This window comes from Capricornis sumatraensis, chromosome 4 (genome assembly GCF_032405125.1).
Source record: "Capricornis sumatraensis isolate serow.1 chromosome 4, serow.2, whole genome shotgun sequence".
In the NCBI taxonomy this organism is placed as follows: Eukaryota; Metazoa; Chordata; class Mammalia; order Artiodactyla; family Bovidae; genus Capricornis; species Capricornis sumatraensis.
Genome location: NC_091072.1, coordinates 33,731,657 through 33,803,745, shown reverse-complemented (window position 1 = coordinate 33,803,745; position 72,089 = coordinate 33,731,657). Strand labels below are relative to the sequence as shown.

General features: G+C 37.6%; 1 non-coding gene across 1 annotated transcript; it reads left to right on the top strand.

The window, feature by feature from the left end:
- The first annotated feature begins 47,331 nt into the window (after window positions 1-47,331).
- On the top strand, window positions 47,332-47,438 carry LOC138079463 (U6 spliceosomal RNA). Its single transcript, XR_011144924.1, has one exon. It is a non-coding gene; the product is annotated as a U6 spliceosomal RNA (small nuclear RNA).
- The last annotated feature ends 24,651 nt before the right edge of the window (window positions 47,439-72,089 follow it).

Genomic DNA, 72,089 nt, shown 5'->3' with positions numbered 1-72,089 from the left:
TATTAACAAGTAGAAACATTGCTTTGCTGAAGAAGGTCTGACTTTTCAAAGCTGTGATTTTTCCAGTAGTCATGTATGGATGTGAGATTTGGACCGTGAAGAAAGCTGACCGCTGAAGAAATGATGCTTTTGAACTGTGGTGTTGGAGAAGACTCTTGAGAGTCCCTTGGACAACAAGGAGTTCAAACCATCAATCCTAAAGAAAATCAGTCCTAAATATTCATTGGAAGGACTGATGCTGAAGTTGAAACTCCAGTGCTTTGGCCACTGATAGGAAGAACTTACTACTCCTTAGAAAAGACCCTGATTCTGGGAAAGATTCAAGGCAGGTGGAGAAAGGGAGAACAGAGGATGAGATGATTGGATGACATCATCAACTCAATGGATATGAGTTTGAGCAAGCTCCGGCAATTGATGATGGACAGGGAAGCCTGGCATGCTGCAGTCCATAAAGTCACAGAGAGTCTGACGTGAATGAGTGACTGAACTGAACTGAAGATTAAAAAAAAGCACCCTATAAACAACTTCCCAAAAATAGTGTTCAGAAAGGTCCTATATCCTTTGGATGTATTTGTTCTTCTAATCCTGCCAAATTTATGTAATGTGTGTGTGTGTGTGTTTGTACATACACAGGGGCCCCAGATGGCATAGAATCTGCCTGCAATGCAGGAGACCTAGGTTCAATCCCTGGTTGGGAAGATCCACTAGGAAAGGGAATGGCTACCCACTGCAGTATTCTTGCTTGGAGAATTTCATAGACAGAGGAGCCCGGTGGGCTTTAGTCCACGGGGTTGCAAAAAAATCAGACGTGACTGAGCAACTGACCCTTTCACTTTTTTCTTATATATGTGTGTATATATATGTGTGTATATATATATAATATTCCTATAAGCTTAGGGAATGAAAAAGCAAAGAAATTATACTGACATTTAAATTAACCTTTTAACTTTTTAGAAAGTGAAATCAAAATTAATAATTTAATTTCTTGTGACCTACATTTTTAAAGGTAGGAGCAAGGTTTATTGCAGAGTAGTATATGTATATACATATAAATAGGTGTATGTATACACATATATATACACATATGTATATGTAACATATATATGTAACGGTGTGTTTAACTTTGGTTTCTTGTTATATAAAACTAAAAAATAAAATTTTATTTACAAAATCTTCGGAGATAATTGTAAATAATGAAGGGACAAACTTGAGTGAATACAAACAAACACATACTCAAGAATAAAGGAACCTGAGCAATAGGTAGCAATTTGAGATGATACATTACAGGTTTTCTATATCTGTTTCATTTAGCTTAATACTTTTGAGGTCAAGTTGGTATTGAGGGCCTACTTAGACTTTCCTCATCCTCATATCCACGAAGTGGGGCAAGAATTAGGAAAGCACTGTCAGCTTAAAAAAAAAAAGAAAGAAAGAAATGTTATCTGGTAAAGGAAGATAGATGATTCCAAAAATCAAAATAACTGTCAACAGAGTTTTCTCTGCCTGAAATAATAATCCTGTGACTCAGATGCCAACTGTACAGAAATAAGTATGAATTAGCCCCCGCCTTTGGGACCTCACAGACAAATGTGGAAAATGAAGCAGCGAAAAGCTATGAGAGGAGAAGAGAGAGATAAGAATATCCTATGATTCAACATTTACATCAGAGACTAAAGCATTCCTCTTGTGTTTCTTATTTCCAGAATTTTCAGTTAGATGTTTACAGATATTTAGATTTCAAGAAAATTAACACAGTGGTTCTCAGACTTTAATTTACATGAGAATCATCTGGAAGATTTTGGAAAGGCTTCTGTTGTGACCTCCCTGCGCCCCCTACTCACCATCAGCTTTTACTTTTGTTTGTGTTGGAGAAACCTGAGAATTGATATTTCTAAATTCCCTTGTGATGGTATTGCTGGTCTGGGGAAAACATTTTGAGAACCATTTCTCTAGAATTTATCTCAAATAAAGATTGTAATAATGCTTGAATAACGTAAACCAGTATCACAAAAACCCAAACCAAGTAAAGAATGTATTTCTCACAGCACTGCTACATTTAAGGACTTTTTAAATATTATAGTAAGCCAGTAGAATCTACAAATTTCTCATAGTGTTAAAATCCATCATTTCATCACCTTAAAAAAACTACTATCTCATGGCCTTCCTTCTCAAAGCTATAAGTGATTGATTACCATCCCCACTCCTGTGTTTTTTGTGTGTTGGGGATAAATTCTGTGTTAACTTCATTGTTAACATTATATTGCTTTTTGAGATATTAATTATCCATTGTACTCCATACAGAGAAAATAGTGCATACTTATAGACCAAAAGTAGACTAGTTAAATTTTTACATGACCCCATTTAAATAATTTCTAAGTTGAATTCTATTTCTGGAGCATGTTTTTTACATTTCCTACCTTGTTTTCCCTCCAGCACATAAATCCTTTGACTTTAGCCAAATTGAATACATATCATTTTTTTTTTTACTGATGAAAAGCCAGAGATTAGTAATCCTTTTGACTTATCCCTGCCTTGCAAACAGCTAAGTGTGTGAAGCATTACACAGGAGTCTACATTCTGACCAGCATTCTTATTAAGCTTTCGACATGTTTTGACTAGGAAAAACACACACATGCGTATACACATACAGACTCACACATCATGAGAGCTGTGAGTTCAGCTTTATTTGGGGGTTACTGAGGACTATATCCCAGGAAACAGCCCCTGCACTCTAAGGAAGATTGGAGAGAGCTGACAATGCCTATGGTTTTGGTGAATGGGGTGCGTGCCATGAATCACATGACTCCATAGACGGTTGCTGCAAATCAGGAGGAGCAGGTGTCTACGTTGATGATTTTTAGTGCTTCTTTGGATATGAGGTGAAGCAAAAAATTGCATTCATACAATTCTTTTCAAAATATCTATCCAGGGGTCTGTTCTACCAGTTTCTCCTGGATCACAGGGCCTCATTCCTGATCTCTGCCCAGACCTCCTTTTGGGGTGTGTCGGAGGTCAGCAACTCTGGTGGCTAATAACGTAATCCCGTAGAGCCAAATGGTGAGGGACATTCTTTAGTTGGCACATGTGATGTGTGCCTCTATTATGGAGTAAACTCTGTGATAGCTACCGAGAATTCAGAGGAATGCAGGATCCTGTTTTTTAGGAACCTGGTAGAAACTGAGGTGTAGACAAGAAAAAAGCAGTATACTCTGAGATGCGGAGCACTGTCTTGTAAAGATAAACAGAGAACTGGGGTTGCTCCAGAAGGGCAGGAGTGCTCCACATATGAAATCTGGGAAGGCTACCAACCAGCAGATATCTTCCAGGGGGCTCTTAAAGTAAATAGGAGTATTCGGGGCCAAAAAGGAGAAAGGATGCTCCAGAGATATAGGAAAATGTTTAAAACTTCATTTAGTGATTGAAAACAATGCCATCCCATCAGTGAACCTAACTTAGGGGGTTTGACATAAATGCCTAGGATCATAGGCATCAGTAGTATGTGGTTATTTATTTTACTGCTACTACATTTTTGAAAATGAAACAATCTGAAAGAAGAATGCATCAATATTAAATATTTTGATAAGGTCGTGGTACAGATTTCCTGAAAAATTGAAAGCAAGAGGAAATTTTTCTCCAGTTCAGTTCAGTTCAGTCACTCAGTCGTATCCGACTCTTTGCGACCCCATGAATCGCAGCACACCAGGCCTCCAGTTCATCACCATCTCCCAAAGTTCACTCAGACTCACGTCCATCGAGTCAGTGATGCCATCCAGCCATCTCATCCTTGGTCGTCCCTTTCTCCTCCTGCCCCCAAATCCCTCCCAGCATCAAAGTCTCTTCCAATGAGTCAACTCTTCGCATGAGGTGGCCAAAGTACTGGAGTTTCAGCTTTAGCATCATTCCATCCAAAGAAATCCCAGGGTTGATCTCCTTCACAACGGACTGGTTGGATCTCCTTGCAGTCCAAGGGACTCTCAAGAGTCTTCTCCAACACCACAGTTCAAATGCATCAATTCTTTGGTGCTCAGCTTTCTTCACAGTCCAACTCTCACATCCATACATGACCACTGGAAAAACCATAGCCTTGACTAGATGGACCTTAGTCAGCAAAGTAATGTCTCTGCTTTTGAATATGCTATATAGGTGGGTCATAACTTTTCTTCGAAGGAGTAAGCGTCTTTTAATTTCATGGCTGCAGTCACCATCTGCAGTGATTCTGAAGCCCAAAAAAATAAAGTCTGACACTGTTTCCACTGTTTCCTAATCTATTTCCCATGAAGTGATGGGACCAGATGCCATGATCTTCGTTTTCTGAATGTTGAGCTTTAGGCCAACTTTTTCACTCTCCTCTTTCACTTTCATCAAGAGGCTTTTTAGCTCCTCTTCCCTTTCTGCCATATAGGTGGTGTCATCTGCATATCTGAGGTTATTGATATTTCTCCCAGCAATCTTGATTCCAGCTTGTGTTTCTTCTAGCCCAGCGTTTCTCATGATGTACTCCGCATAGAAGTTAAATAAGCAGGGTGACAATATACAGCCTTGACATACTCCTTTTCCTATTTGGAACCAGTCTGTTGTTCCATGTCCAGTTCTAACTATTGCTTCCTGACCTGCATACAGATTTCTCAAGAGGCAGGTCAGGTGGACTGGTATTCACATCTGATTGAGAATTTTTCACAGTTACTGTGATCCACACAGTCAAAGGCTTTGACATAGTCAATAAAACAGAAATAGATGTTTTTCTGGAACTCTCTTGCTTTTTCCATGATCCAGCGGATGTTGGCAATTTGGTCTCTGGTTCCTCTGCCTTTTCTAAAACCAGCTTGAACATCAGGGAGTTCACAGTTCACGTATTGCTGAAGCCTGGCTTGGAGAATTTTGAGCATTACTTTACTAGCATGTGAGATGAGTGCAATTGTGCGATAGTTTGAACATTCTTTGGCATTGCCTTTATTTGGGATTGGAATGAACACTGACCTTTTCCAGTCCTGTGGCCACTGCTGAGTTTTCCAAATTTGCTGGCATATTGAGTGCAGCATTTTCACAGCATCATCTTTCAGGATTTGAAACAGCTCAATTGGAATTCATCACCTCCACTAGCTTTGTTCGTAGTGATGCTTTCTAAGGCCCACTTGACTTCACATTCCAAGATGTCTGGTTCTAGCTTAGTGATCACATCATCATGACTGTCTGGGTCATAAAGATCTTTTTTGTACAGTTCTTCCATGTATTCTTGCCACCTCTTCTTAATATCTTCTGCTTTGTTAGGTCCAGACCATTTCTGTCCTTTATTGAGCCCATTTTTGCATGAAATGTTCCCTTGGTATCTCTCATTTTCTTGAAGAGATCTCTAGTCTTTCCCATTCTGTTCTTTTCCTCTATTTCTTTCCATTGATCGCTGAAGAAGGCTTCCTTATCTCTTCTTGCTATTCTCTGGAACTCTGCATTCCTATGCCTATATCTTTCCTTTTCTCCTTTGCTTTTTGCATCTCTTCTCTTCACAGCTATTTGTAAGGCCTTCCCAGACAGCCATTTTGCTTTTTTGCATTTCTTTTCCATGGGGATGGTCTTGATCCCTGTCTCCTGCACAATGTCAATAACCTCATTCCATAGTTCATCAGGCGCTCTATCTATCAGATGTAGGCCCTTAAATCTATTTCTCACTTCCACTGTATAATCATAAGGGATTTGATTTAGGTCATACCTGAATGGTCTAGCGGTTTTCCCTACTTTCTTCAATTTAAGTGTGAATTTGGTAGTAAGGAGTTCATGATCTGAGCCACAGTCAGCTCCTGGTCTTGTTTTTGTTGACTGTATAGAGCTTCTCCATCTTTGGCTGCAAAGAATATAATCAATCTGATTTCGGTGTTGACCATCTGGTGATGTCCATGTGTAGAGTCTTCTCTTGTGTTGTTGGAAGAGGGTGTTTACTATGACACGTGCATTTTCTTGGCAAAACTCTATTAGTCTTTGCCTTGCTTCATTTCTCATTCCAAGGCCAAATTTGCCTGTTACTCCAGGTGTTTCTTGACTTCCTACTTTTGCATTCCAGTCCCCTATAATGAAAAGGACATCTTTTTTGGGTGTTAGTTCTAAAAGGTCTTGTAGGTCTTCATAGAACTGTTCAACTTCAGCTTCTTCAGCATTACTGGTTGGGGCATAGACTTGGATAACTGTGATATTGAATGGTTTGCCATGGAGACGAACAGAGATCATTCTGTCATTTTTGAGACTGCATCCAAGTACTGCATTTCGGACTCTTTTGTTGACCATGATGGCTACTCCATTTCTTCTGAGGGGTTCCTGCCTGCAGTAGTAGATATAATGGTCATCTGAGTTAAATTCACCCATTCCAGTCCATTTTAGTTCTCTGATTCCTAGAATGTCAACGTTCATCCTTGCCATCTCTTGTTTGACCACTTCCAATTTGTCTTGATTCATGGACCTGACATTCCAGGTTCCTATGCAATATTGCTCTTTACAGCATCGGACCTTGCTTCTATCACCAGTCACATCCACAGCTGGGTATTGTCTTTGCTTTGGCTCCATCCCTTCGTTCTTTCTGCAGTTATTTCTCCACTGATCTCCAGTAGCATATTGGGCACCTAATGACCTGGGGAGTTCCTCTTTTGATGTCCTATCATATTGCCTTTTCCTACTGTTCATGATGTTCTCAAGGCAAGAATACTGAAGTGGTTTGCCATTCCCTTCTCCAGCGGACCACATTCTGTCAGACCTCTCCACCATGACCCGCCTGTAATAAATCTGAAGTCTCTATAGCAAACAAAAAACTTCAGGTAACTCTTGGAGAACATTCAGGGTTTGAGTGTAGGCTCACGTCTGACAGTGGAGAAAGTAGGGTGAAGAGAAACAGCCCCAAATTTGCAAGAAACCAACATAAAATTTATGAATGTTTTCTGACACTAAATTTTCCAGAATATCCTTGCCAATATGTATAAAAGGATGTGTGTATGTGTATATATATATTCCTCATATATTCAAATATACATTAAAATTATGGATTGTTTGTTTGGATTTTTGTTTATAAAGAGCTGCCCTCACAATAAATCTTTTGACGTTTATAATTTCACATGATATAATATTTATGATTTTGGCAATGAAGAATGATTTCCACTCCACCTGCTGTTAGTCTTGCGAAAATAAAAATAAATTTATTTCTCTCACAATCCACATGATAAGCTTTTTCAGATATTTGTTATAAAAACATCTTGAATCATAGTAAAGGAAGATTTTGTATATGTTCCCCAAAGTTTTTCAGTGCTTTTCATCTTGGACATCCTGTGACTGACTTACTCTGTTTAAGCAGTGAAGTAAGTCAGCTGGCCAGAGGGCCTGGTTGGTGGAATGTGGCTGCAGAGCCGGCCAGCCTGTGCCTGTCTTGTGCCAGTAAGCCATGATTGATTCCTGAGCTAAGGCTGATCATTCCTAATCAGAGATAAATATCTATGCTGATTATTTCGAGTTATCCAGACCACATCTCCTGCATTAGCACACAATTAGAAGTTTACTAGCTATTTCTTCTGCAAGTCCTGTCTGTTAAAATGAGGGCCATTTTTTCCTTAATATTTTGATTTTTTTTAAATTGTATTTTTGGTTGCACTGAGTCTTTGTTGCTGCGCATGGGCTTTCTCTACTTGCTGTGAGTAGGGGCTACTCTTCCTTGAGGGAAAAGCTTCTCATTGTGGTGGCTTCTCTTGTTGCTGAGCACGGGCTGTAGGCATGAGGGCCTTGTGGTTGCAGTATGCAGGCTCATAAGTTGTGCATAGGTTTAGCTGCTGTGTGGCATGTGGGATCTTCCCAGACCAGGGATTGAGCCCGTGTCCCCTGCACTGGCAGATGGATTTTTTATCCATTATGCCACCAGGGAAGTCCCCAAATGACGGCCATTTTAAGTGAAAGAAAATAATTGCTAAAAAATGGAATTTGCATTTGGCCATTTTATATTGCTGGTCAAAGGGAATTCTGCCGTCTCCCAATCTGCTCTGAAGATGGCAATAAAATCAGCAGGTTACAGTCTCTTCCCAAATGACTTTCTAATTAAGTTTGCATTTTAGATTTACTACCTGTCTCTCGTGCTCTCTGATGGTTTAAAGCCTTCTCCTTATATGTGCTTCCATAGAATCTACATGAGTCAAGAAGTCAGTGATAGCTCCAACTATGAAAAGAGACACCAATTAAGGTGAAGTAGTGTTTATGCTTTGAAGAGAGTTATGTGTTAAGCTGAGGAATAGTTTGGAAGTTCCCTTCATAGTGAGGGAAAAGGATGTACAGTAAATGATTATGTTTCAAAGAGCTCAGCATTCACAGTAACTGCCAGCAAAATGTGTGTTCTGAGATGAAGAGGATCAACATGAATATTTATGTGTCAGTGTATTCAGGGAGTACATATGCATTCTATGTGAACAAAGGGTTAATTGTTTGAGGAACTTCTCACAAATATATTTTTTCTCATCTAGCCTCGATTCCAAAAAGAAAAGTGAACGTGGGGTGCTGTAAGGCATCATGAAACCAGGAAAGATATGTTAACCTTGAAAGTAGCATCAGGAGACCCTGCGATCCCTTGGTGATGACTCACTGACTGCTCCTCCACTTTCTGCCCTCCTCTGACTCTCTGAAATAGAGAACCTTCTGTTTCATGACTGAGAAGCCAGGGGAGGGAATCATTTTAAAGCGGTATCCCTTGGAGTGCATACCACTTTGAAAAGTGGGGGTCCTGACTTAACATAGTTAAGCTGTCTTAACCTACTAGGAAAATCTGGCTTAATACACACTGGTACATTCTTACTGCCTGGTTTGCATTGTTGGTTTGGTGGTCAGGATCTGTTAATGTATTTGAGAGATGCGTAGGGAGTTCCTGGTCTGAATCTGGTGCTGTGACAGCTGCTGTTTACACACAGATCAACACCTTCACTGGGCACCTCTTCCTGGAGCTTATGGTCTAGTGGTGGTGGTGGTGTTTATTTGCTAAGTTGTATCCAACTCTTTGCAACCCCATGGACTGTAGCCTGCCAGGCTCCTCTGGCTTTGGGACTTCCTAGGCAATAATAATGGAGGGGGTTGCCAATTCCTTCTCCAGGGTATCTTCCCAACCCAGGCAGTGTTAGGAGTCATCTAAAATGAATAGGTTCAAAATAATGTATTATAAGACACATTGTTCAGTCTGTTTCTGAAAGGAAAATGCAAAAACATTCTAGGAAAATACTTCTCTATAAGAGCGTTGACACATAGTATACTTTCCTTCAGTCCTGTCCAACTCTGTGCCATCCCATAGACTCTCCTTATGTCTCTGGGGAGTTGAGGGTGAAAGGATTTAAACACAAACAGAACATAACCATGCTTCTCTACATAGTGAAGTATGTCTGGGGACTAGGGAGCCATCCTTCATCCTGTGATGGTTTGTAGAGAACATGCTGAGGACCATTCAGGGAGCACTCCTGTGTTCAATTCAGAGCATTTCCTTATAATCCTTTTAGATATTTACTGAGCAACTATTATGTTCCAGACGCTGGCCCTACCAGTGCTGGGAATATCAGACTTTGATACTTTTTAATATCATATTAAAAGTAAAGCATCTCTGGCAACAATTCATTTGGCTAGAAAACCCAAATTATTAAAATAGTCCAATCTCAAGACAGTCTGTTAGTCATGTTTTACCTCAGTTATTGTTTCTTTTTTAAATGGCAACAAACTATAGCATTATTTTTGAGCTCATTTATAATTTACTGGATAAATGGGTTTATGTGCTTAGTCATGTCTGACTCTCTGAGACCCCATGGACTGTAGCCCCCCAGGCCCCTGTGTCCATGGGGATTCTCCAGGCAAGAAAACTGGAGTGGGTTGCCATGCCCTTTTCCAGTGGATCTTCCCAACCCAGGGATTGAACCCAGGTCTCCTGCACTGCAGGCAGATTCTTGACCATCTGAACCAAAATGTCAGCTGCATTTTAAGACACCTTAAATTAACAGTATAAATTGAAAGAGACACATGTACGCCATTGTTCATTGCAGCACTGTTTATAATAGCCAGGACATGGAAGCAACCTAGATGTCCATCAGCAGATGAATGGATAAGAAAGCTGTGGTACATATACACAATGGAGTATTACTCAGCCATTAAAAAGAATATATTTGAATCAGTTCTAATGAGGTGGATGAAACTGGAGCCTATTATACAGAGTGAAGTAAGCCAGAGAGAAAAACACCAATACAGTATACTAATGCATATATATGGAATTTAGAAAGATGGTAACGATAACCCTGTATGTGAGACAGCAAAAGAGACACAGATGTATAGAACAGTCTTTTGGACTCTGTGGGAGAGGGAGAGGGTGGGATGATTTGGGGGAATGGCATTGAAACATGTATAATATCATATAAGAAATGAATCGCCAGTCCAGGTTCAATACAGGATGCTTGGGACTGGTGCACTGGGATGACCCAGAGGGATGGTATGGGGAGGGAGGTGGGAGGGGGGTTCAGGATGGGAAACACGTATACACCCGTGGCAGATTCGTGTTGATGTGTGGCAGAACCAATACAATATTGTAAAGTAATTAGCCTCCAATTAAAATAAATAAATTTAAATTTAAATAAGTGGGGTGCCAATAATAAATTGGGATTTGCTGATTAATTATTAATAAATATATTAAAAAACTATTATTCTAAAGTCCTGACAAAAGCCAAATATCAAACACATACAGAGATGCACTCAACTCATATGCTTTTCTTACATCCTCAAAAAGTTACAAATACTTGAGTTTAAAATATGGGATGCATTTAGAAACCTTCTTTCTGTCCTTTGAAAACTTTAAACGTTTTCTAAGATACTACTTTGCTTAATTAGAGAGAGGTCATATGTTTATTAAATATAAGTTTAATCCATTCTACTTACGCCTGGTGGCCAAGGTAACATTTTAGAGGATTTAAAATATTGGGCCATCCAAGTTTTTCCATGTTGATTGAAGTCAGAGTTTGGGACTTAGTATACTAAGGAGTGTGTTCCCGTCACTTATGCATTTGAAATGTAAAAGGCTTTATTTTGAATGCACTGAGCCATATTAAAAGTAAAATGGAATTTTGTATGCTTCAGATATAGCCAAGGAGATTTGCTCAATGTCATTTTTAATGTTCCCCAATCTGAGGGTGGAATCCCTCAGGTAATACTGGAAACATTTTGAGCCCTTGTATTTTGAAAACAGGCACTTAATATAAACAACCAAAAATGTTTTTAAGCAAAATATTATATATATATATATAAAATACACATATATAGTTATATCCATATATAGGCTTATATCTTTTGTTATTCAAGAAGTAATACAATATTGAATTATTTTCATTTTTTAAAATATTTTTCCAAAACAGGAGTGCTAAAAACAAATATTTTAGGCACCATAATCCTCTACTGCCCCAACAAGTAATTCAAAGATGCGACAGAATCTTAGTATGATAGTTGTTTTTTTCCTGCTCTGTGCCTTTATTAACAAGAAATATGGGTTGAACCTTGCTGACATCTTTGACTAGTCTTTGGTACTAAATTATTTGTGAGCATACAGAGCTAAATATAGACCACTTTTACTTTTGCTAAAAATTTTACTGTTGTCTTTCTCAAAATGCATGGCAGGGTAGAGGGGAGAAGGGATGGGGTGAATGCAGTATTTGCTTATCAGAAAATGCCCAAGTATCTATTTTGGTGCATCTGAGAGCAGAAATGAAGATTTCCAAGTAAATAAACAAGCTACATGAAAAAACATCAGAACAAATATGCCACAATTCCCATTAGTGAGAATAACAATAAGAAGAAACAATTACATTCTCTTATAAATTAGCTATATAAATGAAATCTTTATAAGCCAAGTTTGTGTTTAAAAGTAGAGATAATAAAGACATGTATATTTATGGTGGTGTTAAAGGATTCCAAGTTACAGCAGACAATCACTGTTTATATTTAGGTTGGGGAAAAAGGAGAAATTAATTTCCTCTTTCAGTTAAATATGCAGTATAGACTTCTGGGCACTTTAATTTATTTTCATATCCAAAATGTAGGCAGTGTTCACCTATAGGAGATGAAATGTAAAGTGTTCATCAGTTTAAAGCAGATTCTAGTGGATTTGTTTTTAATTGATATATAGTTGATGTACTATGTTATATAAGTTGCTTGTGTGCTAAGTCACTTCAGTCGTGTCCAACTCTGGCCTGCCAGGCTCTCAGTCCATGGGGTCCTGCAGGCAAGAATACTGGAGTGGGTTGCCATTTACTTCTCCAGGGGATTTCCCCAGCCCAGGATTGAACCTGCATCTCATGTCTTCTGCGCTGGCAAGCGGGTTCTCTACCACTAGTCTGCATGGGAAGCCCATTATATGTCACCTATGTACAATGTGGTGATGCGGTTTACAAAGGTTATACTCCACTTACAGTTATTATAAGTTATTGGCTATATTCTGTGTTGTACAGTGTATCTTTGTAGCTTATTTTATCCATAAGAATTTGTACCTCTTTCTCGTCTACCCCATCTCTTGCTTCTGGCTGCCCCTCCAGTCTCATTTCTTGCTATTGTCTTCTTGACCTCAGTCCAGCCAGCCACAATGCCTGGATTCAGTTTCTCCAAGATTTCATTTCCTGTCTCACACTTTCCGCAGTGGCTTCTATTTGTTTAAGTAGCTCATTTAGATCTCTCTTTGGGTTCAGGTTTCAGTTCTGACTCAGTGGGAAAGCTCTTTCTGTCCTCTCTCTCTAACACCAGCCCTCTCTGGTCTAGCCTGCCACCCAGCATGCTTTATTCTCAGTAGTCACAGCCCTCTGAAATCATCTTGTATTTGTTTTCTGTGTGTTCGTTGACTGTCTTGGCCCCATGCACAGGCAGCTCCTTGAGCACTCGCCTCTCGTCTGCCTAGATTAACCACTTTGTTCCTAGTGCCTAAAACATGGTTGTCCCAATAGCTCTAAGTAAGAAGCCAAGAAATATTTTAAAATTAGCTGCTGCTGCTAAGTCGCTTCAGTCGTGTCCGACTCTTTGCGACCCCATAGACAGCCTCCTACTAGGCTCCTCTGTCCCTGGGATTCTCCAGGCAAGAACACTGGAGTGGGTTGCCATTTCCTTCTCCAATGCATGAAAGTGAAAAGTGAAAGTGAAGTTGCTCAGTCGTATCCGACTCTTAGTGACCCCGTGGACTGCAGCCTACCAGGCTCCTCCATCCGTGGGATTTTCCAGTTGATCAAATTCATGAGTTGCAAAGTCATCCATTAGATTTATCAGATAACCTAAGGGAGAAGAGAGTTAACTGGTGCCAACGCTGCGCATTTTGAGCTCCTGGTTTTCCCTGGAAACAATTCCAGGCAAAGAATTGATTCTCTGCAGAGAATCAGGGGTATGATTTGCCTCTTACTGTGACATTTACCCCCATAGCTGTGTACCTTGAAATGTAAGTCTCTACTAGTGAGTAAGTCTGGAGTGAAAGCCCCTTGTGTACATGATGGCTCAGACATTGAAGGTGTGAAACAACAAACTGGATCCTAGTCACAGCCCTGCACTCTGGCCCTGTTTTAATTTTCTCTGATGGGAAACTGTATCTGAGCAGCAGCGAAAGTGGGTGTGTTGCTGACAGCTGTTTCCATGCATTGAGCCATCAGATAGTGGGGCTGGCAATTGTGGACAGGAGCAACATAAAACATGCATGTTTTATGCTTGTTGGTCTGTTTGGGCTGAGCAGTTTTTTGTGATTTTAATGATTTTCAGGGTTACTTAGATGCTTTCTGAAAAGTTTACAGTCATCCATCTCATGTCAAAAACTGTATTTAGAGGGATCAGTGACACAGATGACGTAAGCTGCTCGGCACAAGAAGAACTCTCATATTCAGAAATCTTCAGTCTAAGAAGTCCTCATGGGACTTTAAAAGCTTCCAGAAATGTCGCGTTGTATCTACAGTAGTATTTTAAGCACTGCATCAAGGACGCAGTTGGCTGAAGCCATGTGAGGCACGTGTTTTAAAAGAGTCCTTGTATTCCTGCAGGTGAATGTTTTAGTCCTTTTATGAAGGTAATTGCAAGTGTATCTTATTGCATAGACTTGAAGCATTTTAAATAAAGACAGGTGAAATCCTTTTTTGGAGCCAGATGATAACTGCTGAGGTGTGAGGAGAAAAGCAGCTCCTCTGCCCCTCATTCCGGTGTCTTTTAACCAACCTCACTTCCCCATGCAGCGTTTCCCCTTAAAATGATGCAGCTTTGCTTCACGAGGGGGAACGTCACTTTATAATGGATTTGAGGCAGCAGCTGTGGGCAAGTGAAAAAGCGGTACTTCAGACCCCAGCAGCCTCACCGCAGCGTCCTCACAAGGGAACCGAAGCATAGTCTTTGCTCTTGAGGTAGTAGCTGGCCGGGCACTGAGGCAGAAAGCAGACATTCCTCAACAGGGTGGTTTTCCGCCTGCTGACCAAGGAGGCTCCAATTCCCAGTTGTAGAAGACCTAAAACAGTGGAAGGTGTGTAAAAGCTAGCTCAGGGGCCTGCATAAGTACCTGTCGCAAATAAAAATGCCTCTTGGAAGATGTGCATAAAATTCAATAATCTCATAAAAGCCCCTTGAGTTTAGGGTTATATACTTCCTGCCATTCCATGCTGTAACATTTGCCCTTTTATGACAGAGTGGTGTTAATAAGGGCACAAATGTAAGTTGGGTTTTTAAATTTTCTTGTCTCCTCCCCTCACCCTGCGAATGGACACTGACCACTGATTGATCCTCAGATGGCATTTTAATTCATATTGATCCATGATCGGGTTTTAAAACATGGAGAGTGCCGATTTAGACTTCACTTTTTAACCTCATAAAATATGTTGTTTCATTTTGCGTAGAACAGTTACAACCTTCTTCCCAATATCTAATTTCATGTCACACCTTTTTAATAAAGAAACCCTGACAGGTTATTTTCACTTCTCCCACCTAAAAGCTGCTTCTAATGGGCAGCTGACACATGACCACATTGCCTCTCATAGGCATGATTGTGCATTCTTTCACTTCATTGGATTTCTATGATGATTTCCGCTGACACTGCCAGAGAGAAGGTGGCATTTTGCAATTCTGTTCTGTGAGTCCTTCCAGGTAAACAAGAATTCACTATGTGGTATAATGAGTTTGTTTGGCCTTCATGTTTGTCTCCAGATTCAGCTCAGTTCAGTTCAGCCGCTCAATCGTGTCTGACTCTTTGCGACCCCATGGACAGCAGCACGCCAGGCCTCCCTGTCCATCACCAACTCCCGGAGTTTACCCAAACTCATGTCCATTGAGTTGGTGATGCCATCCAGCCATCTCATCCTTTGTCGTCCCCTTCTCCTCCCACCTCCAATCTTTCCCAGCATCAGGGTCTTTTCAAATGAGTCAGCTCTTCGCATCAAGTCTCCAGATTAATCTCTTGGTAATTGCTCGTCATCAGTGACATTCCAGGGTCACTTTTATCTCCATCTACCAACATAAAGGGAGATGAGGATAAACACACTCTTGTCACCCTCCCTTGGTGTACCCTTAACTACTCAGCCATCAACACACACTGATCACCTGACGAGATTGTTTTCTGTGTGAGGCCAAGTTATCATACACTGAGTCCTTATCCCCATCAATCCCAGGTCATTGACATATTCTTCTCTTTGAGGTTGCAAGTGTTTGCTTTGTGATTTTTGGCCGTGGTCTGTGTGACACATGGATTTCTCAAGGGCAAGGAAGGTATCTTCTCATTTTGATATTCCTAGTGCTTAGCCCAGACTCTGGCAGGAAAGCAGTGAACGCAGAGCCCTGCTTACCAATTCTTTACCACGTGCTAGCTTTCTAGTCAACTCTACAAGTCTAAGTCTTTCTGTGGTTCCAGGGAGCTGAGTGTTTTAGGGTCAGATGCACACAGGTGTGAAAACAGCTTGCTTACAATGATATTGTTAAGAAAATGAAGCCCGAGATTTCTTTCACATCTAAACACTAGATGCTTTTACCAAAAAAAAATAATAATAATAATAATACTGTTTCTGTTAATAGAGCACTTCAAAGTAAGTACATCAGTAACAGAAAGTGGACGTTGTCATTGAGTGAAGTACAATATTTCTGCATAATTAAGAAAGAGTAATTGAAGGTTGTTCTTTGATTTGGTAGGTCTGATTTGAAGGGAATTTGTACGTTGCACAGCTCAAGATGAAAATGAAATAATTTTGCATTTTGGTATTTTCTATTATCTGTTGAAGTGTTTCCTTTCAAACAATATCTATTTTTATGTACTGTCCCCAAATGTGATCTTTTCAGAAGGCGTGTTATCATCAAATGCACTTTCACAAAGCATAACACATTATGGGGTTTGAATGGAGAGGGAAAATACATTTATAAAAGCAATACATAGTAGCTGCAAATACAGATTTTGTTTTCTGATGTTAAACATGATGAATCTACAAGTCAGATATTTGTCATTAGTAACAATGACTCTTGGTTAAATGTGGCATAAATAAGTGGTTAAAGGCCTCATTACACAACTAAAATTAAGAATATAAGCTTTGTAGAACCCATGTTTTTTCCCCCTTCAGACAGTGAAACAATTAATGCATGAGTTATGAAACAGGAAAGGAAAAAGGGAAAATTCTATGTGTTGATTAACTACCATACCTTATGCTTAGTATTTTCACGTAATTTCTATCTTCTAAACCTGAAGTTTCTTCTGCGTAGGTTATTTTCGTCAAAGGAAGCTGAGGCTCAGGGATTTTAATAACTTACCAAGATTACAGGTTACAAGTGGCAGAACCAGAATTTGTCTGACACTGTTATTCATAATCTTCCCAGTACTTTTTGAGGCTCTGAGCAACTGCTACCTACGAGAATCTCCCCAATCTGAGAAAGGCTGAAATCCTGATTTAAGAGTAGCTTTCATTATAGCTGTTAGAAAGGAACAAAATGCTCTGTCAGAGGTAGCAAACCTAAATTATAATCAACAGTGATAACAACTGTGAAACAGGACACTTACTTGTGTGAAAGTATAGCAAAATAGTCAAAGGCTTCAGGCAGACGATAGTCTGGGAAAAGGGCAATGAACATGACCAGTCCCATACACCTGATGATGTCCAAGGGAGCAGTTTTGGTCCAGGGTTTTACATGTACTAAACAATACGATAGAGGAATAAGACGAGCTACCCTTTAGCCACTCACCAACCACTAGCACAGCTGAGAGCACAAGCTCAAGATTTCATGAATCCTTTTGGCTCTGAATTATCAGGACAGTTTTAGAAATGAGGGCCCAAGCTCAGACATAAGAACAAAAACAGAAAAAAAAGCCCACCCAAAAGCATCCATCTAGTGTGTGTCAGGACTGCAATACACTTAGCAGTGGTCTAAATGCCAATGAAATGCTTACAACCATATCGCCTTTGCCTCCCTAGGGGTAGGGACACAAGAGATATAAGGCAGAGTTGATCTGAATAATGGAAAGTGATGCCTGGTGGGAGGTATTGAGGGAACAGGAGGAGGGCGCAGGTGAAGGAGCTGGTGTTAGAGAAGAGAAGGGGTGCTTCACTTTCTGAAGTTTCAAGGCACAAGCTGCCCTTGGAGACAGGAAAGGGTGCCCCTGCCTAACCCACGAGGTCGGACCCTCTCCTTCCTGACAGGCAGACCCTTTATTTCTCCTGTGCTTTGTTTGTCTGACCCTGTCACTGCTGTTCCCCTGCTGGAAGCAGTCATCCATTCTGCCTGGTTAACATCAGCTTTGTGCTGTGCTTGGTATTTCTATATACCTTGCCCTGAGTGTAGAAAGATGTTGGCTGGTGATTAAAATGCACAAGGTGGGGGGCAATCATTAAATGAGAACCTTTTCTTTCCATGTGGCATCGTGAGTAAAGGGGAGGTTTCTCATCTAAGAGATTTGAGCCTTCATCTCTAAATTTGTCTACTTGGCAGATTCACTAACCCAAAGATACACACATTGGCATCTGAGAAGTAGGGTAAGGGCGCATCTCCTCTGGTGCAGCTGATTCTGTGTTGCCAGGTGATGTTCTGAAGCTGAATATGGGGAGATGGATGGGACTGGGTGGTCTGTGGCAGAAAGTCCAGGAATGTTACACTGGGTACGGGTCTGTAGATCAGCGCTTGTCAAAATGTGATGGAATCACCCAACCATCTTATAGAAGGCAGACTCTGATGAAGTTTGAGATAACTACCTGAGATTTTGCATTCATCACAAAATGGTGGATAGTGTATGTATGCCTTATCCATTCAGGCAGCTATGAAAATATACTGTAGGTTCAGTGGCACAAACAGTAATCATTATTTCCCACACTTTTGGAGACTGGAAACTCCAAGATCAAGACCCCAACCAATCCATGGTCTGGTGAGGACCCCCTTCCCAGTTCATGGATAATTGTCTTCTGGCTTTGTCTTTGTGTAGTGGGAGGAGCTGGACAACTCTCTAGGGTCTGTTCTATAAAGGCGCTAATCCCATCCACAAGGTCTCCACCTTCATGACCTAATTACCTCCGAGAAATTCCATCTCTTAACACCATCTCATAGGGAGTTACATACAAATGGGATTAAGGGGGTGGGAGAGCATAAACATTCAGGCCAAAGGTGCTCAGAGAACATTTTGATTTTTCAGGCTGTGGAGCACCTTGCTCTGTTGCATTTGCATTAATCATCTATTTCCAGGGCAGAGCCCCCAGGCAGCAGCTTGCACTAACTCTTCCTAAATCATCTGTGTAGACTAGGCCACTTGATGCCAACAAATCATCCAGAGCTGATTCCGCACATCTCTTCCCAACTCCACACTCTGTGAGATCAAGGTGGTAGGTTGATGACAGCTGCAGTCGGAGTAGTTTCAGCACAGACATCAGTGAGTGCTACCCATCAAAAGACTTTTCTTAGCAGCTCGCTCACTCTCTGTTGCTATTTTATGAATTTATCATGACCCGAATCATGCTAATTCAGAGTATTTTCTTCCAGCATGTTTCACTTTTACAACGTGATATTATTTTATGTGTATTTGTAGGATGGAAGCTCCAGGCTGCCCAGGAGGTTATATTTTTTAAGACATCTAGACTCAGAAATAAGCTGAGTGATGCACCCTACTCACATCCTTTAACCTGGGTTGTTCACAATATGGTGTCACCAACAGAACTGCAGTGAATTACGAGGTGTAGAGCAGAATTTTGAAGCTTATGTTAAAGATAACTTAACACACTTGGGCCTGTGTTTCATAATGTATGTAGTAAGCACATTTATTATCCTCAACAAAGCCTCTGCATAGCCACAATTTTGATATCATTTCAATAGGAAAATGTGTTCTGAACTACGCAGTCCACTTACAAACACACATATGAGCCTGAATTGATTTTGCAAGTTTTGGAAAATTATGTTACCTGGATCAAGGATTTTTCTTAGATTGCAGTTAAGGTTTGTGCTAATATACCTAAAAATGATAATAAGATTTATAATAAAAAAATTAAATTTACGGTTTAAAAAAAAGCAAGAAAAAAATCCCTAGTGTGTGTGTGTGCGTGTGTTTATATGGAGAAGCTGCGCAGTAGGGAAAGAAGGGGGGGGGTGGGGCGGAATCCCAGCGAGGTGATCACTTGCCAGGTAAGAGAAGCTATGCAGCAAAATCTTGCTGAAACTAGCTTAAAACCAAGTGGCACTGCGGTTGCTATCAAGGGACTGAGGCTCAGCAATCACAGATGGAGAGCAAAGCAGCATAAATCCCATGAGATTGTATAGGACCTTCTTTGGAATAGAAAAATGAACTGAATTTTTATTTCTCTCTCCCTCTGTTTGGGCTCTAGTAATTGTGCTTAGTTAGGTGTAGTAAAATTATTCCAAGACAGGCAGCAGAGGGTAGAGGGATGAAAAATGAAGAGGCCCGCTGTTAATTAATAAATGATTTTAACTTTGAAGGTTGGCTATGCATTTAAGATGCACATGTGGGGAAATGGCAAGGCCCTTATAAAATACCCAAAGTGTTAAGCCTTTTCTGAAAGATGGCTTCATTATCATGATTTCTTTATTATTCATCTTTATCAGAAAAACAAAATAAATTTCAATTTGAACACTATTAATAAGAGATTGAGCAGGAGTTTGAAGTTTTCTACCATCTGGCTAAACCATCTGAATGTATATTGAGCTTATAAGCAAAATTCTGTCTATAAATAGCCAGTCACAAGGCTAATTTTTGTGTATAAGTTCCAACAGAGACAGACGTAAACATCATGGAAAATGTCTTAACTGCCTAGCGAAGGAAAAGATACTACAGATTCGGGATTTGCTGTCAAGGTTTGTTTCTTTATTTTTCTTGTTTAGCAATCACTGTAGTAAAATATATGGTTTTCACAGCATTAGGGATGGTGGCAAACTGAAATGAAATGAAAAGGAGACTGAGTTAGAAGGCGTGGCAGTGTTTAATCCTGAGAGTCGTTGACAAGTCACTGAAATTACCCAGACCTCTGGCTCTTAAGGTATAAAGGAAAGATATCTCTATTTGGAGACCTGTAAGGTTCAAAAATCATCTGATATCATCATTATTCTCAGATTTGGAAATGGAAAAATTTTCATGACCGCTGTGGCATCATCTGAGGTTCCCTACAAAGAGCAGTGATGTGTAATCTAACTTTCTTACTGTATCTGGGTCATTCAGAGTGTCTGACTACATAGTATGATGTTGATTAGACAGGAAAAAATGGCAAGATGGGAACTGAAATGAGTGGCTCATTACAAACCGAAGAGTGGGAGAAACAATGGTTAGTGGTCTACTCATAGACCAGTATATGAATGAAGCTCCCTCTGTGAAGAGGAAACACATGGCAGTCTGAAACTCAGGGCATCATGTCAGTCATTGTCTGAAGTACCAGGAATATAATTTGAGTATAACATTGAAAACATCTACCCACATGGTATTCTTCAGTAATAAAATGGATGAATAAAATATCAAATTAGAATAGTGGTTTTCAGTCAGAGGTGGGGTATAATTTTGCCCTTTAGGGACATTCAGTGTCATCTAGAAACAGTTTAGTTTATCATGACTAAGAGGGTGGCATAGCATCGGGTGGGTAGAGGACCTGGACGCTGCTAAAGATCCCACAGTCCACAAGAGGACCCCTCACGACAAAGAATTATTCTCCCCAGAATGTCAACAGTGCCAAGGTTGAGAAACTCTGAATTAGGAGAATCTTCTCCAACATCAGTTATCCCGTGCGCTGCTTCAAATGAGGGAACTCTTTTAAATTCCACAAGACAAATGGGGCGACTGACGAGTCGTTGACCCATCACACAGGACTCAGAGGTGGAATGACAACTTGACCCATCTTCTGGCCCATAGTGCAGTTTCTTCCCTGTAGTTTTTCTGAATGTGGTCGTCAGGGCAGGGGATTAGGGCCACCTGCAATGATCTCATGGAGAAGGCAATGGCACCACACTCCAGTACTCTTGCCTGGAAAATCCCATGGACGGAGGAGCCTGGTGGGCTGCAGTCCACGAGGTCGCTAAGAGTTGGACATGACTGAGTGACTTCACTTTGACTTTTAACATTCATGCATTGGAGAAGGGAATGGTAACCCACTCCAGTGTTCTTGCCTGGAGAATCCCAGGGACAGGGGAGCCTGGAGGGCTGCCGTCTATGGGGTCACACAGAGTCGGACACAACTGAAGCGACTTAGCGGCAGCAGCAGCAGCAGCAGCAATGATCTCAAAACAAACCCTTTCTTTGTTCATTCGTCTCCAGCCAGTGCTGCTGAGTTTGAGGAATCTGAATCTAGCAGGGAAGAGGAGCCAGGTATCTGCAATTTTTTAAAGCCCCCATGAGTGCATGCATGTGTGATCAGTCATGTCCAACTCTTTTCAAACACATGGACTGTAGCCCACAAGGCTCCTTTGTTCATGGAATTTTCCAGACAAGAATATTGGAGTGGGTTACCATTTCCTCCCCCAGGAGATCTTCCCATCCCAGAGATGGAAACTGTGTCCCTTTAATCTCCTCCATTGGCAAGCAGATCCTTTATCACCGCATCACCAGGGAAGTCCTTGAAAGCTCCCATATGATTGTAATTCACATGAACATTAGAGCTACTGTACTTTACCAGACTGAACACTTAATGTGCAGCAAGGATTTTTCCTGGTCCTGAAAGGATGCAGCAATACATATGCAGAGGAGAATCAGAGATGCAGAGAGGCTTTTATTTATGGTCATGGTTCAAAATAGGAAATAACACCGTAAGCCATGCAGCATCAGTTCAGTTCAGTCACTCAGTTGTGTCCGACTCTTTGCGACCCCATGAATCGCAGCATGCCAGGCCTCCCTGTCCATTTCCATCTCCCAGCATAGCTATTTAAAATGTGAAAATGATTTACAAATAAAGGCTGAGTATTCCTTGGTGGCTCAGTGGTAATGAATCCACCTGCCAATACAGGGTCCATCTCTGGGGTGGGAAGATCCCTGGAGGAGGAAATGGCAACCCACTCCAGTGTTCTTGCTTGAGAAATCCCATGGACAGAGGAGATTGGTGGGCTGCGGTCCGTAGAGTCTCAAAGAGTCAGACATGACTTAGTGACTAAACAAAAACAACAGCAAATTAATGCTGCATCTGCCAAATACATGCTCAAAGTTGAACAGCCTTCAAAGGAGGAACACTCTGGGCTGGACCAGCTGCTTAGTTGAATAGCGTAAAATTCTTATCCTCCCAGAGCCATGGATTTGTTCACTCCTTGGATCATTCCACTTTAGTTAGATGGAAATTAGTCTGACACTCCATGAGTTTCCTATAACAACCTGTCTCATAAATGCTATCTGCTTTTTGCCACAGAAGTCGGGGAAAGAAAATATTAGGGCTTCTCCATCATCTTTCTATCCCCTGACAAACCTAAATGATCCCAGGTCAAGGCCACCTAGAATAGTCCTTACCATTCAGTTTATATTTATGTGAGTTTCACTCCACAGTTACAGAAATCTTCTGAAACTATTAATCTTCTGAAATCTTCTGAAACTCCTCTTGGATTGCATTGAATACATGGGACTCTTGACCCCCTGTTTTGCTGTCATGAAGCTTATAAAATTAATACATTTTGAATGTATAACTAAGAGGCTAAAAGAAAACTGGGTGAATCTATTTATGGCAGCCAGTTGTAAACATATTATTTTATAACAGTAATCTTCAATTTTATTCCTTGACCCTCTAATTAAAGTAAAATATTACACCCTCCTGTAGTATTGGTTTTAAGTTAAAAATTAACTTAAATATTGTGACTCAACCAAAGGAAAGTAATGGGGAAAAAGTAGCGCTTTGTTCATATATTGCTACATGTGCCTCCTAGCCCCTTCCAGAGGCTCTGATGAACTGCACACCTTGAGAATCGCTGAATTAGAACGGCATGGAGAGTAAGAACATTACATGCTGGGCAAGCCGATTATTATTCTCATAATCTCTTTACGTGTTTGCAGATTGTCCTGCTAAGTGAACGGGTGCTGAAAACAAACTGTTTTGTGGTATTTGCTGATGGTATGAACTCTACAGCACAAGACCAAATTTTCTTTCCTGGGAAGCCCTGTTGTTTAGTGTTTGCAGACTCTGGGTTATTCGGATCTTCCAAGAATGCTGATACCAATGCATGTTAAGATCAATGTAAAAACTTGAGTGGTAAAGAAATTCAGATGGTCCAAGTTCCTAATAATTACCCCAGGTTTGTATCCAAGGCAACAGCAAGATTTCTTCTGCTTAATCTCATATTATAAAAGAAAAAAGAATCCTACAATTCTCAAGTGGAAATTAAAAGTTTAATATTTAAGTTTAATATTTTAAGTTATGCAAATACCTAGCTGCATTACCCAAATTCCATTACAAAATAGAACTAATAAATATATGGCAGTACAAACTCCAGCAATAAAGTATAAATGTATCCAATAATAGTTAAAGGAAGGCAAAATTATGCTCTTGTTAATTTTAGAGTTCTTTGAAATTTACTTGAAACAAAGTCAATACAAGGTCTAAAGAAAGTCATGTGCCTACTCTTTGTGTCCATGGTCTTTTCTCATCTATAAGGTCAGATGCCTTTCAAACACAGTTCTCAACCGTGGATGTACAGGAGAGGAGACTGGGGGGCTTTCATAAAACAAATATAGCACTAGCAAATACCCCAAGATCTTGGCTCTATTGGTCTGCACTAGAACCTGGACATGAGTATTTTCGTCAAAACTCTTGAGGTGATTATAATGGGCAGCTAAGGTTGAAAGCCACTGGCAAGCAGAAACTTTTGACTAGAGTACTTTACACAGTCATGCAGCTGTTAATGAAATGCAAGATTTTTGCCCTATTAATGATCTGCCAGACATTCAGGAAGAAAAAAAAAGAAAGTCTCTACTTCAATACTTGTCATCTGTATAGACCAACCTTGAAAAACATTATCTCTTAATTAGATTCTAACTATCTGTACTCCCCCTTCCACATGCAAAAGACAAGGAATAAAAGGCAGTGGAGAAGGAGGTCATTCTGGTGACTCTAGATTCAAGGGTTAAAACCGCGTAAATCTTTATTGGTGGATCGATATTTTGATAAATGGTCAACAGTATTAATGAAGGGTTTGCAAATAAGGATTCTTTGAAGTAGTTTTTTATCCTGTCTCTTCCAGAATGTGCTATAACGGTATTTTAAGCCATTTTAAGCCCGGTATGCAGTGCTTCAGATGTATTTTTCATGATTCGAGAGTGAAATGCATTTTAAATTCAAATACATACAGAATGGAAAACTCCTAGTTTCTCTTATCATCAGTAGGTTGTAAGCAATTTGGAAAATCCAATGGACAAAGCAATCATAACAAGCCTCGAAGGATTTCATGAAGGAGCCCTAGTTTAAATAACTTAAAAATCTTGTGTGAGCACGCGTATGTGTGTGCGTGCGCGCATGCGTGCATGTGAACAAACTTGATCTATATAAGTCCCGTCACTTTTTTTCCTATTTATATTGCAAACATATTGGTTTATTGTTTATTATCAGGTTGCTTATTTTTACTATTCTAATGAGAGTAATTATTTTTGGTCTAAAGAGAATAATATGGATGCAAAGTACTCAACTCTCAAAGTGTCAGCGGTGTTCGCATGACAGGTAATGAGGCAATTTGGCAGAACATCACAAACTAATTGAGCTCAGCTCACATCAATGAGGCTTGTTCAGCTGAGGCTGCGCCTCCTAAAAAGAACAGTGGAATTAAATGAGACAATGTGACATGTACAATTTTAATTGGAAGCTCTAATTTAAAATATTTAAAAGCATGTTTAAAATAATTTGTGAATCCATACAGATGCTTCCTTCTCCAGCTAATTAAGAATATTCAGTGGGTCATATAAAGTCTGAGTGTCAAAACTATGAATTCTTGAAGTCCCTGCACATATAAGTGTACTTGCACCTTTAGGCAAGATCAAATTTAGTTTAACAGAAGAAAATGGGAAAGAAACAATCCTCATGACTGCAGAAGGGTAGGTGATTTTTAAAGTGATATTTTTAAAACCATTAAAAGTATTATTGCCCATCTGTTTTGAAATATCTTTATTAATGTTATATTTGAATATATTTTAAAACAAGTCAGCTAGGTAGAATTTGGAATGTAATTTAGAGAGGCTATGGTCCAATGCTATTTTGATTTTTTTTTTGGATGCCATTAATCTACTTTTTATTGCTTTTAAGTTGTTCTGTGTCCACATAGCAAACAGTAATTATAAAGACAGCTTTTTAATAACCATGAAATTCTTAGTTTCTAATACTGCTTAAAATCTACAGCCTCTGATTGTTTAAAATTCACCGCTGTTCTCGTTTTAAAAGAAAAGAGTTTAGGGGAGAAAAGGAAAAATAGTTTTATTGCTAACATAGTCATAATTCAGTAATAAATCACCAGTAAAAAAGAAATTTGTAAAATCTGATACCTGCTAACTGAAAGTGTAATCGCAGTATACTAATGATTTAGACTGACAGGAAAACAACTTTTCTAGAACTATAGCAATGTATCTCCAATTTATTTCAGTAGCCTTAGTGTGATTTCCTAAGGAGAATATCATAAATTTCAATGTTTAGTCACATTTTTTATACATTTGTAAATGATATCGACAGTGAATAATTACAGAGCATGATGTTTTACCATGTTTTTATTTACGTTTTTATTACTATCACAGGTTTCCAAATGTTAACAAATATAATGGATTCATCTTAGGTAGTACTGAAAATTGGAAATGTTCTTAGGAAAGGGAAGATGTCTCATGAGCTAAGTGGAAAACTCTTAGGAATCCAGGACGTAAAAAGAAAAGCAATACAAGAAGAACTGAGGTGGATGAAGAAAGACTGATGTCAGAGAACGCAAAGCAAAGTCATTTTATTTTAACTGGGGTCTGGAGAAGTGAATTAAGGAGACTGAAACATGCTGGAAGAAACATAGAACCTAATAACATGAAAACAGACTATCTTAAGTGGAACATTTGTCTCAAAGCTGGTGCCTAAGTACTACAACAACAACTTAGATTATTTTGTACATTATCTATCATCTAGGGTCTTTGTCTTGCACAATTGCAGAGAGGAGGCAAACCCAAGGAAATTCCTGTCCTCAGACAAAGGAAAATAAGACTGAAATCTTATTAACAGTAACATACATGATGCATACACAGTACGTATACATCAGACATGCGTGCATGTATCACACATACATGCACCTGCATATGTATGCAGCTTACATCAGAGATAATACATAGCTCATGCATATACACATATCATGGATACATGAAGTCTGAATGCATCAGACGTGGCTAAATATCCTGAAGACAGGTACCCGGGCCCCAACTTTTCTATCTCCTTTTCTGGGTCTAAATGGTAACAGAAGATTTCACCCCACTGATTTATTCTCCTTGATATATAAGTATTGGGGCTGTTCTTAAGTAAAACCTTTCTTATTCCACTTAAGAACAGAATTGAAACACTGGCCCATTTTATTTCTCTATGAAATACAGCCTAATTTTCTTTCAGCCTCCAAAGGAGATGATTAATCTCCACCTAGGTTTTAGCCGGTTTTTCCAGGTAGGCACCATTATGACCAGACAGCGTTGCTAGCTTTGTGGTTTTTCTATTAGCACTATGTTTTAAAATTTGCCCAGGCCCACTTAACTTTGGAAACAAAGAGACTAGAACTCAAGAAAACCTATTCTAGATTTAAATATTTATTTTTAGCTCAAATCATTTTCATAAAACTCACAATTCCATTAGGAATTACATCTGTTAATCACCTACATTGTTGCCTGTTCTAAGAACAATTTAAGAGATAGCTATTTCATTTTGTGAAGTAGCTTCTAGTGTTCTTCAGTAATACTTCATAAATAATTATTACTGCCTATACCAGGGCTAATTTGAAAATAATATATACCTAATTAGTAGGCATTACTCCAAGGATTAAGAAGATGTAAATGAACACTGAAAATGAACCCCAAACATGTGGGTCATTGACCTATTAAGTCCTAGCTCCTTGTGAGAAATCTCATGTGATCTCTTAAGACAAAGAAATCGCATCACTATTCTATTACCATAAAAAGTCTTAGAAACTACATGGCCATCAAACTGATACCTTTGAATACATATATTTTTATGTATACATGTATTGTTATTTTTGTACAAATGTTTCTTTTTTATAGATAGATTTACTTCAAAATACCAATTTTTTTTACGAATCAAAGTGATTAAAGGAAGAGAAATAATATATGGAATAATGTGTTTTGGGTAATATATCATAACACACATTCCAAAATATTTCAATATGCTTTAAAGTCTGACATATTATTCTTCTATATTTTAAAAAGCATGTGGTAATAACTTCAGGGATGAGAGGCGGGGAAAATGTTGTAATCGGGATATTCTGACAAAACCATTTCCTTCTGTAGTTGTACAGAATTAATTAATTAATTTCTTGTTTTCTTTAGAAAATATACAACATTTAATATATAAATACAGGTAATATTATAACTGTATTATCAATAGTATGTTTCCCTTAATGATAACTCTTTGATCACCTATGTTTCATTCTTTGTAATAAGAGAAGTAAGTGTTTAAGTTATATAAAGTAGAAATACCTATAGAAAAATCTCTCATACAATCTGATACTTCTGGAAGCATATATTTTGTATTTCTTTCTGGACTCAACATTACCAACTAAATCATATATCCTTCATACATGACTTTTAAATAGATAATCAACGTTTCAATCTTGTTTGTTAATGTATTTGTAAGTAGAGATTTTGAAAAGCAGATCAGTAAAAATCAAACACCAAAATTTCATTTTCTTTCCCATTAGGATACACATTTTTATGATGTGAGTACATTTTGTTACAACCTTTTATATCCCTGCCAGATATACAAATTGTTTATTTTTGCATTTAAACTACCGGTTTGATTTTTTCCAAACTGGAGACAAATGTGCTATTTTAAATGAACAAATGAGCCTAAATTGAGGAGCAGCCAAAAATTCTCAGGAACTTATAGGAAACAAGATGAGATGGCATTTAATCATATGATATACTGGTTAAAGCTGATGTGATTTAGAAATATAATTAAGACATCTTAACTATATCAGCCCCATTTTATCACAGACACTCAAAAACTCATGGTGCCTAGTTGCAAATTGAAGACAGTATATAAATGTAACCCCAGCTTGGCAAACACTAGCTTTTCCAGCAAAGTCATCTTGTGTTACAGACTATATAGTGTGTCCAGTGAAAGATGATTTGTGTCAGCTAAAACTGTAGCCTGGAGCTACACTTGGTGTGTTATTACTTTAATCTAGTTATTGCAGCCTTGAAGTGTATGTGAGCAAGTCCAGAGAAAAAATATCAAAAGCACAACCTACCCTGATCATTAAGAATTTCTAGGAATAGCAAAGAAAAAGATGCCAAGATATTTTTCATTTGTTTATTTTTTGAGTATGTTGGGCTTTTTATTCAAGAACAGGTATTATCTAATGTAAGAAAATAATTAGAGTTTACCATTGTGTAATGTTGCCTTCCATAATTGAGCTTTTGAAAAATTAGTTGAAGATGTGCCAGTAAAGTGATAATTATATAGATTGAAAATTTTAAATCAAATATAGCTGTTAACATTAGGACCAGTCTTCTGGACTGTATTGGGGGTTGCCGATCATAAATTTTACTTTATAAAAATGTGAGTATATGTATAGTTTCAAATGAGTCTAAGAAAAATGTTGTTATAAAATGCCTTAATAACAGAATAGAGTATAAGTAAGCATTCACTCATCACATTTGAATAGAAACCGAATTCTAAATAGTAATAAGTGGGATTTAAAGATCAGTGTAATCTCACCCATAAATCATTTTTTTTAACTGATGGAAGCAGATTCAGAATTTTAAGTTATTTTTTATCAACATAACATAAAAATGTGTTCATTGAACACATAATTATGGATAGAAAATAAATGAATGGCAAAGTGAATTTTCTATTTGCTCTCTATTTTTGCTCAGTGTTTTTACATTGTTTCCTTTAAAAATTAATTATAATGCTTAAGTTGTTTTAAAATACTTCAGTTGGTTCTTAAACATGGAAAATACTTTGCTATTATGAGAAAAAAATGAAAATAAAAATTACCAAAAGGATAGACCTAATGTAAATGCACAATACATTATGTTAATATTAGTAAATTCATTGTATTTATATAATTAGATAAAGTATTATGTTTTATAAGTGAAACATTTTGTATGAGAAACAAGGAATTACCTTACAGGTTAATTTAATCATTTGATCTTTGAACTTTATTTTATCAGTCAGTGACTTTATCATCTATAGATAGTAATTTTATCACATCTTTGGTTTTAGCCTGATGGTTAGTCATATCCATACACATCAATGCTTATGAAATTGTTAAATATAGTAACATGAAAGATTTCATGTTAAATACTAAAAAACTTAACGTGATAAAGCTTAAAAAGATGAAAACTAAAATGATATGATACCTAAAAATAATTCCTTTTCACTCTTTTAGAAGCCAAAGAATGTTTATATTGTAGATTTTTAAGATGAATTAACAACTTCCAATTCCAATAAAATTTACTTCAAGTATACTAGTCTGAAATTAGTCTCTCTTGTGTCCAATCATACAAGGCTGTAGGATAAGCTATTAAGAAATATAAATATTACATATTATGTATTCACATTTATGTAATTTGCTTAAATTTATATGTAAATTTTATCTAAATATAGACTATATATATGTAATTTATTTAAATTAAACTGCACATAGATGCCACAAGACACATTGGAGTTAGGAGAAAAATACTTTAAAATTACTTTCTGAGATTGAAAAATATTTAGTGGCAGCAATATCTCTTTTTAAATACTAGACTATTGAATAGTTTGAGAATATTTTTTAAAAAATTGCTTCAGTCTCAGAATAGTGCATCAGAATATCACCTTATGTTGTTTTAAAAGCAATAGGTTATATTTAAAAAACTATTCTAATTTCATCATAGTGCTTATTGTATTATGTACCTATCCTTGAGAAAGTTAATGTAAATAGTATGTTCTATTTGAATAATCCCACATAGTACTTTTTAGTTTTATTGTTATATTTAACATGAAGAGTGAATAACATTTTTCAGTTAGATTAAGAAAAGTAACTTTGCAATAATAATGTTTATGAGCAATAGAATGACAGAATAATCTTGTACATCACTGCCTACACATTTTTTAGTTAATTTATTCTCACTCCGTCTATTATAATCATCCAAAAAAAAATTCTTTTAAACCCTACCTATCACCCTCTCCATGAAGGGTTCATTACATGCTTGGCATTCTACTTTTCTATATTTTATTCATAGCAAGAAATCTATGAGGTACTCTAACCGGAGGGGAGACACCTGGTGGGTTTAATTAGATTGCATCTGGAAGTAATTAGGAGCAAAGGATAAAAGTTGACCAGCTGTAATAGTCTAGATGACTTCAATTATTATATTGAGACTGTCCAACAGAAGAGTCCTGACCTTGGGAAGATAGTAGAAAACACAGTGAAAAGTTTTGAGTATAGAAAAGTCCAAATATGAAATCAGAATCTTCACCAATATTTTCCAACCAATGGAGTTCTGCAGTGTTTAAAGTCCATGGAGGGCAAGACCTAGTCTCCTAGTAAATGTTGGGAAAATACTTTTGTGAGGTTGCAAACTGATGGGACAGACTTACCTGGTAGCTCAGCTGGTAAAGTATCTGCCTGCAGTGCAGGAGACCCAGGGTCAATTCCTCGTCGGGAAGATCCACTGGAAAAGGCATAGGCTACCCACTCCAGTATTTAAGGATCCACCTGCAATGTGGCAGACCTGGGTTGGATCCCTGGGTTGGGAAGATCTCCTGGAGAAATAAAAGGCTACCCACTCCAGTATTCTGGCCTGGAGAATTCCATAGGCTGTAGCCCATGGGGTCGCAAAGAGTCAGACACAACTGAGCAACTTTCACATACTTATGGAAAGTTGGAATGACTTGATGGATGTCTGACAGAAGACCATTTTGAACTGTGTTTTCTTCGCTTTGGCAACTTAAATAAGTACCAAGACCAAGTCAGAATTTGTTGTTGTTTTTTTTTCAGTTGCTAAGCCATGCCCAACTCTTTGCGACCCCATGGAAGTCAGAATTTAAAGGGGTTTTATTCACTTTGTAGTCATATAACTTTAATCATACTGAATATATTATTACTGAACTTTGTAGTGGCATATACTGACATCAGGATGTGATATTAATTGTATGTTTGGAAACTTTGGGTGTCAGCTACTGCTGCTGCTGCTGCTGCTAAGTCGCGTCAGTCGTGTCCAATTCTGTACAATCCCATAGACGGCAGCCCACCAGGCTGTGCCGTCCCTGGGACTCTCCAGGCAAGAATACTGGAGTGGGTTGCCATTTCCTTCTCCAATGCATGAAAGTGAAAAGTGAAAGTGAAGTCGCCCAGTCATTTCTGACTCTTCATGATCCCATGGACTGTAGCCTACCAGGCTCCTCTGTCTCTGGGATTCTCCAGGCAAGAGTACTGGAGTGGGGGGCCATGGCCTTCTCCTTGGGTGTCAGAGACTGCGTCATATATGCATTTGTAAAGGTCTACCTAGAGTCTTGACTCTAGTCTGTGGGTATAGCTACTGTTTTCTTCTGTTTCTCAAAAGTGGCAGGCTTGACTCAGATGACTGCCAACATGTAGAACAAAGTGGTATTATTTATTTGACTCTAGGTGGGAACACAGAAATCTGAGGAAAAAGAAATGAAAAGCAACCATTTCCAAACTATCATTTCCTCAAGAAATGTTTTGGAGATGGAAACCCGGGGTAAATCTTTTGATTTGATCCTGTCAGGCTTCTTGTTAAAACTGCTTCATTTCACATCCCCAATCTGACATGTCCACAGAATCTGCTGGGTTTGTGCACATGTTCAAAAAGGCAAGTTTGTCATAAATTCTAGCTAACTGTCATTATTTCTCAAATTTTGCTTGGAAAAAAAAAGTTTTGATCATCTTCATTGCTAAATTTGGAAAGCATCTTGAAATGGAGATTGACTTGTGTCAAGAAAAGTATTTTAAGTAAAAATTTTGAAATAAAGTATAAATTCAGTATGAAAATGTTGTATCTGACTGTTTGCAACACCATGGACTGAAGTCTGCCAGGCTCCTCTGTTCATGGGATTCTCCAGGCAAATATACTACAATGGGTTTCCATTTCCTCCTCCAGGGAATCTTTTTGACCCTGGGATTGAACTTGAGTCTCCAGCATTGCAGGCAGATTCTTTACTCTTTGAGCCACCGGGGAAGCCAAAATTAGATATATTCTGCTTCTGTTCCATCACACTGTATCCAAGATATAAGTCCATCGGAAATGGATGCACATTGGAAAGACAGAGTAGACAATATTCTTCAGGAACTTACAGGGTTAATGCACCATCGAGTTCAGGTCCCTACTTTCAACTGCTGGAGAAAAGCTCATTATTAAAAAAAAAAAAAAAATGACCCCAAAGTTCTGTGTGTGTCTGTGTGTTAGTCGTTCATTTGTATCCAACTCTTTGCAACTCCATGAACTTTTAGCCTGCCAGGCTGCTCTGTCCATGGAATTCTCCAGGCAAAATGGAATCTTTTTTTTTTTTTTACATTCTTGTCATCTACTGCAAGCTTCTTGCAGGAAAGAGGTTCTTAAGTGGTATAATCATGAAGCTAAGAAATGGAAGTTTCTTTTGAGATCATCCTGTAGCTTTTGTTGTTGCTGTTGTTCTGTTTCTTTTCTCTTTATACCTTATATTTGCCAAAGCTGAGACTCAAAGAGGTGCAGTGACTTGTTCAAGGTCACAGAGCTCAGAAGCAAGTGTGAGTCAGGACAGTTGCTTTCCAGCAGAGTGCTTGCTCTTAGCTGAGGGTTCCCCAGCTGCTTGCTCTTTTCTGCTGGAGGCTCTCTTCTTGGAATTATTCCCAAGAATTTTAACTAACATGTCAAAACTAATCCAATTATAATATCTAAAATGAAAATGTATTTTTCTTTTGGAAATCAGTTTTAAATATTTCAGCATAATGGTACTACATTTTATGACACTTCCACAAAATTTCACATGTAAGTGTGGAAGTATCCTGTATTTTGAAAGTATTTAAAAAATTTGACTGGTCATTTTGATGACTAAAACCATAATATTTAAGCATCTAAACTTTGCTTCACCAAGAAATTTTGATGTTTTTTCATGTAATGAGGGTTTAGTTTCCACAGTTGAAATGTTATTTACTGAAATAAAGGGATCATTTTTTTCCCACATTGTTCTCAAAAATTTTTAGGATAGTATTCATCTCACAGCTTCCCTGTGAAGCTTCCCTGGTGGCTCAGATGGTAAAGAGTCTTCCTGCAATGCAGGAGACCTGGGTTTGATCCTTGGGTCAGGAAGACCCCCTGGAGAAGGAAATGGCAAACCACTCCAGTGTTCTTGCCTGGTAAATTCCACAGACAGAGGAGCCTGGCGGGCTACAGTCCAATGGATCTCAAAGAGTTGGACATGATTCAGCAACTAAACCACCACGACCCATGCACTTAGAATATCTCTCGATTCATTTAATCCTTTCATTTCAACCATCAGATTTTTGTAGTTTTCTCACAAAGATCTTGTACATATTTTGTTAGATTTATACCTAGGTATCTCATTTTGAGTAGTGCTAATGCAAAGGATTATGTTTTAATTTCAAATTCCACTTGTTCAACGTTGTATCCTATAATCTTGCTATAATTTCTTATTGATTCCAAGAAGCTTTTTGTCAATTTTCTTTCAAATTTTCTACATAGATGATCATGTCCTATGTGAACAGTGACAGTTGTATGTTTTCCTAATCTGTATACCGTTTATTTCTTTACTCTGCTGTATTGCACTAACAAGGATTTACAAAGAGTCCTGAGAGGGGACACCCCTGCCTTTTTCCTGATCCTAGTGGGAAAGTTTCAAGTTTGATTGAGTTTGCTCTTTTTCTAGTTTCTTAAGGTCTAAATGAAGTTGATTAATCTTTGATCTTTCATGTTTTCTAATATATGCATTAAATACTTCATATTTTCCTCTAAGCACACTTTCACTGTATCTCAAAAATTTTGATAAGTTGTGCTTTCATTTTCATTTGGTTCAAAATACTTAAATTTCTCTTGAGGTTCTTTCTTTGACTCATGTGTTATTTAGAAACATGTTATTTAATTTCTACTTATTTTTGAAAATTTTCCTATTATCATTATCTTAATTCCATTGCAGTCTGAGAGCAGACATTGTTCAATTTCTGTCTTCAGTAGGATTTTCAAAAAAGGTTATTAAATAAATATTAGACAGTGTTTTCTAAGAATATAATCCCGTGTTTGCCTTCATATGAAATTAGATTCTGTAGTGTGTAGGAAAATTTTCTGAGACCCAGAAATCAGATGCATTAAAAGTTAAATTTTCTGCAGTGTGAACTTAATTGAGGTACATGTATTGTATTACCTTGCATATTATAGGGTGATTAAAAGCTGGGGAAGTGTTTAGCCACATTTTACTGACATATTAGTCAGTATCTGGGCTTACATAAATTTTTAGATGAAAAATGAAAGTGTTCTGAAATCAAGGCAAACCTCCATCATTATGAGAGTGATGAAAACAGGGCTCCTGCAGTGCATATCAATAGTACTCTAAGAATATAGAGCAATATTCTAGGTGTCTAGGGTCTCAGTCTGTTGCTCTATTATAGGAGATTTTCCCCATCCTTAAAATATTGAAATGCTTTCACAAGATTATATGTTCATAAAATAAAGTTCTTAAACTATGAATTTAATTTCCTTATTAAATATCTTTCTGTTAGTTTCTGCCCATCACTCAATCTATCAATATCTTTTTGAGTCCTAATATTCCTATCAAAAACATTAATTGTCATGGTGCTTAAAGACACTTAACTATTAATATTTATATTCTGTGTTTTTTTCTTATAAATAGAAGCATGGTCCTAGATAGCAATAGCAACAACAAACTGATGAATTCTTCTTTTCTCACCTTCTACTTTTAGAACGTTATTCATATTTACTAAATCACCTGCTTGCTGGTTCACTTAACTTCTTCCCCCTATTAACACATATGTATCATGTTAGAATACTTTCTATGAACTAGTTTTCTTTTTGAAAGAAAATAAAGTCTGTTAGTATTGACCTTCAAATGCTATTAAAATAAATAACGTTAACCTAGAATTATAGTTTATCTGAAATGTTGCACAATATATAAAAGGAAACAAAAATAGGCCACCTTTGAGTTTGTTTTTTTGCTAAACAAGCCAGGAAGAAATACTACTGTGTTGATTTTAAATTTATGGCTTATAAAATGGCAGATTATCTCAAGGTCTTAAGGATTCCAAGTCAAAAGGAAACATTTTACTTTCAGAGTAAATATAACTCTGAAGTGACCATATTCTACTATCAAAATGATCTGAATAAATCACCCTAATAAAAACCCTATATTTGAAATGCAAACCATAGATAAAAGCATTTTAAGTATTTGTCAGAGAGCAGAAGAACACCTACATTATTATGCACGTGGTAAAAATGCTTCAGCTAACCAGCAACCCAATGTGATGGCAAATAGCTCCCTCATCTAGCGTCAATTGTGTCAGTGGCTACCAGGAAGGCTCTATTGAACAGACTGTGGCTATACCTGGGTTCAAGGAGAGGGTGCCCTGGTCATTACTCATGGCTTCAGCAGATCCAGGAGAGTGGTGAGATGTGATGTTTAATAGGTGTCTGGGACTCCATGTGACCGAATTTGGACCCAGTTTTCTTTGCTTTCGCCTTGCACCTAAACTTCCTGTAGATTTTCCTATCAGCTGGTAGGGAGTCCAGCTGGCTGTGAGTTAAAAACCAAAACCAGAATCCAAACACTTCTCATCGCCTTGTGCTATCCTAGACAGAGCATCATCGTCTCTCACCAGGAATGACACAAGACTCTCTGACTTGTCTGTGTGATAAACTGTCTTTGTTCCTCTAAAATCCATTTTCAATACAGCAGTCTCATTGATTGCTTATAAAATGATTAGGCCATGGCATTATTAAACCATGTCATTTCTGCACTCCTGTTGGCTCAATTTCCATTAAACTAAAAGACGAAGTCCTCATAAGGAAAGATGAGATCCCTCATAATTGGCCAGACCTCACCCCCATCTCAGTTCAGTTCAGTTGATCAGTCATGTCTGACTCTTTGTGACCCCATGGACTGCAGCACACCAGACTTCCCTGTTCATCACCAGCTCCCAGAGCTTACTCAAACTCTTGTCCATCGAGTCAGTGATGCCATCCAACCATCTCATCCTCTGTCATCCCTTTCTTCTCCTGCCTCCAGTCTTTCCAATTATCAGGGTATTTTCTAATGAGTCCGTTCTTTGCATCAGGTGGCCAAAGTATTGGAGTTTCAGCTTCAGTATCAATTCAGGACTGATTTCTTTAGGATTAACTGGTTGGATCTCATTGCAGTCCAAGGGACTCTCAAGAGTCTTCTCCAACACCAGAGTTCGAAAGCATCAATTCTTTGGCATAATTTATAATCCAGTTATAGTCCAATTTCTTTTAGTCCAATTTTCATATCCATGCATGACTACTACTGGAAAAACCATAGCTTTGACTGTATGGAAATTTGCTGGCAAATAATGTTGCTGCTTTTTAATATTCTGTCTAGGTTTGTCATAGCTTTTCTTCCAAGGAGCAAGCGTCTTTTAATTTCATGGCTGCAGTCACCATCTGCAGTGGTGTTGGACCCCAAGAAAATAAAGTCTGTCACTGTTTCCACTGTTTCCCCATCTATTTGCCATGAAGTGATGGGATGGGATGCCATGATTTTTGTTTTTTGAATATTGAGCTTTAAGCCAGCATTTTCACTGTCCTCTTTCACTTTCATCAAGAGGCTCTTCAGTTCCTCTTCACTTTCTGCCATAAGGGTGGTGTCATCTGCATATCTGAGGTTACTGGTATTTCTCCTGGCAATCCAGCTTGTGTTTTGTCCAGCCAGCATTTCTCATGATGTACTCTGCATATGAGTTAAATGACAATATACAGCCTTGATGTACTTCTTTTCCAATTTTGAACCAGCTCATTGTTCCATGTTTGGTTCTATCTGTTGCTTCTTTACCTATATACAGACTTCTCAGGAGGCAGGTAACGTGGTCTGGTATCCCCATCTCTTTAAGTATTTTCCACAGTTTGTTGTGATCCACAGTCAATGGCTTTGGTGTAGTCAATAAAGCAGAGGTAGATGTTTTTCTGGAATTCTCTTGCATTTTCTAAGATTCAGTGGATGTTGGCAATCAGTTCTTATTTATTTTGCTGTAAGTGTGCTGGCCTTAAAGACACTGTTCTGGATCTTCCTTCTGCCTATCAAACTCTTCTCTATTGTATTCATGTAATTAACCCCCATCTTCCTTCCAGCTTTGATGGAATAGCTTTCTTAACAAAGTCTTCCTTAGCAAATCCTATCTAAATTTCAATTTGCTATTTTCCCCCACCGTTACTGATCCTCCTTACTTTGTTCTGTTTTCATCATAATACATCCTACATGCCACATAACTTACTATTTATTGTGTTTATTAAATTTTGTTCATCACCCCCAGGTAGTATTTTCTAATACATCCCCAAAGTCCTTGGTAAATGCTTACAAATCCTAGGCATTCATAAATTCATATTTTGCTAAAAATTTATTATGACTGGTAGAAACGTCAAGAGAACAGCACAACATCCAAGTTTAATGTTTCAGGCATTAAACTTTCAAACAGTGCATCAGGTACCTAGTCAAATAGGAGGCAGCTGTAACATCCATGTCTACCTTAGGAAAAGAAGAGATGAAATCTGTGGTGCCAACCACTCTCTACCTCACTAGACTTAGCAGAATTAGTAAAGAATGGGGCTTTTTACCTTGAAACCCATTACCCCATTTTGAACAGTCTCTTTCTAGAAGCACTGAGAAGAAGTGAAGTAGATAAAGTACAGAGGTGACCTTAGACTTACATTCAATTCAATTACATGACCTTCAGCAAATTGGCTCATCCACCGTGAGTCTCTCTTTCCTTGTTTGTAAAATGGAATTGATCATCTAATTGTTTCTAACAAAGAAAATGAAAAGGGGCGAGGGGGTGGGTGCGGAGAAACTAAACCACACAAAGTATAACACCGAATAAAACAGATAAGTAATTGACAGAAGCTATTCATTATAAGAAAAAAGATTTTCAGATAAGATTCACAGTTTGGAAGGTATTTCATAGTATCTCATTTGATCATTTTAATATTATTGTATGCTATATTTTCCTAAATTTGTTGACTTTAACAGCCTTTGTGCCTCCACAGTAAATTACTGGAGATAACTGAGAATAGATTGAATTAAATTGATACAAAAAAGTATTAAAATTGAAACAGCCTCAACACATGCCAATGGAGGAGATTTCAAACTTAATAACAAATATAGGCTAAATATGTATATTGTATTTTTCATTTAGAACTGACTTTCCTGGCATCTGAAACAAAATGGGCTCCATGATTATTCATCAGTTATTTGAAGGGATGTGTCAGTTCTTTTGTTAGAGGACTCCGTGCACCAAAATAAGTTTTAAAGATTTTTAATTGCATTAGCCTTTATATAAGAAATAGTGCATAGCATTTATAAAAGATTAAAACACCACATTTCAGAAATTGGAGCAGGAATGTATATTAGAAGGTAACTCAAGTAAAGGCATGCCTTACAGGAAACTAAGGTAACAAGGTCTTATTAGCTGTTGAGATATGTTTTAGGCAAAACCAAGGAAATGGTGGAGACCATAATCTTCAAACCATCAGGCTTGCATGCCATTTCTGTTACCCTTGGAGACAGAATTATGGTTTAGTTATCATGTTAAAAATGGCAAGTGATGCCTTCTGTTGTAGAAGATGAGTCAGAGCTGTAGTTAAGCCCCTCTTACCCAGGGGGAGTCTTGGACTAAATGTTTTCTGGCTCAGCTTTTTCTCATAGCCAGGTCTATGGCTGTTCTTGAGGTCAAACAAATCCATCAAAAATGAAAAGTTGTCACTGAGGCATGATGTTCTAATGAAAACTTACTAGTTTTTGATCACACTTCTCAAAGTGCTTAATGGAATTTTTAATTTCTGTTTAGTCTTTTGAGAGTAAGAATATAATGCAGATCCATATTAACAAAAACAAAATGAGGCATAGTATTAATTATTGTAAGGTGTAATGATTTTACATTAGGATAATTACGTGTTCCATTTGTCAAATTATAAAATTAGGATTCTGGTTTATTACTAATCTCTAGAATGAATACTTTGATTTTTTTTAATAGCTCTCATTAAAAGATTTGAAATATGTATTAAAATTTTCTGTTTGGTTATTTTAGGGATACAGATTTGAAATATGGGACCTTAAAAGTTTCTGCCTAAGGTCAGAATGTGTAAAATTATAGTGGTAGGTAAATTTTAAAACTACATTTTTATCAGAAATTATTATTAGAAGAATATGTTTATAAATATAGAATTAGAAAAAGTCAAGTAATCAATGCTTTACATTTTAACAAATGATATAGACTCTAATGGTTTTGAACATAAATCATTTTGTGTATTTCTTAAACTTTTATTGAATCATTTGCTTTATCATTAACATTGTTCAGGAAGTATGATGTCTCAGCTATGACTATTGGTTTCTTCTGTATTAATAGGATAAAATTGTCCTATTGACAGTTGTTTCCTATAAATATAGGCAATAAATCTCCTGAAAAATTATACAGAGTGTTTGCATTTCAGCATTTTTAATCATACATATCAGTGAAAAAATTATAATTAATTTTTAAGTTACTATTTTCCATGTTATCATCTGAGCCACTTATTTTAAATTTATCCATTCAACATATATTTTGTCAATGCCTGCCAGGTACCAAGCACTGTCTTGGGGCACTGGGGATACTTCAAAAAATGAAAAACTCTTCTTATATGAAACTTTCATTGTAATGGGAAAAGTTAGATAAGAAATAAGCATAAAAGTAAACAATAAAACTTTTAGCTGGTAGATAGTGTCACAGGGAAAAGTAGATAAGATATTTGCAAGTAGATTAAGATATAGAAAATATTGGGGATGCATTTTGGAGAAGGCAGTCAGAAACCTCTCTGAGAATGATATGAGTAATGCAGAAAACTAGCTACAGAAAAATCTGGAAAAAAGGTAACTCAGCTGTAAGTTACCTTCTGTGTAAAGTACTTGTGAGAAACCTGTTGCCCAGGCGGTACAAGGAGGGCTCAGGAAGTTATATAGTAGGTTCTATGTGATCTGATCTCTAGGTCTTGGTAACATTTTGTTTTTGTTTTTGTTTTTTTTTTCATACTGGAGTCAAAAGTCATTATAAGGTAGTGGTGAACTCAGTGTTGAGCATGGGAAAGGGAAAGACTAGAGGAGGCTGCCTATTTATTTGGTGTAAGCCACTGGCTAGATGGGGGTGCCTCTCACTGAGACAGAGAAGTGAAAACAAGAATGGCAAGGTCAGGAATGCTTTAGACACGTTATAGTTGAAGTGCATATTAAATGTCTGAACGGATATAGTAAAGCATTAATTCAAGACCAGTACCTTTGGAAATACAGTAAGTCAATCAGGGACAGAAAGACTCAATGGTGTGTTTATAAATAGAACCATGCAGTTCTTTGCACTACACCTTAATGAATTCTCCAGGCAAGAATGCTGGAAGGGGTAGTCACGCCCTTCTGCAGGGGATCTTCCCAACCCAGGGATCAAACCGTGGTCTCCTGCATTACAGGTATATTCTTTACTGCCTGAGCCACCAGGGAAACTCCACCTTAATGAATAAGTGTAAAAATAGTATACATAAAAATAGGCCTCTTACTACTTGGACAGTTTTTTTTTTTTTAATTTGTGCTATTTTAATTCACATTTTATGATAAAATGTACTGCTATTGATGCATATGCTATATTTCCTAGAAGGTAAAAATCTGGGGTTATTAGTAATTATAAATGTATAGATAATTGATTAATTGATTTAGATGAATGATTAGACCTGCCAGGAATTACAGATTATTAGGAAGCAGTGGGTTGTGTGTAGAATTCTTTTCATTTGATTCATTTTAATTCACTTCCACAAGTATATTTGATTGTGTTCTCTTCTTTCTCAGCTCTTCAGATATTTTTCATTCTTTATAGACTTTCTAGAAGTTCCTCAAGAGCATTCTAGGGGAGTTTGTTGTGGGGACATTCATTTCATCAAAGCAAACACAACAGATGAAGATACAGAGTATTCCAGAGAAAGGAATAAATATTTCTTTCCAGTGTTGCCAATACATGCAAATGTATCTTGGCTGATATTACTTCAGTATCAAAAGTGGCTATGTTGGTAGTATTACCTGAAACAGACAAAGGGAAGAGATAGCCCTGGGTATCCTCTCTGAGCAGTGCTGGTTTGACTCTTTTATAAGTGCTGTTTTACAGCTCTATTGAAATAGAAGTTAACTTACAGATTTTTGTCTGGTAGAGATACAGATGTTTCTAAATGAAACAACCCCAAAGATTCCAGTTCACAGCCCTGCTGGACACCATCAAGTTTCATATCGAACCCAGAAATCTTATCTTAATATTGCCTATAAATCTCTAGTTTCTCAAATACTCTTTGGGCCGATTTTCCCATCTTATTAGTTCCATCAATGATCAAGTTGAATGGAAACTGGACCATTTTTCCTCTGAAAGTCATATAAGAGTAATATTTTGCCTGTTTTGAAAAAGTATTACCTTAACTGCAGAGGGACATAGGAAAGTATTTATCCTGCCAAAATATTTTAAAATGCAATATAAAACATCATTATATATTTGTAGAGCATTTGAAAAAATAGCCACCTCCATGTTTTGAGTGGTTACTTCAAAATATTCTTTATGATATAAAATACTTAGTATTTGACAAGACATTTGTTGATAGAAAAAGAGATTGACCGTTTCAAAATGATATTAATAGCTTCAAAACTGTACAAAATTACAAATGTGTATTATATTCATATGCTTTATTTTAAAAGTAAGCCTTGTACACATTTTAAATTGTACGAATATTTCATTTCCAAAATTACTTCAAAAGCATGAATGAAAGCATATAATGAAGCAATTGTGTGGCAAACTTCTGTTTTCTAGGTAAAGTGTGTAGAGGTTGCTTTGTGAAGAGCACAATCCATGTCCTGAGGCAGCTCTGACATGTTCTGAGAAAGAGAACTGTATTGTGAGGCAGTGTAACATCTATATATTCATTCATAGGAACTGCATGCACTGAAGGTCAAGTACAGGCAAAGGGCTCTGTTAGATCCTGTCAAAAGAATAATGGACTAGAAGAGCATAGCTCCCTTCTACAATAAGCTTATACTTACAGTCTTCATTATTATTATAGCTAGACTTTATATTGAGCACCTGCAATATTCCATGTACCCTACAAGGTACTTTACATTATTTATCACATTTAATTTTATGGATGAGAAAATGAAGGCTCAGAGAGGTTAAGTAACTTGAACAAGCTATTAGTTTGTAAATGGCAGATCCATCTTATCCTGAAAACTTGCTCTTTCTAGTACGCTCTCTCCTGGTCTAATAGGGAGAATACCTGTGTGTGAATAAGTATGTGTGAAACTGTAGCACATCTCATAATATCCTAAGTCGGAAAGCTATGCAAACAGAGGTCCCTGGGAATTCAGAGAAGAAAGTGATGTTTAGATAGTGCACGCGTGCTCCGTCCTTTCCGACTCTTTGCGACTCTATGGGCTATACTCCACCAGGGGCCTCTGTCATGGGATTTTACAGGCAAGAATACTGAAGTGGGTTGTCATTTCCTCCTCCAGAGGATCTTCCTGACCCAGGGATTGAAACGGCATCTCCTACATTTCCTGCATTGGCAAGCAGATTCGTTAGCACTGAGCCACCTGGAAAGCGGTTTTTTTTTTTTTTTGGTAGAAGGATTAGCAAATTTTATCATGCAACTGAGATTTGACACAAACTTAGATAATATATTGAGGTTTAATTTTCTGAGCCAGGGGCAACAGTAATTCATTAGGAGGGGGGAAAAAAAGAAAACAGCCAAAAGACTTGTTTTGGAAATGTATGTTGCCTAACTTAATTGCGAGTGTTGGCATGTATTAAAAAGGAAGAGAAAATATGTTGATACTGAATTGTAGAGAGTCCCTACTGTGTGTTAAGGAAACCAGAGACAAAAGGAACTGAGATTATTAGAGTCGTACAGTAGGCGATGCACTCCAGAGCAAAGGAGTCGAAAGCAAGAGGCTTCTACAAACCAGATTTAGATGTAAAAGGAATGGTCAGCTGAAGGAGTCAAGAATAAATCTGAGATTTGGGGTTTAGAAGGCTGGTAAATGTGATACAACTAGGAGAGCAGATTATAAGAAGAACCTGCTGTGTGTCCTTACAGATCTTTGGTCAATGGTACTGATGTCATATTTTATTATATGTATCTATTTGTGTGTGTCCATTGTGAGTAGCACAAGGACCATGGCTGGGTCCTACTCGTCCTTGTATCCTGGGTGGTGAATGAAGTGTCTGTATCATAGCAAGTCCACTGTTTGTGGACTGGATGAACAAATGATCACAAGGGCAGCGTGAGGCCAGGCAGTTCATGCCCATAGGATGTTTACATAGATACCTTACTGGAAGCTGAAGTTCAAGACTGGGGCTTGGAACGGAAATAGAACTATAGATGAATATTCTGGAGTCAACTGCATAGGGACTATAGTTGAAGTTCTGAAAGTGTTAGGTGAGAGGTAGGGAGAAGAATGCAGGGAGAATAAAAAAGAAGATATGAAAGGCAAAATAGGAAACACACACACGCACATATATATATACTCACCCACACACACAGATATATGTATATGCAAGTGAAAGTGAAGTCGCTCAGTCATGTCTGACTCTTTGCAACCCCATGGGCTGTAGCCTCCCAGGCTTCTCCATCCATGGGATTTTCCAGGCAAGAGTACTGGAGTGGGTTGCCATTCCCTTCCCCAGGGAATCTTCCTGACCCAGGGTTCGAACCCAGGTCTCCCATATTGCAGGCAGACGCTTTGTCCTTTGAGCCGCCAGAGAAGCCCATAGCAGTTCAGACTTCTCCTCTCTCTGTATAGTAATGCCGTAGACTTATCAACATGAGTTTATTCCTCTCAGTTCTGGAGACTGGAAGTCAGAGATCAAGGCATCAGCAGAGTTGATGTCTGCTGAGGGTTCTCCTGGTTTGCAGATGGCTGTGCTCTCATTGTATCCTCACAGGGTGTAGAGCAGAGAAAGAACCAGTTCTTGTGTCTCTTCTTCTAGGGCATTAATTCCATGTGTGAGGGTGGAGCCCTCGTGACCCAGTTTCCTCCCAAAGGCCCCACACCCCCATCATTTAGGAGGTTAGAGTTTCAACATATGAATTCACAGGTAGGGGAACACACATTCAGTCTACAGTGATCACCACAGGATATTTTAGAGAAACTGTTAAGCAGTTGAAAAGAGGATAAGAACAATGTAGTCTCATCGAAACCGAGATAGAAGAGTTTCAGATACTACAGCTGTTATGAGCAGCGTAGACTTAAAGAGGGTACTTGGTTTTCATAACTAGGTCATGGCTGACTGCTGAAACACTCCAAAAAATCAAAATGAGAAGAGTTAACAAATAAGTGGGAGTTGATAAAGAAACATACTTTACTGAAATTTCAGTGGTGGAAATCAGACATTTTAAAATGGTGGTACCGTGTGTATTGTTGGTATGAAGTGAGAAATTATAAGGTTTAATGATAGGTTGATTTTCACCTTCTTCGTTTAATGAGGAAACTATTTCACTTCATTGATTTTTCTGTGCTAAAAGAGTCATGTTTGCCTGTTCATTAGAGCTTGCTTCATTTCTTTTCAATTTGTTGTTTTCATCAGTTTGGCACTTCTGTGTGTTAAGGCTTTGCTTCATAGTGGAATTCTCTTTCATATTTCAGATGTGACATACCCACTCTGAAATATGAAAGAGAATAAAATGCAGAGTCATCATGGGGAGCACAGATGCAAATTTAGTGGAGTAGACGGAATGATTCTTCAGTTTTGCTCTATTTATCAGATCCCTTGTAGAACAGTTCTTATGTCAAGATAAGAAATAACAATAAATAATAAGGGAATGAAGCTCTATACCTCAAGTATTTGTACACAGTAAAAAAATTAAGTACCGATCCCTTAGCTGACTCATAGCAAATTTTATTGGGCATGTATATTCTACTTTATTATATAACCATAAAATACCTCAGGAAAAATTAAATGAGCTATTTCTGCACTATTTACTTAGGAAAACTTCTCAGTGAATTCACTGAGAGTTTTACCTGAGAAAACTAAACAGTCAAGTCTTTTTTTTTTTTTCCCAGAATATTCACAGTAGTACAGAAAGTAGTTTTTCAGTATTGAAGTGGTAGTGTATTTCTGCATGAAAAGTCACCTGTTTTCATCAGCATATTGATGGTGTCTTATTCACAGCTCAACTGCTGTGTAACTTATGGTGTGAGTTACAGCTTCAGCCTATTGTGATTAACTCCACTTAAGGGATCAATGTGTTATGATCAACTAGCTTTATTATTATTATCCAAAGAATTATAGTCAGTACATGATTTTGGCAGGAATATGCCATCAGAGACAAACTGATGTATCAAATGTACTCGTGGGACAGAAATAAAATTTATTATTCCAATCTAAGAGAAACATTGTGTTGTCCTAACTTAAGTGTGTGATTGGGGACATGTTAAAAATTCTTGCCAATTCTGGGCCATACCTCCATCAACTGGCAGGCAAGGAACTGAGACATAAACTGAACCTGGGCAACACTGGTAATCAATTTAAGTTTCAAGAAACTTTTTGTTAAATTAGAGCATATTGTTTAATTTTTCAGATTTTGTAGTCATGGTTCTGAGAGACTTCAGAAAAATCTCATTTTCTCATGCTATGCAAGGATTAAATTATATCTGTCTTGTTCAACCAGGTGTAGATTTGTTCTCAAAATAAACCATGAGGTGTTATGATCAGTAACCATCCTAAATGTATTTTTTAATATAGCATCTCTGTCTATGCATGGGGCCACTGGGGACAGAAATGTAGATAAAAACACTGGATCTTCAGAGATAAATCCACACACCTGTGGACACGTTATCTTTGACAAAGAAGGCAAAAATATACAATAGAGTAAAGACAGTCTCTTTAACAAGTTGTGCTGGGAAAACTGGTCAACCACTTGTAAAAGAATGAAACTAGAACACTTTCTAACACCATACACAAAAATAAACTTAAAATGGATTAAAGATCTAAATGTAAGACCAGAAACTATAAAACTCTTAGAGGAAAACATAGGCAGAACACTTTCTGATATAAATCACAATAAGATCCTCTATGACCCATCTCCCAGGGTAATGGAAATAAAAACAAAAATAAACAAATGGAACCTAATTAAACTTAAAAGCTTTTACACAATGAAGGAAACTATAAGCGAGGTGAAAAGGCAGACTTCAGAATGGGAGAAAATAATAGCAAACAAAACAACCGAAAAGGAAAAATCTCCAAAATATACAAGCAGCACATGCAGCTCAATACTAGAAAAATAAACAATCAAAAGGTGGGCCAAAGAACTAAACAGACATTTCTCCAAAGAAGACATGCAGATGGCTAACAAACACATGAAAAGATGCTCAACATCACTCATTATCAAAGAAACACAAATCAAAACCACGATGAGATACCATCTCATGCCAGTCAGAAAGGCTACCATCAAAAAGTCTACAAACAGTGCTCGCTTCGGCAGCACATATACTAAAATTGGAACGATACAGAGAAGATTAGCATGGCCCCTGTGCAAGAATGACACGCAGATTTGTGAAGCATTCCATATTTTTAACCAATACAGAATTGTAAAGCAAAATAAAGTAAAAATAAAAATTAAAAAAAAGAAAAGAAAAAAAAGTCTACAAACAATAAATGCTGGAGAGGGTGTTTAGAAAAGGGAACCCTCTTACACTGTTGGTGGGAATGCAAAGTTGTACAGCCACTATAGAGAACAGTGTGGAGATTCCTTAAAAAACTGGAAATAGAACAGCCATATGACCCAGCAATCCCACTGCTGGGCATACACACCGAGGAAACCAGAACTGAAAGAGACACATGTACCCCAATGTTCATTGCATCACTGTTTACAATAGCCAGGACATGGAAGCAACCTAGATGTCCATCAGCAGACAAATGGATAAGGACGTTGTGGTAAATATACGAAATGAAATATTACTCAGCCATAAAAAAGAACACATGAGTCAGTTCTAATGAGGTGGATGAAACTGGGTACAGTATACCAATGCAGTATATTAATGCATATATATGGAATTTAGAAAGACAGTAATGAAGACTCTATATGCAAGAGAGCACATAGATGTAAACAACAGACTTTGGAACTATGTGGGAGAAGGTGAGGGTAGGATGATTTGAGAGAATAGCATTGAAACATGTCTATTACCAAATGTAAAATAGATGACCAGTGCCAGCTCGGTGCATGAGGCAGGGCACCCAAAGCTGGTGGACTGGGACAACCCAGAGGGATGGGATGAGGAGGGAGGTGGGAGAGGGGTTCCAGACGGTGGGATAAATGTGTACCCATGGCTGGTTCATGTTAATGTATGCCAAAAACCACCACTATAATAATGAGTTCATCTACATTTGGTTTCAAATTCAGATAGATAATGGAGGTTCAGTTCAGTTCAGTTCAGTTCAGTTCAGTCCAGTCACTCAGTCATGTCCAACTCTTTGTGACCCCATGAACTGCAGCATGCCAGGCCTCCCTGTCCATCACCAACTCCCAGAGTTCACTCAAACACATGTCCATCGAGTCGGTGATGCCATCCAGCCATCTCATCCTCTGTGGTCCCCTCCTCCACCTGCCCCTAATCCCTCCCAGAATCAGGGTCCTTTCCAATGAGTCAACTCTTCGCATGAGTATACTCACACACAAAAGTCTGAAATTGCAAGTCATAGAGTTGAGAAGCTGATTTTGCAGGACCAATGAAATGATGTTATTAACTACATTGTTCAAAAGGTGAGGCTATGGCCCCCCCCCCAACGGTCATTTCTAATTTCGTGGAAAAAATTTTTTTTCTATTTCCTTTATACTCCTGCTTTGATCAGATTGTCTGGAAAGGCATTATTAAAGCAGACTAGTTACCAGGAAAGAAGAGCAGTGGCACCCTTTCAAGGCAATTATAGCCATATTTTGTGTTATATGACTTAAGTCTTCAGGGTATAGAGATGACTTTCTTCAAAATAAATTTTGAGACATAAAATCTCCACTTTAATAAAGCTGAGGGAAGTTTCATGGACAACCTTTCATGTGTTTTATGGAAGTGAGTTGTATATGTAGTTGAAATACCTGAAATACAGGTATATAGTAACCATTTATTGATCAGGCAAACTCCCCATGCTGTATAAGCATGGATACCTCTTCCTCTTTAGTTGGCAGTTGTTTTATGGAGGTGCACTTTGATTTCCTCCCTACCTATTTTATTCAGTAATCTTTTATTAAAAACCTACAGTGAGACAGTCATTAGCCTTAGTGTTGAATATTCTTACAAGAATGGAATTTGGCACATCCTAGGGGTCACATGCTTATAAAGAGATAATTAGATCTCTGTGTTACATAAAATGGAAGATAAGTGATTCTGGACCTCCAGAGCCTGGGATACCAAAGAAGGATTTTCAGGAGAGGTAGTATTTGCTCTTCGGAGAAGGCAATGGCACCCCACTCCAGCACTCTTGCCTGGAAAATCCCATGGACGGAGGAGCCTGGTGGGCTGCAGTCCATGGGGTCATGAAGAGTCGGACACGACTGAATGACTTCACTTTCATTTTTCACTTTCATGCACTGGAGAAGGCAATGGCACCCCACTCCAGTATTCTTGCCTGGAGAATCCCAGGGACGGGGGAGCCTGGTGGGCTGCCGTCTATGGGGTCGCACAGAGTCGGACACGACTGAAGCAACGCAGCAGCAGCAGTATTTGCTCTTAAAGACTGATTGGGGATTTAACAGGTACACAAATAGGAAATAGATATAAGGGCAGAGAAATAGATGATGGGAACAAAATAAAGTATGCACAAAAGTAGGAAACGTTAGCCCTATCAAAAAAGTGGAAAAAAAAAAACCCCACAATTTGCAGGGGTCAGGGTAAGCAGGAGATGTGACATAGTTGACAAGCAAGTGAAATCATAGTTTCTCCCATGTCACAGTTGGTTGGTTTAACGAAGAGCCTTACTCCTGAGATTGGAAATACTTTGAAATATATTAAAGAAAATGTGCCATGCTTAGAGCTGTTTTTAAAAAGACCATCAGAGCAGCATGATTCAGGTACCGAGTGGTTCAGTGATGCTAACAACCGACCAGAAATCAGGAAAAAGCATCTGATCAATTTCTGATGTGAAGCTTATTTCATTTTGTTCTTTTCTTTGCGGGGGGTGGGGGAGGGGGGTGGGCGGTGGGTGGGGAAGTATTTGACTGTGTCACCAAATAGGGGAAATGATTCTGGAGAGATTATTACAACGGAGATTGGAGTTTTCAGTACCAGTCACATTTTATATATTCCATATTTTATGTGTTAAGCACATTTGTGATTTCTTACTTTGTGACTATTTACTGTTTGTTTCAGCTTGTCTTACCCATTTGTAGCTTGTTGTGTACTTGCTGTAAGCCTTCATAACTCTTTTTGTTAAATAGCATGGAAAACAAATTTTCCTTTCATAAAAACAACTCAACTCATTGTTTATCGTTGGTCGTGGAATTCAAAAATAACTCATAGAAGCCAAGGTCTTCATTTCCTTTCTAGAATTCAATAAAAGTTAAGGATGGAAAGCAAAATGAACACTAATCTCCTTTTGTTTCTTTTTATCATAATATATATTTCACTGAAATAGTTCATTCATACAATAATTATTCCTTTAAATTTTAAACTCTCTTCTTCATGAATATTGATGGAGATTTATTCAAGCAAATAATTTTAGGAATAGAAATCTCTAGTCAAAATTACCACTTTGCATGATTACTGAAATTTCTATTCTATTACTGTTTATTTTTATCAAGAAAATTCTTGATAAAACACTATTCATTGAAAATAAAGCCCCAGCTGCCCCTGACAGTTAAAACCAATGCACAGTGTTTGTTTTCTTTTTTTTTTTTGAGGTTTTTTTTTTTTAAATTTTAATTTTTACTTTATTTTACTTTACAATACTGTATTGGTTTTGCCATACATTGACATGAATCCACCACGGGTGTACATGCGTTCCCAAACAGGAACCCCCCTCCCACCTCCCTCCCCATAACATCTCTCTGGGTCATCCCCGTGCACCAGCCCCAAGCATGCTGTATCCTGCATCTGTTTCTCTTTTTGACATTAACTATGGATATTTTGTATGCTGAAATTGACATAGCCCTGTTTAACCTAACATTGCCCTCTTTTTCCATAGTTCTTGGATTTATTCGAATATTTTGTCTCTATGTGCCTTGGGGAGGGGGAGAATTGAATGAATTGCAAAGATGCATATGGTTCAGTGCCAGTGACTAAAACACAGAGTAAGCTTGAGTGAAGTCTAAGAATGAAGTCAGCTTCATCCCAGGCTCTGAAAAACCTTTGGCCAAACCAGCAGCTGTGTACAGTAGACGCTAGCAGGAGTGCTTTTGGAGCAGCCAAATAACAAAAAACTTTATTTTTGTATCCTACTGTATTTGTTGAAGCTGGCATGCTGCAGTCCATGGGGTTGCAAAGTCTGACATGACTGAGGGAGAACTGAGCTGAACTGATATTTGTTGAAAAGAAAAATTACGTTGCAAGAAATATATTGTCTGTGAGCAATGCAAATGATTTTTTTAATGAACAATATAAAATCTTAATTAGATGATTGATTCCTACAAAGCAATTGATTTCAGGGCAGAAAAAGACTTAGAAAAATAGTAGTGACATTCCTCCAGGGTTTGTTCTGAAGTTATAATACCTCACATATCAGAAGATATTCAAACTGTTACAGAATTTTAATACCTGAAGTTTTAAAGGTCCTGCTTTATATATAAAAGGACAGAATGCAATTTGGGTACAATATTTGGTCTGTTAGATTCAGTAGGAAATATCCCAGGAAGCTTGTAAACAAGTTTTTCTAAATTATGCTTCATAATGTTTATTTAGGATTAGATCTCATGTTGCTGAATTCAGTGAAACTAAAAAATGAAATATCTATTTCCTGATTTGAATATATGGTAGCCTGTTTTCCATGACAGCCTTTTGCCATGATTTTGTAAAAAAAACTTTATTTTGGAGTGATTAATGTCATGAATTGAAAAGCATGGATGGTGGTTTGTGAAATAGTGAAGAGTGAGGTCTTTCCGGTTGTAAAGACTTGGATTTAAACCCTGACTGAACCACTTTACTGGTCTACCTTTGGTTATTTACTTAATCCCTCTAAATTTCACTTTCTTCTTCTGTGTGAAGGGGTAATAATGTATAGTCCATAGTTTTTTAGGAAGATTGAATGAAGTATTTTCTGTATAGTTATATATTTAGCAAAACTCAATAAATGGTGGCTGCTATCATCATGGTAGGAATATGGTAGGCTGCAGTCCATGGGGTCGCTAAGAATCGGACACGACTGAGTGGTTTCACTTTCACTTTTCACTTTCATGCATTGGAGAAGGAAATGGCAACCCACTCCAATGTTCTTGCCTGGAGAATCCCAGGGACGAGGGAGCCTGGTGGGCTGCCGTCTATGGGGTCGCACAGAGTCAGACACAACTGAAGCGACTTAGCAGCAGCAGCAGCTATCATCATTAATATCATCATCATAGGTTTGCTGAAAGAGCCATCTTATAAATTTTTTTAATCTTTTTTGGAAAATGTTCTTAATTTAGTTATTTAATGTAGAATCAAAGTAAAAAGAAGCAGCAAAATTAAATAGTGTAGGAATGATATCAAGGTATGCCCTATAAATCACTGTAGTTATAAATCCAACTGACGTACTTAGCTAAGCAAGTGCCATGACAGAGAGTCAGATTAAAAAAAAAAAATCAGATCTTTCTTGTGAAAATTCCAGTGACTGTCATAACAGCCAATTCAATCATGCCTGTATGTAAAATATTATTTTCAGAGTAATGTAATTTAATTGCTATTGGAACCATCTTGACAATATAACTATGCCTGAATCGAGCTGTTTTATTTGCTCTTAAATATTTTCTTTCCTACATGTATAGCAAGATACATGTGGTAAGCACATGCAAAATAAACAACTAGGCTAGTATTTAGACCATTAACAGTAACATGAACTCTTTTTTCCCCTTCCTCACTGAATGTTCCCTCTGTTCAAAAATAAATAGATACCAAAAACAGTTGATAAATATACATGCAAAATTATCTAGAAAAGCATTCATTGGGTATTAGCAAATAAGTTGATAAGCACAACCAGTTTTCACATTTAGAAACAAACTATTTGCAATTACAGAACATGCCAATTTATCTCTTCCTCAAATTGTACTTTCAGTTCTGTCTAATTTTAAAGGGGAAACAAAAGCACAGTAAAACAGATGCATATATGTGTATGCAAATTTTGGATGAATTTGCCAATTAAGAAATAAAGATAAGAAAAAGCTGCCCCTTTTCCCCCCTTGGCCAAATTAAAAATATATACATCTTGAATTGTGGGGGGTGGGGGGGGAGCTAGTTATGATTGGCAGGAATAATCTTGATTAAGTTATTAAATAATGAGAATCATGGTTCCCCACTCATCCTAGCCTTTACTTTCCTACTCCATAACCCACCATAACAAGTGGCAACAGAGCAATTAAAATCAGTGTGAAATTACTTAGAAGACAGCTGAAAATGCCTGCACCACATCCTGCTGCAGGCAAAGGAGAAAGCTTTATCTTAGAAAAGGTGGGAATGCAAACTAGTACAGCCACTATGGAGAACAGTGTGGAGATTCCTTAAAAAATTGCAAATAGAACTACCTTATGACCCAGCAATCCCACTGCTGGGTATACACACCGAGGAAACCAGAATTGAAAGAGACACATGTACCCCAATGTTCATCGCAGCACTGTTTATAATAGCCAGGACATGGAAACAACCTAGATGTCCATCAGCAGATGAATGGATAAGAAAGCTTTGGTACATGTACACAATGGAGTATTACTCAGCCGTTAAAAAGAATTCATTTGAATCAGTTCTGATGAGATGGATGAAACTGGAGCCGATTATACAGAGTGAAGTAAGCCAGAAAGAAAAACACCAATACAGTATACTAACACATATATATGGAATTTAGAAAGATGGCAATGACGACCCTGTATGCAAGACAGGAAAAAAGACACAGCTGTGTATAACGGACTTTTGGACTCAGAGAGAGAGGGAGAGGGCGGGATGATTTGGGAGAATGGCATTCTATCATGTATACTATCATGTAAGAATTGAATCGCCAGTCTATGTCTGACGCAGGATACAGCATGCTTGGGGCTGGTGCATGGGGATCACCCACAGAGATGTTATGGGGAGGGAGGTGGGAGGGGGTTTCATGTTTGGGAACACATGTAAGAATTAAAGATTTTAAAATTTAATAAAAAAAAAAAAAAAGAAAAGAAAGAAAAGGAAACTTTGGTCCAGTGAGCAAAGTAGAGTTGAATGAGGAAGACGAAGACCCTAGAGACAGACTGCCTGAGTTTGCAGTTTTGCTCTGCATTGTCTCCTCACCAAAATCTTCAATTTCTTGCCCCAGTTTCATCATCTGTAAGGTGGCTAAAGAGTAGTACATTTATCATGAAGTTGACATAGGATTAAATGGTGTAATCACATGTACGTACTTAGAATGCTTACTACCTGGCACATAGTAAGTGCTCAGTAAATGTTAGCTGTTAGGATAGTTGCGTCTATAAGTTCTGATCTTCTGGGATCCAACCAAAATCTCTTGAGCTTGATACTCACTTGGACAGTTCCTGACCCAGGAAGGTGAAGCATTCCAGAGGGTGCTCTACACCTGAGTGTCATAGATGTTCATTGATCCATCCATGACTGTGGATAGAGGGAAATGTGCTAACTAGCTGGTTGTCTTAAAAGTATTGGCAATACATTAACTGCCTACCTGAAATAGCTACAAGAAGAGGGAAGTGCAGCCGGTTCTCTAAAAAAAAAATTAGTGTAGGGTTAGGGTTCACTTTTCCTTCTTGAAACTTGGCTAGTCACTGCATAGACCTAAGGAAAACAACTTGCTTCATTCAACATTTGCTGGATCTGCTTGTTGTGCCTTGCCTATTTATTTATTTTATAGTGCATGAGGTTTTAAAATTTGATCTTCATTTTCACTAGTATATTACCCAGGAAACATCTTTTTTACTGTTACAGCTATCCCTTTTATTTCATTATTGAAAAGGCATTACATTTTTTTCCGAAACAGTGAGGTTGAGAACTAATGTCGTTAAATATCATTTTGAAAAGAAACCTTTCCTGTCTTCAGGCACATTGTTGTAAAAGAAAGAAAGAAGGAGATGATGAGGCAGGGTTTTTCTAGGGCACAATGAGATCGCATTAAAATGACACACAGTTCAAAATGGGAATATAAGATGACTGAAAAGAACTGGGAGGTAGGACATGAAAGATGTTTCTAACCCATTTATGTTCCCCAAATGTTCCTGATTGATAGTCCCCCATGTAAACGTAACTCCTTTTTTCCCCCCTCAAACTTAGTCCTCCAGTGGAGAAATCAAGAGCCAATGTTCCAATGATCTTGGCAGATGAAGACAATCTTACTTCTAAAAGAGTATTTCCAAACAAACCTCTAGCCTGAAGGAAGATAACATTTTACTAGTTGCCTGCCCTTTATTAGGGAACCAGTTTATGCAAATCCTATGTAGTGACCTCAAGTGGCAGTTTGAAATGCAAAATATTGAGACAGAGAGATTATACTTTGTACTTTGATAAAGCATAGCATTTTACCAAGAAAGAACTTGGAAGAGAATTTAAAATGAAATCTTTTCTGATGAGGTTTCTAGCTTTTTTGAAGTTTGTACTGACTTCTTCACCTCGTTCTTTAACATCAGTCGGTATCTAGCCCCACTGAGAATTTAAAAAACAAGTTGTTTTTTTTTAATGGCTCCCTGATACTGTATTTTGTTGTGCTCTGTCCCCCAACATAAAACTCAAAGACAGCTTTACATGAACAAAGATAGAAAGCTGAATCCACCTAAGAAACTTTCGCCATTCAGAGGAGCAAAACACTGACAGAAACTGTATAAAAGGAGGTGGAGGAACGGTTTTGTTTTGCCTTCCCAATCTCATCCCTCAGGCAGATATTGCTCAGCACCAGGCCAACACTTCTCAGACTGAGCATCCCTCCCTTAGAACAGGAGAGCAGGGCAGACGACCAGATTCCCCCACCTTCCAGGGAACTGCATGAAGGAACTTCAGTTTCAGGATAGCCAGAGAATATCACAGCTGAGACTTCTTGAGATGCTGAAAGTCAACGTGAAAGTTGCTCAGTTGTGTCCGACTCTTTGCGACCCCATGGACTATACAGTACATGGAATTCTCCAGGCCAGAAAACTGGAGTGGGTAGCGTTTCCCTTCTCCAGGGGATCTTCCCAACCCAGGGTTCGAACCCAGGTCTCCCACGTTGCAGGCAGAATCTTTAGCTGCTGAGCCACAAGGGAAGTCCAAGAATACTGGAGTGGGTAACCTATCCCTTCTCCAGGGGATCTTCCTCACCCAGGACTCAAACAAGCAGATTCTTTACCAACTGAGCTAACAGGGAAGCCCAAGCCACAAGGAAAAGGTCAAGGCTACCAGTATTTTCCACATAGGAGGAGTCACCATGTATCCCAGTGGCCTGTACTGCAGAAAACCCCTGCAGCCTTTGCCTATGAGACCCTCAGTAGCCCTTGTTAACACTGGGGACCCCTCACAGCTTTTATCACTAGGTAACCCCTCATAGACCTGAGCAGAATAGCAAACTTATCTATGTTGGATCCCAATAGCATTTACCACTGATCAAATCATATCTACAACAACCTCTGTACCCACTGCAGCGTCCCTGCACATTACAAAGAAGACAGCAAGAGAAGGAGAAAGAGGATATAAAAAATGCCTAGCAAACAGTTCAGTTAGCAAAATGGCAGTAGGACAGCCTTACCTGCCATACATACTTTAAATATAAATGAACTAAATTTTCCAGTTAAAAGATATAGAATGGCTGAATGGATTAAAGAAACAATGGTAACCTCATGCATGCTGCCTACAAAAAAACTAGCTTAAGCTTTAAAGACACACACTGGCTAAAAGTGAAGGAACAGGAAACAATATTCTATGCAAATAGAAATGAAAGAGAGCAGCAGTAGCTATACTTCAATTAGACAAAATAGATTGAGGCAGAAGCTGTAATAAATGACAAGGTGATTCTATAATGATAAAGAACCCAGTTTATCAAGGCAAAGTAATAGTACATATGCACTTAGCTTTGGAACACCTAAATATACAAAGCAAATTTTAACAGATGAATAAGAGTGAAATAGAATATAATAATAATAAAATACTTCAGTAACCCACTTTCAGCAATGGTTAGATCACCCAGACAGAAAATCGATAATGAAACATTGGACCTAAGCTATACTTTACACCAAATGAAGCTAACAGAATTTTATAGAATATTCTTTCAACAGCAGTGAAATACACATTTTTCTCAAACACAGGAAACATTCTTCAGAATAGAGCATACATTAGGCCATAAGACCTAACAAAAAATCAATCCAAACAGCATTTAAGATTTGAACATAGGACTTGAAATCATACAACTCCGAAAAGAAAACATAGGAGATAAGCTTCTAAACATTGGCCTTGACAATGATTTTTTTTTTTAGATCTGACACAAAAAATAAATAAACAAAGGCAAAAATAAACAGATGGGACTTCTTGAAACTAGCGAGTTTGTACACAGCAAAAAAAAAACAGTCAACAAAATGAAAAGTCAGCCTACAGAATTGGGGAAAGTGTTCATAAGCCATAAGGAGTTAATATTCAAAATATATAAAGAACTCATATAACTCAATAGCAAAAAAAAAATCTAAATTAATTTACAAATGAACAAAACACCTGGATAGACATTTTCCAAAGACCTAGAGTCAACAGGTAGACACAAAAGTGCATTTTCATCTTAGTACCTACTGTCATGCCATCTCTAAATCAATTCCTTATTCTCTGGGATAACCGTTAATCACCTACAGTCTTAATTTCTCTTGAACAGTCCACCTACTCTTTTCTGTAAATGTTAGGTTTGTACTCAAAGTGATTTGGGGCTAATAACATTCCTATCAAACTAGTCCTTTTGGGGGGGAACTTTATTTTGCTTTGGTTCCATCATCCAATTTTATATATCTGCATTCACTAAAATTAACAAATAAGGACTTATTTTCCCATCTTAATATTTGAGTCTTAATTCCCTCTAAGATAAGGCATTATCTGAGAGGCATTATGCCTCTAAGATAAGGCATTAGTTTATATCCACTGAGAAATAATAATATGATAAATACATCTATTCATTAATTTATTCATCAAATATTTTCTGAAGATGGCACATCACACTGTGTAAAGACATCAGGAGGTGATAGACAAGCACATTTGAAAGTTAAGATAAAATACACAGGTGCAGTATAAGGGCTGCCAACATCAGGTCAAAAATAACTGACATATTGATAGTAAAAAGTGTAACTGGTAACTGTAAAAGTCAATAAAGACATTTTATTACTAAAGGGTATAAAACTGGACTTTGAAAATTGTTTATATCTCAAGAAATCCTGGAGATATGATAAGGGCATCCAGACAAGAGAACTATGATTTCAGAGGTTTGGAATAAAATGATCATACCTTGCCTCCAAAGCTTCAAGTTGCTTATGCAGGAGGAGACCGTTTTTGAAGCATGGGTGATAGATGATTATGAACAACACACCAAAGAGAATGGGTTTTTTAGTTAATATGATGCCATTGTAAGTTTTTCAAATGAATGAAGCTGAAAGTCTTTAATACTGTTGCTTGTGTAATGTGTAACCTAAGTTGGATACACTCAGCTGTCAGCTCCTTCAAGACTGGGACACATTGCTTGTATCTTTGTATTCTGTGAATCACTAAATAATGGCTTAATGAAAGAAAGAATAACAGTAGTGCTTACTTGGATATATTTACAGAGAGTTAGGCTAAGAGGTGAGATGTAAGCCAAGGTATCACAGCTCACTACATGGGACTACATCAGAGAAAGACAGGTAGTCCTGAAAAATCCTTTGGACAGAGGAACCCGGAATGTTTGGGGGTTTGGATAGATAGTGTTCAAAATTAGGCGTTTGGGTAGACAGTGTTCAAAATTGTACTTTGAAGGAGTCTAGAAATGTTTCTCTGGTAATGGAGATCAAAGGGACTGATGTATGAATCAGAAGTCAGATATTTTTAAGAGGTTCTCAGGATTACCTAGCATATGTTCATCAATATTTCTAATATAAAAATCTATGTAAATGATTAGTTAATAGTTCAGAATTTATTCATTTATTTTGCAATAACTATTAAGTAACACTAATGGTGGTTTAGCCACTAAGTCATGTCCAACTTTTGCAACCTCATAGACCAAGCCCTCCAGGCTCCTCTGTCCAAGGGATTTCCTAGGCAAGAATATTGGATGGGTAGCCATTTCCTTCTCCAGGGGATCTTCCCCACTCAGGGACTGAACCCAAGTTTTCTGCATTGGCAGGTGGGTTCTTTACCACTGAGCCACCAGGGAAGCCCCATATGCTAATGGAGAAATTGAATTTACTGAAGAAACTGAGGTATAGATCTCATAACTTCCTTTACAATTGCAATGAACACAACAAAGTTAAAAGTTGCATATAAGTATTTTGTCTACATACCTATGGAAAATTTTGGGAACAGACTTTACCTTGGCAGTGATAAGGTGTGTGTTCATAAAACAGTTCAAATTTTATCTGAAATACTGCTGTATTCTCCAGCTTATTCCTTCCCAAAGATAGTTTTTCTGTTATAGAGTCTAGAGGAATAAATTCTGTGCTAATTATTTGCAAAGGCCTTTTTTCCAATTCCCCTGTTGAAAAAATATACAGCTACTTACATAGGACCAAATACATTATTTTAATCAAATTCAAAACATAGCACTTTACTATTGTCCATTGAGCTTTAATGTCTTTGGATGGAATTCACACTTGCCCTCTATACTGGAAAAACATTTCCAAAGAGACTGTGGGAACAACTGTTATTTTCCCATTGTCAGACTGTCTAATAGTGCTAGTTTAAAATTAACACTTCTCTAGCTTGACTAGAGACATTAGTCAAACCAAGCGAAAATTACATTTCCCTAAGATGCTGAATCTGCCTCCAACTCACTTTACCTATATTTTCACCTCAGTTATTCTTGAAAATAAAGGTAAAGTTACATGCATTTCATTTGTTGAAGAAAACCCACTTGATATTTCAGTATTTTACAATACTCTTCTGTAATGGGACCTCTAGACTCTTACCTTTCATGGACTTTCTTTGGAAATCTGATTTTCTTTTATTGTTTTCCTATAGACAGTGTTAAATTTAAGGTGAAAAATATCTACTCAACTTGAAATGGTCACAGTTATCTAGACTCCCTTCTTAGATCATTCTTCTTGAGTTTAAGGCAAACATCTCCCCAAGCGACAAAACACTCTTGGAAGGTACTCTTTTCTGTCTCATGAAGCGGTATAAAACTCTGTAAGCTCTTGTATTCTAAACAGAAAACTTTACTTTCCAGTTTAAAAGTTGGCAGTGTTCCCAAACCAACAGTTAAAAGGAGATCCCATGGTTCAAAACAACATAAATAACTGTAAGTAAAAGGGTAAAATCCTAATTCTCTAAATTCTCAACACCCTCAATGCCTCTAGATTTATCATCTTGAAATAAATGCATTTTTACACATCTCTGTGGATAACAAATGTTCACTGTGCATGGGAAAAATGTAAATTATAAAGCATCAAGTTATAAAACCAAGAATTAGATACAGTGTGCTTATTTGGAGCTGTCTAATGCTTAAATTATAACCGTGTGTTTTCCGGATCATGCTTTGGTCTGTTTAATCGGTTATCATTCTTGTTTTAGATCTGTATATATTTAAAACATTAATCCAAATTTATTTTGCCGTCTTATAAACTGAATACTTTGTTTTATGGTGCACGTAAATGTGTTTTTAGATCTATAGTTTTTCCTTTCCTAAAGTAATAGATTGTTTCCTGAAGTCAAGGAGATAGGAATACATTATACGTGTGTGTGTGTGTGTGTTTGTGTGTGCCTATATATTTTTTTCCATGTCTCACTCTTTGTGAAACACTCAGGACCAACTGTGATAATCTCCATTCCTTTCCTTTTAAGCTTTTTCTAAGATCCAGGCCTCACCTAACTAATTGAATCCTAAATAAAACTAATCATTCTCTGGGTTTGCTAGATATCTGTATTAGTCTGCTTGGACCACTATAATAAAATACTATAGATTGATGACTTAATCAACAGATTTTTTTTCTCACAGTTTTGGAAGCTGGGAAGTCCAAAAAGAAGGATCCAGCCAGTCTAATTTCCAATGAAGCTTTCTTCTTAGCTTATAGATAGCTCTCAGAGCTAGGTTCTCATGGTAGAGAGAGAAGTCTCATATCTTTTCTCATAAGAGGATTAATCCCATCATGAAGGCTCTGCCTTGTAGACCGAATTACTTCCCAAAGATCCCATTCCCAAACACCATCATCCTGGCGTTAGGGCTTCAGTGTATGAATTGGGGGAAACAAAATTTAAAGCAATGCCAATTTTTCCAGAATTAGTACAATCTATGTAAATAATTAATGATACAATGCTACAGGAAAAATTCTTTCATGATCACGTGTTCATTTTTAAATCAATTAATTTACTTAATGGGATTAAAATTCTAACCATTAATAATTTTTGTGTATTGCCACCATCAAATCTAATTTACCATCAGATCCCATTTAACCGAGGCCTTCTTTGGTGGCTCAATGAGTAAAGAATCTGCCTGCAATGCATTAGATGCAGGAGACGCCGGTTCAGTCCCTGGGTTGGGAAGATCCCCTGGAGGAGGGCATGTCAGCCCATTTTACTATTCTTGCCTGGAGAATCCCATGGACAGAGGAGCCTGATGGGCTACAGTCCATGGGGTTGCAAAGAGACACAAATGAAGCAACTAGGCATGCACGTACCCATTTAAATTTTACCTTCAATGTCTTAACACAGTGCTTAATGTAGGCAATTGAGAGATTATATCAAAGGTGGGAGGCATGCCTGTCATAGAATCAACCTTCATTCTCATCTGAAGATTGTCTATACATGTCCCTGGAAATTCATGTATCTGGAAGCTTTATTTATTTTAATCATTAAATTTTCATTTTTCATTCACTTGTACATTTATATAGCAAATATAGTTTGTTATACTTTACATTAAATATATACATATATACATATACTTTAAATACATTCTAAAAATTATACTCAAATTGAGTATTGGGAATAAAAAAAATGAGTAAGACAAACCCTTGCCCTCAATGGAGTCATTACCTCTTAGATGGCAAGTTCATAGACAAATAGTTACAAAACACTAAAACTCTTATATTCGTGAATTCTACTAGCAATTGTTATTAATTAATATCTTTTATATTTTTTATGTTTAACTTATTTTGCACTTTGACTTAGAGATTTTAAGTTTTTTTCTTTGTGTAACAATGGGTAGACAAAAGAAGAAAATGTTAGTATATTACTAGGTGATATAACCCCATATATTGTATATTTCTGACCCTGGGGAGATAAAATTGGCTCTACAGTAGCATGATAATAATGCTTCCAATGATGTGTAAAGAAAACTTTTTAACTTGTATTACATAACTGCAAGAGAATGTTGTACTTAAATAAAGATTCTTATTATTTAACTATTATAGGAAGCCATAAAGACCCAAAGTCAAAGGGCCTGTTATAAGATGTCTGAGGCATTAACTTTCTGAATGTAAGAAATACAAATGGAAGAATAGTTCAGCTCTTTCAGGAGCTAGTCTATGTGAGACATCTAGAAGATCACAATATTTTGACTTCAAAATTTTGCCTTCTATGCTGTTTCGGGGTCACTGTTTTCATTTTGTTACTCCATAACAAAATGTATGGATTTGCTGTAGGATGGGCTGATAGTACCAAGATATGTGTCTGTGCAGTGTTCCAACCTTCTTGCTGGTTTCTTGAAAGACCTATGCTGATCTATGAAGGAAATATGTTAGAATTTCATGAGCACTATTTCCATTAATTTCTTTTACTTTGTAAAAGAGAATGTGCCATCCCAGTTTGTCAGAAATGAATGAATAAGTGAATACAAAAACAAGCCAAGTGTATGGCAGTGAAAGTGGGGTGGGTTTTAATGACCCTATGAATACAAGAAAGCATCAAAGACTGTAAGATAAGACAACTTAAACTTGGAAGATTAAGTAAATGCATTTCAAGAATGTGCAAATAGTAAAGAATTGAGCAGGGTTCAAATTCTGATTCATCTGACCCCAGATAAGAATAGTTAAGCCAGAGAGAAGAGGGGCATAGGGAAGGGAAAAAAATCTGGGCGGGGGAGGAGGGGAGAAGTTGGTGGGGGGAATGTAGGACCTGGATGGATCAATTTGCCTTGGAATACCCCCTTGATTTCTTTATTACCCCCATGTTTATTCCCCATAGTGGTCTGTCTGTAACACCTCATCTCACAGCTAGTACTAAGAAAATCCTTCATGGTTTTAACACCAGGGATCTAAGAATCACTTCTGATGATTCTTGAAAGATCTAAGTATAGAAAACCTTGGTAAAAATAAATGGAGCAGGGAAAATGTCTTGGTTCAAATGACAGGGTGATCTTTACACTTGTTCATACATACTGAAAACATTGTGAGTACAATCAGGTTTGAGTACAACACACAGAAACACACACACATGTATGTACATAATTAAGCTTTGAATTGAATTGTTGAATATTTCAAAATATTTGTGGAAATACTTATATTGAAACAAAATATATGCTGTTATCAGACTGAAAGGTGTTTGGGAAAAATACTAACAAATATATAAATTATCTTCACACCTCCATTGCCTAGTGTAGCACCTGACAAATATGAGTTTTAATATTTGCTGAGCTGAATTATTTTAAGGGTGCTAAACTGACATTTCTTACTTTAGTTTACAAAATCTTAAGCCAGGGATCTTATCTGCTTAAAATACATAAACCAGTAACTCCCTTTCTATTGAATAATTTTAGCTGCCAAATTATTTTATGCTCTGAAGTTACATAAGAATTTAATATCCTTTCGTTATAGAGTTATCTGTGTAAGTAATTTTCATTCTATTTTTCTTTTAGAAACAGATGCTGGGGAGTTTCCACAAACGAGTGCTTTTCTGTGATGACTTGAAGACATATGTGATCTGGTGTGAATGTGTAATTTATTTCAGATTAGGGTAATGTCAGTGCATCATATTTCTACGTGGTAGCCAGTGATTCCCATTGGTTATTCTAGTAGTTTGCTGAGGTTAAAGTGATAATTCAACATTCACTCATGAAATCAAGTATCTTTTTTCTTCCTGCTCCCCATTTGTAAGTGCTGTTTCTGGAAACACTGTTTTGCTGATCTAATGTAAAAGACAGTTCTTTCCACTCCTCCCTTAACACTTATCACTGCTGCAGCCAAAGTTTCAGGCCCCATAAGCATTTGCAACTCTGTTTGGGAGACTTCCACCCCTCACTGTAAGAGCGGCAGGCTGACTGCCATGGTTGATTGCTAGCACTCCGTAGCTCTGCCATGTCATATTTGAGTGTGTGCTTTATAGCATTCTGGTGCCTGCTCTGTTTACAGTCATCCCTCAGCTCAGCCAGATGCTTGCTTAGGTATTACACTGTCCCCTCTAGTTCAAATACATGGCTTGCAGAGCTTCTCTGTCAGAGTGCATAAAGCCTATGGGCTGGTAGAGGGGATTTGATATGAGCAAGAGTTGATCATTATGGCTTGTCATTGAGTGTTGAATTTGCTTTAGATATGATCTTGTTTTCTTTTTTTTTTTTTAATCCAGTAAGCTACATAGAAAGTCGTTGGTAAGTCCTGAATTTACAGTTGTTGGCACAACATGAGACAAATAGCATTTCCTCAAGTGATGGATATAAAAAGAGAAAGTATTGAATGTATTGTGAATATTATTCAACCTTGGGAGAAGGATGGTAATAGGATAACTCTCTGGGAGGGGAGGGAATCAGATTTTTGCATTTTTGGCTGGAAAGTTCTTCTAGGGAGTAAGTTTAGCTTTGTTTAGCTTTCACTTCGAGGATAACTTTCAGCTGCCACATTAGGATTTCTGGGACCTGTTCAGCTCTGTCCCCACCTCACCTTTCTTCCATCACAGAGTCATTGAGATAGAACATTTAAATTTATAATGCCAAATTTAGATAAAACTCTCATCGTGTAAGATTTCTGTTTGATCTAGAAAGTAATGTCTCACAAACATTAAACTCTGGCCGACTCACCAGAGTAGGCAGTATCTCAAAATCTGCCTGCCATCAGGAGATACAGGAGGTGCAGATTTGATCCCTGAGTCAGGACGGTCCCTCGGAGGAGGAACTATCCACCCACTCCAGTATTCTTGCCTGGAGAATTCCAGGGCAGAGGAACCTGGTGGGGTATAGTCCATGGGGTCACAAAGAGTCGGACACGACTACAGCGACTGAACACGCACTTATTCTAGTTTTCAGATATTTTATCAAATGATACCTAATTTGTTTCTGTGATTGAGGTTAAATCAATTGAAGTATCAGAGTATTAAATTATTTCTAAGAAAAATCTGTTTATATACATGGCTTAATCATTTTTGCCTCATCACTAGTGAAATGGCTGACTCTGCCAAATTACTATACTTTGTTCATAGTCTAGATTTCATTATCTTGATATTATACTGTTCAGCATAATTTTGATACATTGTCATAAAGTTTGCTGTCTTAATTTCTTCGGGTAAATTAGTAATAAATCAGATGCAATTGTATTTAAAACGATAAATGGGATATTTATGTCATTAAAATGCATTGCATTCCTAAGTAAGAGTACATTATAAGTGTTTAACTTTGTAGTCAGATTTTAGTTGTACAATTAGATGCTTAATCTGCAATATATATTTTTTCTTTTTTTTGTTTTCAAAGAATAGTGGGCATTTAAATTTTTTAGGTAAAAAGAGGAAGAAAATTGTGCCTGTGTGAAATATCTGCATCATGTATTTCAGGATCACATGTTCTAATAGGTTAAAGGGCTAATATTAATCTAGCTGAAATATGTCACTAAATGAATTTAGACTGTCAAGTTACTTTTTAAAAGATCTACGAAATTAACTACCTTATGCCTCAGAATCTCTGGATAGTGTATCAGAGAGCTAGTAAGAACTGATCAGGATCAACTACTATTTAAGATCACCTTACAAATTCTAAAGTAATGTGCCTGCCAACGGAGATTCTAGTTCAAGATCCATCAGGAGCTCTCATTCAATAACAGGAATCATATGAAGATAAATGTAGAGTATTATTTAAAATGTTTAAAAAATTTAAAAAATTAGCATTTTGCAATCTGTTAATAATCAAAGATGGCGACTTTAGCTAAGATCTGAAAATGATAGTGGCTTACACATGACAGAGATTTTCTTTCTTTTTTTTTTTTTTTTCTGACATGACAGTCCAGGTGGAGGGAGTGTGGTCCTGCTATAGTACCTCTGCAACATGGAGAAGCTGGTCCTTGCCTCTCATGGTTGAGTCATCCTCAACATGCATTTTTAACCTAGTGACTCTGACAAAGCTGATCTAGGTATGCCCTCTAGCCCCTCTCCCACATCTGCTTTGCTAAGCAGAGAGAAGGGATAGAAGTCATGGCTCTTCCCCTTAAGGGCATGGCTTGGAAATTACACGGTGCTCTGCTGCGCGTGAACCTCTGGCCAAGACTTGGTCGTATACCTGGGCATAGTTGCAGGGGAGCCTGGGAAGTGTAGTCTTTAGATGGCCAGCCACGTGCTCAGCTATAATCCTGGATTCCATTTTTAAGGGAAGGAGGAGAAGAATGGGTATTGAGGGAATCATAAAGCTTTCTGCCATATAGGCATAATTATTAATAATTATCATAATTTATGGTGGTCTAGAGTAACCTTGAGAAACATTGCTTCTACGTCTATGCTTACACATCTGTCCAAGGTGCTTCTAATTAGTTCCACTATACCTGACTAATTCCTGCTCAGACTTTGGTAGTTCTCTAAGGTAATATTTCCCTAAGAAGCTTTCATAGGCACCTAGGTAATGATCCACAGTAATGGCTTAGGTAATCATTGACTGTATTTCCTTAATAGCCTATACATGTCCATTTGACTGCAGTTAAAATAATGCATTTTGATTATTTCTCCCCATATCTTTGTTCTCCTGTGTTCTAGGAACTTTTAGACAAGGACTGTTCTATTTTCATATTCCTAGACCAGCAGCTGGAATATGATATGTATTCAGACACTTTTTAAATGAGTATATTAATGAATAAATAAATGAGGTTAGGTATTCCAGAATATTCAGTTAGATGTAGTGGAATCCCAGGCATAGAACTGTACCTGCCAAAGTCTTTCAGCTTCAGATCCAAAGACCAGTGTCATCTCATTAGTGAGCGTGTTTTGTTCTTGATGCTTAGGAAAGGATATGCAATATTCTTCCCAAGTGTTCAAATAAAATCAAAGGAAGAGATGACATACTTTCTGCGGCTGAGCACAGAGATATAGTTTTGCACTGCACACCTTAAGGAGGGCCTTTCACAGGGACTATAAACTTTACAGTGACAATTTGCAAATAGAGTTAGCACTGATCAAGTAAGCACTTTTAACCTTATATAACAAAGCAAATTCTTTAAAGAAGCATTTAAAAATAGGGAATGTTTCATAAAAATTGAAGATACTTTAACTAGACTTTTAAAATACTGAAAGACAAATATATCATTCTGAGGAATAACACATCTATGATAATTAGTGCAATTTATAATTTGGCCTTAGAAAACTATTTAACATTTTTATTGTAAGATTTAGACACATATGAGAAAAGAAACTTTAATGGTATAGGTCTCAGGTACAAAAGCCTAGATCTATGTGTAAGGTTTATAATAAGCGGCGGTATAATAGTAAATTATCTAATCATATATAGTATATATGAGATGGGCTCAATAAAGGACAGAAATGGTATGGACCTAACAGAACAAGAAGATATTAAGAAGAGGTGGCGAGAATACAGAAGAACTGTACAAATAAGAGCTTCATGACCCAGATATCACAATAGTGTGATCACTCACCTAGAGCCAGACATCCTGGAATGTGAAGTCAAGTGGGCCTTAGAAAGCATCACTACAAACAAAGCTAGTGGAGGTGATGAAATTCCAGTGGAACTATTTCAAATCCTGAAAGATGATCCTGTAAAAGTGCTGCACTCAATATGCTAGCAAATTTGGAAAACTCAGCAGTGGCCACAGGACTGGAAAAGGTCAGTTTTCATTCCAATTCCAAAGAAAGGCAATGCCAAAGAATGCTGAAACTACCGCACAATTACACTCACACGCTAGTAAAGTAATGCTCAAAATTCTCCAAGCGAGGCTTCAGCAATACGTGAACCATGAACTCCCTGATGTTCAAGCTGGTTTTAGAAAAGGCAGAGGAACCAGAGATCAAATTGCCAACATCCGCTGGATCATCAAAAAAGCAAGAGAGTTCCAGAAAAACATCTATTTCTGCTTTATTGACTATGCCAAAGCCTTTGACTATGTGGGTCACAATAAGCTGTGGGAAATTCTGAAAGAGATGGAAATACCAGACCACCTGACCTGCCTCTTGAGAAACCTGTATACAGGTCAGGAAGCAACAGTTAGAATTGGACATGGACCAAAAGACTGGTTCCAAATAGGAAAAGGAGTACGTCAAGGCTGTATATTGTCACCCTGCTTATTTAACTTCTATGCAGAGTACCTCATGAGAAATGCTGGGCTGGAAGAAGCACAAGCTAGAATCAAGATTGCTGGGAGAAATCTCAATAACCACAGATATGCAGATGACACCACCTTTATGGCAGAAAGGGAAGAGGAACTAAAAAGCCTCTTGATGAAAGTGAAAGAGGAGAGTGAAAAAGCTGGCTTAAGGCTCAACATTCAGAATACGAAGATCATGGCATCTGGTCCCATCACTTCATGGGAAATAGATGGGGAAACAGTGGAAACAGTGTCAGACTTTATTTTGGGGGGCTCTAAAATCACTGCAGATGGTGACTGCAGCCATGAAATTAAAAGACACTTACTCCTTGGAAGGAAAGTTATGACCAACCTAGACAGCATATTGCCAGCAAAGGTCCGTCTAGTCAAGGCTATGGTTTTTCCAGTGGTAATCTGTGGATGTGAGAGTTGGAATGTAAAGAAGGCTGAGAGCTGAAGAATTGATGCTTTTTTTTCTTTCCTCATTTTATTTTTTAATATAAATTTATTTATTTTAATTGGAGGCTAATTATAATATTGTATTGGTTTTGCCATACATCAACATGAATCTGCCAGGGGTATACACATATTCCCCATCCTGAACCCCCCTCCCTCATCCCTCCCCGTACCATCGCTCAGGGTCATCCCAGTGCACCAGCCCCAAGCATCCTGTATCATACATCGAACTTGTACTGGTGATTCATTTCATGTATGATATTACACATGTTTCAATGCCATTCTCCCAAATCATCGCACCCTCTCCCTCTCCCACAGAGTCCAAAAGACTGTTCTATACATCTGTGTCTCTTTTGCTGTCTTGCATACAGGGTTATCGTTACCAAATTCCATATATATGCATTAGTATACTGTATTGGTGTTTTTCTTTCTGGCTTACTTCACTCTGTATAATAGGATCCAGTTTCATCCACCTCGTTAGAACTGTTTCATATGCATTCTTTTTAATGGCTGAGTAATAATTCATTGTGTATATGTACCACAGCTTTCTTATCCATTCATCTGCTGATGGACATCTAGGTTGCTTCCATGTCCTGGCTATTTTAAACAGTGCTGTGATGAACATTGGGGTACATGTGTTTCTTTCAATTCTGGTTTCCTCTGTGTGTATGCCCAGTAGTGCGATTGCTGGATCATAAGGCAATTCTATTTCCAGTTTTTTAAGAGATCTCCACACTGTTCTCCATAGTGGCTGTACTAGTTTGCATTCCCACCAGCAGTGTAAGAGGGTTCCCTTTTCTCCACACCCTCTCCAGCATTTATTACTAGTAGACTTTTGGATCACAGCCATTCTGACTGGCATGAAATGGTACATCACTGTGGTTTTGATTTGCATTTCTCTGCTAATGAGTGATGTTGAACATCTTTTCATGTGTTTGTTAGCCACCTGTATGTCGTCTTTGGAGAAATGTCCGTTTAGTTCTCTGGCCCATTTTTTGATTGGGTCATTTATTTTTCTGAAATTGAGCTGGAGGAGTTGCTTATATATTTTTGAGATTAGTTGTTTGTCAGTTGCTTCATGTGCTATAATTTTCTCCCATTCTGAAGGCTGTCTTTTCACCTTGCTTATAGTTTCCTTTGTTGTGCAGAAGCTTTTAATTTTAATTAGGTCCCATTTGTTTATTTTTTATTTTATTTCCAATATTCTGGGAGGTGGGTCATAGAGGATCCTGCTGTGATTTATGTCGGAGCATGTTTTGCCTATGTTTTCCTCTAGGAGTTTTATAGTTTCTGGTCTTACATTTAGATCTATAATCCATTTTGAGTTTATTTTTGTGTGTGGTGTTAGAAAGTGTTTTAGTTTCATGCTTTTGCAAGTGGTTGACCAGTTTTCCCAGCACCGCTTGTTAAAGAGACTGTCTTTTCTCCATTGTATACTCCTGCCTCCTTTGTCAAGCATAAGGTGTCCATAGGTGCGTGGATTTATCTCTGGGCTTTCTATTTTGTTCCTTGATCTATATTTCTGTCTTACAAACTGTGGTATTGGAGAAGACTCTTGAGAGTCCCTTGGACTGAGATCCAACTAGTCCATCCTAAAGGAGATCAGTCCTAGGTGTTCATTGGAAGGACGGATGCTGAAGCTGAAACTCCAATACTTTGGCCACCTCATGCGAAGAGTTGACTCATTGGGAAAGACTCTGATGTTGGGAGGGATTGGGGGCAGGAGGAGAAGGGGACGACAAAGGATGAGGTGATTGGATGGCATCACCAACTCGATGGACATGAGTTTGGGTAAACTCTGGGAGTTGGTGATGGAAACAAGGAGGCCTGGCGTGCTGCAATTCATGGGGTCACAAAGAGTTGGACACGACTGAGCGTCTGAACTAATACACATATATACACACACAAATATATAATTATATTACATGTTTATAATTAACCTCTGGAAGGTATTTTATTCTCTTCATCTTATTTTGCTACTAATCAAATTTAGTTATTTTTTTCTCTAGTTGAGGTTTGTGAAAATTTTACTAGCATTTGGTTTAAATATACATTAAAAAAAGGGAAAATCATAATCTTGTTGTGGTTGAGTAGATTTCAATCCTTAATATTGAAAACTTTGTTTTTAAATAAGTTCTTTTTAAAGGTTATCAAAGGAAAAGTATATTTCTCAAAATATAATCATTTGTTATCATCATCTTTCAAATAGATGTGTAATTAGTTGTGACTTTGGTTTTATATAATTACATTTCATCAAATATGGTGCTTGGCATACGGGTCCTTAATACATGGTAACATGTTTAGGTGATGCATTTCTGAGATGAGTGAATATTAAAAGTCTCAATTTAGGAAAATAAAATAACATTCTAAGACAATGCTGCCTAGTAGAACATTATGTAAAAATATCTGTGCAATTCAGTAACCCCCAGTGCATGTTGCTGTTGAACCCTTGTATGTGACTAAGATAACTGTGGAATTTAATAATTGATTTAATTTAATAATTTACACTTAAAACCAAGTAGCCATAGACAGCTAGTGGCTACCATTGGCTAATGCAGTTCTAAATGACTCTGGAAAAACTATATGGGAAAGTTATCCATTTGAATGCAGCACAAGAATTCAAAATTTTGCATCCATGTTTAAAAGCATTATTGAAATTAGTTTAATATTTGTGCTTGGAAGTAGATAATGTGGTTTAATTTTCTAATCCATGTTACTTTATCAAAGAATAAAAACATGCTAAATAATTTTCTGTTTAGTCTTAGAAGCTACAGTAACTTAGGAATTCTATTTAAAAATCTCACCATAATCACCGTGATAAAATAATAGGAGGTACAGATGCATAAGCTGAATGATTTATATATTATACTGATAACTCTGATATATGCTAACATATATAACTCATTATTTTGAAATATCAAATTTGGAAGTGGAACAAGAAGGCACTTCAGGATAAGACTTCAAGTAAACAATAGTGCTATTGGTTTATAAAATG